Here is a 60,948-nt window from a genome sequence, read left to right as displayed (position 1 = left end):
CCGCCCTGCCGGGACCCCTTCGGCCGCCGCCGGGGTAAGGATGGGGGGGGCCTCGGCCGCTGCCGTCTCAGGGAAGGCCCCGGCCTCACCGGGCCCCACCCGGCCCCACCGGGCCTGGGCCCCACCCGGCCCCACCCGGCCCCACCCCGCCTCACCGGGCCCCACCCGGCCCCACCGGGCCTCGGCCCCACCCCGCCTCACCGGGCCCCACCCGGCCTCACCGGGCCTCGGCCCCACCCCGCCTCACCGGGCCCCACCCCGCCCCACCCGGCCTCACCGGCCCCCGGCCCCACCCCGCCCCACCCGGCCTCACCGGGCCCCACCCGGCCTCACCGGGCCTCGGCCCCACCCCGCCCCACCCCGCCTCACCGGGCCCCACCCCGCCCCACCGGGCCCCGGCCCCACCCGGCCTCACCGGGCCTCACCGGGCCCCACCCCGCCTCACCGGGCCTCACCCGGCCTCACCGGGCCCCGGGCCCCGGCCCCACCCGGCCCCACCCGGCCTCACCAGGCCTCACCGGGCCCCGGCCTCACCGGGCCTCACCGGGCCCCGGCCTCAACCGGCCCCAGCACCCAGCCTCAACCCAGCCCAGGCCTCAGCCTCACCCGGCCCCGGGCCCAGCCTCACCCTTCTCCCCCCTCGGCAGGCCGCGCCGGTGGTGACGAGGAGGAGGAGGAGGTCGAGAGAGGTGGGTGCCAGCGCCTCGGGAGCACCTCTCTTGAAGCGAGACGGGGGGAAACTGAGGCAGACAGCGGGGCGGTTGTGTGCTGGGGGGGGGGGTCCTGCGGGGGGCAGCACTCGTTACTCCCCAGTTACCTACAGCTCCTGGGGGCATCCGGGGTCCCGAAGGGAGGGGACGGCTGCGGAGTCCTGTGTTTGCGGCAGAGGGGAGAGAGTTCTGATAAAAAAAGTTGTATTTTGGGATTGTTTTTTTTTTTTTTTTAACGAGTTTCTGCCTTTTTTTATTTCCCCAGCGGACTGGGCGGAAACCTCCCTGCTGAACAAGCTGATCCGCACGTCCCTCGTGGAGTCCAGCCACCACGTGGAGATCCTGCAGCGGGACCCCAGCTCCCCGCTCTTCTCCGTCAAGCGCTTCGAGGAGCTGCCCCTGTGAGTCCCCCCCCACCCCCCGCCGGCCTTCCTCCCCGCGAAGCCGCCGTGTTCCTCAAACGGGGCCTTTTTGGATGGTTTTGGTGGTGTTTGGGTTTTTTTTTTTCCCCAGGAAGGAGGAGCTCCTGAAGGGGGTTTACCTCATGGGCTTCAACAGACCCTCCAAAATCCAGGAGACGGCTCTGCCGATCATGCTGGCGTACCCGTGAGTAGTGACCCGTGCCCCCCCCCCCCCCACCCCGAGCCGGGGGCTCCCCCGTGTGCCGCTAAGCAGCCTTTGCCTTCCAGGCCCCAAAATCTGATTGCCCAGAGCCAGTCAGGGACAGGGAAAACGGCAGCTTTTGCCTTGGCGATGCTGAGCAGAGTTAATGCCGCGGAGAAATACCCGCAGGTAACGCAGGAGAGGGCGAGCTGAGGCCCGAAGAGGTTGCCCAAACCCTCCTGGGGGGGCGGGGGGGGGGGCAGGTTTTGGTCCCCTCTCTGATTTTAGCCGCTGCAGGGGGGGGGGGACACAGTAAACCCCGTGGCAGCAGGGAGGGCAGAACGCAGCGGAGTTAAGGCAGGTTTTGGACATCCTGGAGGTTAAATTTGGAAGGGCAAACGGCTGCTTTTTGGGTGTTCACCGAGCCCCAACCCGCTTCGCTGAAGCCTCAAGTGGGGAATCGACGCCGGGCGCAGAAACGAGCCGCCCCGTGCGTCGGGAGACGGGATTCCCCCTCAAAAATAGCCCCGCCGACCTCCCCCCCCGCCCTTTTGCAGGGGGGGTGGTGTTTTTCCCGCCCTTTTGCGGGGGGGGGGGGTGTGTTTTTCCCGCCCTTTTGCGGGGGGGGGGTGTTTTTCCCGCCCTTTTGCGGGGGGGGGGGTGTTTTTCCCGCCCTTTTGCGGGGGGGATTGTTTTTCCCGCCCTTTTGCGGGGGGGATTGTTTTCCCCGCCCTTTTGCGGGGGGGGGGGGGTGTGTTTTCCCCGCCCTTTTGCGGGGGGGGGTGTGTTTTTTCCCCGCCCTTTTGCGGGGGGGGGGGGGTGTTTTTCCCCGCCCTTTTGCGGGGGGGGGGGGGTGTTTTTCCCCGCCCTTTTGCGGGGGGGGGGGGGTGTTTTTCCCCGCCCTTTTGCGGGGGGGGGGGATTGTTTTCCCCGCCCTTTTGCGGGGGGGGGGGGATTGTTTTCCCCGCCCTTTTGCGGGGGGGGGGGGGATTGTTTTCCTCGCCCTTTTGCAGGGGGGGGGGGATTGTTTTTCCCGCCCTTTTGCGGGGGGGGGGGGGATTGTTTTTCCCGCCCTTTTGCGGGGGGGGGGGTGGGGGTGTGTTTTTTCCCCCCCGCCCTTTTGCGGGGGGGGGGTGTGGGGGGTGTTTTTTCCCCCCCGCCCTTTTGCGGGGGGGGGTGGGGGGGTGTTTTTTTCCCCCCGCCCTTTTGCGGGGGGGTTTTCCTGCGCTATCCTTCCCCCGCCGAACACCCCATCGTCCAGCCGCTGTATCCCTCCGCCGGCAGTGCCCCCCCCCCCGGTTTTAACCGGCGCCTTTTCCCGCCTGAGCGCTCTCTTCTCTCCCCCCTCCCCAAGTGCCTCTGCTTGGCTCCCACCTACGAGCTGGCCCTGCAGATCGGGGCCGTGATCCAGAGCATCGGGCGGTTCTGCGCCGACGTCCGGGTGACCTACGCTGTCCGGGGAAACCGCGGTGAGTCCGGCGCGGCCGAGCGAGCACGGGGATCCCCCTCTTGGCACCCTCAGCTTCCGTCTGCGGCGGGTTGACCCTGACCAAAACGCCAGGTGCCCACCAAAGCCGCTCTGTCACTCCCCCTCCTTAACTGGCCAGCGAAGGGGGGGGGAAAAAATCCGACAGGCTTGTGGGATTGAGATCAGGAGAGGGAGATCGCTCGGCGTTTACCGTCACGGGCAAAACAGACTCAACTGAAGCGAAATGTGATTTATTACCAATTAACTCCGAGAGGAGTAATGAGAAATAAAACCAAATCTTAAAACACCTTCCCCCCACCCCTCCCTCCTTTCCCGGGCGTAACTTTGATCCCGATTTTCCTCCCTTCTCCCCCCTCAAGCGGCACAGGGGGGAAAACGGGGAATGGGGGTTGCGGTCAGCTCATCACTGTTGTTTTCTGCCGCTCCTTCCTCCTCAGGGGGGACGATTCCTCACACGTTTCCCCTGCTCCAATGTGGGGTCCCCCTCACGGGAGGAAGTCCTCCATGACTTCTCCAACGTGAGTCTTCCCACGGGTTCAGTTTTCCATGAATTGCTCCAGCGTGGGGTTTCCTCCCTGGGGTGCCGTCCTTCAGGAACCGACGGCTCCAGCGTGAGCCCCCCTCCATGGGGTCACCGGCAGCAAACCTGCTCCAGCGGGGGCTGCTCCCTCCCCACGGGCCACAGGTCCTGCCAGGAGCCTGCTCCGGTGCAGCCTTCCCACGGGGCCACAGCTTCCTTCAGGGATCCACCTCCTCTGGCGTGGGGGATCTCCCCGGGGTGTAGGCAAGTCATCCGCTCCCCCGCCCACGGGCCGCAGGGGGACAGCCTGCCTCACCGGGGTCTTCCCCACAGGCCGCAGGGGAATCGCTGCTCCGGCGCCTGGAGCATCTCCTCCCCCTCCTTCTGCGCTGCCCTGGGTTCCTGCAGGATGTTTCTCTCCCGTATTCTCCCTCCTCTCCCTCGCTGCAATTCCTGCTGCTCAACAACCTCATTCACTCTCTTAAACACGTTACCCCAGAGGCAAAAAACGCTGTCGCTGACGGGCTCGGCCTTGGCCGGCGGCGGGTCCGCCTTAGAGCCGGCTGGCGTTGGCTGGATCTGACAGCGGGGAAACTTCTAGCGGCTTCGTGCAGAAGCCACCCCTGTAACAACCCTCCCCCCCCCCCCAAAACCTCGCCACGCAGACCCGTTACGCCCTGAAAGCCCGTAAACCACCTGAGGAGACTTTTTGTGACCGCTGGAAGCTTCCAGCCTCCCCCCTTTCCCACGGGAAAGTTTCACCCCTCCCCTCGGCTGTAGCGGGGGGGGGGGGGGGGCGTCAACCCCGCTTTGCCACCACCCCCTTCCCCTCCGAGGCAGGAATCTTGAGAGAAACGAGGGGAGGAGGGGATGGAAATAACCCCCCCCCCACGCTCCCAAGGGGTGTGACGCTCCCGAGGGGTGTGACGCTCCCAAGGGGTGTGACGCCCCCTCCCGGGCCTCTGGCAGCCCCCCAGGGCGCGGCGCTGACGGAGCAGATCGTCATCGGGACGCCGGGGACGATGCTGGACTGGTGCTTCAAGCGGAAGGTGGTGGACGTGAAGAAGGTGGCCATGTTCGTGCTGGACGAGGCCGACATCATGATCGACACGCAGGGCCTCTCCTACCAAAGCGTCCGCCTCCAGAGGTGAGCGTTCCCGGCCTTTCCCGCTTCCCTCCGGCTTTTCCCGCCCCCCCGCCGGGCCTCGGGAGGGAAGCGGTCGCCCGACGAGGCGAAGCGGTGGCCGACGAGACGGGTGACCCGGCGTCGAAGGGGCGGGCGGGGAGGTTGGGAGCAGAAGGATCCGGTTTGGGGGGCAAAACCCCCCCACGGCTCGCCTCTCCCTTACCATCCCCCGGAGGCGTCGCAGCCCTCGGATTGGCTCGCCTTTCCGTTGAAAATCCCCCCCAAAACTGGGTGTTTTCTCGCAAAGAACGAGGCGCCGGGTGGGCTGACAAGTTTTTTTGTGGGGGGTTGGTTGTTTTTTGGCTCTTCCCCTCCAGGGCGTTACCCAAGAGCTGCCAGATGCTGCTCTTCTCGGCCACCTTCCAGGAGACCGTGTGGGCCTTCGCCATGCGGATCGTGGCCAACCCCGTCGTGATCAAGCTGCGGGAGGAGGAGCTCGCCCTCGCCAACATCCGCCAGTACTTCCTGGCCTGCGGGAGCCTGGAGGAGAAGTACCGAGCGCTCTGCTCCATCTACAGCGGCCTCCCCGTGGGGCAGGCGATGGTCTTCTGCCAGGTAACGGCGGGGATTCGCCTGCCGGGGGCGGCGGGGGGGGTGTAGCGGGGGGGGGTGCTGTCAAGATCCTCCAAAATCAAGCGGTGGCCCCCAAGGAGGCGCGGGGGATGCGTCAAGACTCTCCAAAATCAAGCGCAGACCCCAGGGAGGGGCGGGGGATGCGTCAAGACCCTCCAAAATCAAGCGGCGACCCCCAAGGAGGGGTGGGGGATGCGTCAAGACCCTCCAAAATCAAGCGGCGGCCCCCAAGGAGGGGTGGGGGATGCATCAAGACCTCCCAAAATCAAGCAGGGGACCCCTGAGAGGGGCGGGGGATGCGTCAAGACCCTCCAAAATCAAGCAGGGGACTCCAGGGAGGGGTGGGGGATGCGTCAAGACCCCCCCCAAAATCAAGCGCAGACCCCAGGGAGGGGCGGGGGATGCGTCAAGACCCTCCAAAATCAAGCAGCGGACCCCAGGGAGGGGCGGGGGATGCATCAAGACCCTCCAAAATCAAGCGGCGACCCCCAAGGAGGGGCGGGTGATGCATCAAGACCCTCCAAAATCAAGCGGGGGACCCCAGGGAGGGGCGGGAGATGCGTCAAGTCCCTCCAAAATCAAGCGGCGACCCCCAAGGAGGGGCGGGGGATGCGTCAAGACCCTCCAAAATCAAGCGGGGGACCCCAAGGAGGGGCGGGGGATGCGTCAAGACCCTCCAAAATCAAGCGGCGACCCCCAAGGAGGGGCGGGGGATGCGTCAAGACCCTCCAAAATCAAGCGGGGGACCCCAAGGAGGGGCGGGGGATGCGTCAAGACCCTCCGAAATCAAGCGGGGGACCCCAGGGAGGGGCGGGGGATGCGTCAAGACCCTCCGAAATCAAGCGGGGGACCCCAGGGAGGGGCGGGGGATGCATCAAGACCCTCCAAAATCAAGCGGCCGACCCCAGGGAGGGGCGGGGGATGCGTCAAGACCCCCCAAAATCAAGCGGCGGACCCCAGGGAGGGGCGAGAGACGCGTCAAGGTCTTCCAAAATCAAGCAGCGGACCCCAGGGAGGGGTGGGGGACGCGTCAAGACCCTCCAAAATCAAGCGCAGACCCCAGGGAGGGGCGGGGGATGCGTCAAGACCCTCCAAAATCAAGCGGGGGACCCCAGGGAGGGGCGGGGGATGCGTCAAGACCCTCCAAAATCAAGCAGCCGACCCCAGGGAGGGGCGGGGGATGCATCAAGACCCTCCAAAATCAAGCGGCGGCCCCCAAGGAGGGGCGGGGGATGCGTCAAGACCTTCCGAAATCAAGCGGCGGACCCCAGGGAGGGGCGGGCGCCACTTCAAGACCCTTCAGACGCGTCTCCCCTCCGCCACGTTCCCTTCCCCTTTGCGCCGCGCGCCCTCACAGCGCCTTTTTTGCTCCTCCGCGGCGTTTTCGCCTTAGTTTGACGTGTCCGAAAGCGCCGGGAGCTCCCTGGAAAGGAGCGGGGGCAGGGGGGACGGGACGGGGACAGTGACGGCTGTGTCCTTGTCCTTTCCCGCCACGTCCAGACTCGGCAGATGGTGGACTGGCTGGCGGTGAAGATGAGCCAGGACGGGCACCCCGTGGCCATCCTGACGGCGCAGCTGACGGTCGCCCAGCGCGCCGACGTCATCCGCCGCTTCCGCAAGGGGACGGAGAAGCTCCTCCTCGCCACCAACGTCTGCGCCAGAGGTATCATCTCCCCCCCCCCCCAAAACCCACCGCCCTCGAGCCACGGATCCTCCCCGACCCGTGGAGGGGAGGCAAAATGATCCCTTTCCCCATTTTTTTTTTTTCCCCCTTCTCCCCAGGGATCGACGTGCAGCAGGTCACCGTGGTGGTGAACTTCAGCCTCCCCACGGACCAGAAGAACGAGCCGGATTTCGAGACCTACCTGCACCGCATCGGGCGGACGGGGCGCTTCGGCAAGGCCGGCGTCGCCATCAGCATGGTGGAACGGCGGGACGCGGCGCTGGTGAAGCTGATCGAGGAGCATTTCCGTGTGTATCCCTCCGCCTCGGGCGGGGAGGGCCTTTTTGGGAGCGCCGCTCCCGCTCGTTTCTCCTTGGTGGGCCCCGGGTCTTCCCCCCCCCCCTCCCCGCACCGAGCGCAAATCGATGGTCGAGAGGGTTTTCACGACGTCGGGGCTTTTCAGCTCCCGGTGTCTTGGGATTTTTAGGGAAAAGGAGGTTGTGGAAACCTCGCAGGGAACCACCTGGCTTCGCCCTCGGAGCGGCCGAGCAGCTCGGCCTTTAAATCCAAGCGCAGCCGCGGTGAGCGGCCTGAAAAACCCCGCGGTGATGAACCCCACGGCCAGAATGAGCCCAGGGGAGTGAGTTGGGATTTCCAAGGGTTGAAAAATCCCAGCGGATCATCTCCCAGCGAGGCGGCTTTTCCCTTTTTTTTTTTTTTTCCCCCCGGCGTGGAGAAGGACCCGTCCCGCGGCGCCTCGGAGAGGGGAGCGGGAGGAAAGCGGCTCCAAACGGATCCTGCCGCGCTGCGGCTCGCTCGGTCACTGCTCCCCTTCATCCCATTCCCTTTCCTCTTCCTCCTCCAAGATGATTTCCCTATTTCTGGAAGGCCACAGACTGGGAACAGGGAGCTTTGTGGCTCGAGGGGGGGCGGTTTGGGGTTTGGTTTTCAGGCGGGTTGTGCCAAAGCAGCACCGATTTTTTTTATTATATTTCTTTTTCTTTCTTTCTTTCCTCCAGGGACCAAGATCAAGGAGCTGCAGCTGAGCAACCTGCCGGAGCTGGTGGTGCTTGAAAAATGAGCGAGGGTCTGCGCTACCCCCCCCCCAAAAAAGTTAACGGGGCGGGGGGGAAGAAAATCTCCCAGTTCTCTTCGAGCTTCCTCAAGCTGTTGGGTTGGGTTGTGATGGAGAGGGGGGAAACCCTCAAGCCCAGCGGTTTTGGGCGTTGGTTTTGTTTTGTTCCTGGTTTGTGTCTCTTGAGGGGGGTTTTTTTCGGAGGTTTTGTGGGGTTAACTCCCCTCAAAAATGGGGCGAGGGGCGTTGAGGAAAGGGGGAAACGGGTGCCTGGCCCAAAAAACCCGCGGCAGGCCGCGTTGCAGCCAGAAAACTCGTGATGAAAGAAAAAAACCCGCAGAGAAAGGAGTTAGTGATTAAAAAAAGCCAGTCTCGCTAGATGGCAGCATCAAACCGCCGCTGGTGTCCCCCCCCGAGTCCTGTGGGGCCCCGAAATGCAGTCGGGGTGACAGAGAGGTTGGACCCCGCGGGCTGCCTGGCCCCGGCCCCGGCCCCGGGGCGTGTTTGTCCCCAAAAGGTTTATTTCAAGCTAATGTCGAATAAAGTGGCCTTTCTAATTCATTTTGCCCAAAATCGCCTGAAATTTATCACTTGCAGAAGGGGGGTTGTTAGGTCGAAGTGGTGACGAGGGCGGCGGGTGCCGGCTCTGCCTCCCCCGCGCTTCGGTTTTTCCAATTTCTTCCCAAAACCCGGCCTGTATGAGCAGAAACCGCCACGGGAGGCGGCTCTAGGTGGGGGTTGAAGCCTCCTCTTGCCTCATTTTAACCCATTTTGGGCATTTCAAGCCCAAAAACCTCGTTGCGGGTGTATTAACAGTGTAATTTTCCGTAATGAATCGGCGGCGGCGGCACATTGCTGCGTCCCGAGCTTGATTCGCTCGGCATGAGGCCCCCTCCTCCACGGGTGGGATGCGCTGGGCTCCTGTACCCCCTCCCCTGCGCCCCAAAATCCCCCCCGCTGGGGTGCTCCCGCCCCCGGGCATTGCGTTACGTCGCCGCCCCCCCCATGAATGTTTGATGGGCCGGCGAGCGGGAGATGAAATATCAAACCGAGCGCCCGGCTTCCCCCGGCGCCCAGACCCCCCGGGTTTGAGCGAGGAGGGGGGGGGGGTATTTTCCCCTCTAGCCAAAACCCAAAACAATTTGGGGGGGGTGGGGGGTGATAGGAATAAATTTCCCCCCCTGGGGGAGGTGGGGAAAGGGATGAGGCTGCCATTCCTGCGGCGAGCGGGCCCGGCCTCAGCCCTGAGATTGCGGGGGGCCGAGGCGAGCGGCGGGTTGTTCCCCCCCCTCCCCCGCACCTCCGTGCACGGGCAGGTTGATCAATAATTAACGGTTAATCAGGGCTGGGCCTAATTAACCGGGAGTAACCGGAGAGGAGGTCGGGGCGGAGAGCGCAGCCTTGCTTCGGTGCTGGACATGGCGCCATGGAGCGCGGCCGGGCCCCGCCGCCGCGTTGGAGGGGGCTCTGGATGCTCGGCCTGCTGCCGGCGCTGGTGGGGGGTGAGCAGAGCCCTGATCCCCCCCCCCCCCAAATTTTCCCCGGGGGTGGGAGGTTAGGGGGGGGGGAGGTTTGGGCTGAGCAGAGACCCGCCGAACTCGCCGCAGGTCAGCCGCTGGCGGCGGGCGAAGCGGCCTACGAGGAGCGGACGGTGACGGGGGTGCGGGGCCGGACGGCGGAGCTGAGCTGCGGGCCGGTGGCCGCGGCGCCGCCGGCGGTGGTCTTCTGGAGCTTCACGGCGCCGGGGGGCTCGGGGCCACCGCGGGCCGTGGCGGTGGGCTCGGGCGGGGAGGTGGCGGTGGCCGCCGGCGCGGGGACGATGGGCCGGGTGAGCCTGCGCAACGGGACGCTGGAGCTGCGGGAGCTGCGGGCGGCCGCCGCGGGCCGGTTCCTCTGCCAGGGGCTCTTCCCGGAGCGGGGCCGGCTGCGCGTCGGCTACGCCGCCGTCCTCCTGCGCGTCCTGGGTAAGTCGCCGGCCGGGGGCCTCCCCGGGGCGCCCCGCTAGCCACCGAGCGGCCGGTGGCGCGGTCCCCTGGCTTGCAGCGAAGCATCCCCTCGCCTGGTAGCCGAGAGAGGCTGCCGCTGGCCACCAAATGGCCCCACGGGCCAGCATAGAGAACCCCTAGCCAAGGTAGCGGCCCACTAGCCACCAAAGAGCCCCATCAGCCAATGAAACACGTCACTAGCCAGCATAGAGCCCCACTAGCCAACGTAGAGCCCCCCTAGCCAAGGTAGCGGCCCACTAGCCACCAAAGAGCCCCATCAGCCAATGAAACACGTCACTAGCCAGCATAGAGCCCCACTAGCCAACGTAGAGCCCCCCTAACCAAGGTAGCGGCCCACTAGCCACCAAAGAGCCCCATCAGCCAATGAAACACGTCACTAGCCAGCATAGAGCCCCACTAGCCACCGAAGAGCCCCATCAACCAATGAAACACGCCACTAGCCAGCACAGAGATCCGTAGCCAAGGTAGGGGCCCACTAGCCACCAAAGAGCCCCATCAGCCAATGAAGCATGCCACTAGCCAGCATAGAGCCCCCCTAGCCAAGGTAGCGGCCCACTAGCCACCAAAGAGCCTCATCAGCCAATGATACATGCCACTAGACAGCATAGAGCCCTGCTAGCCAAGGCAGAGGTCCACTAGCCACCAAAGAGCCCCATCAGCCAATGAAACATGCCACTAGACAGCATAGAGCCCTGCTAGCCAAGGTAGCAGCCCACTAGCCACCGAAGAGCCCCATCAGCCAATGAAACATGCCACTAGCCAATGTAGAGCCCCGCTAGCCAACGTAGCACCCCATGAGCCAATATAATGCTGCAGTAACCAACATAGTGCCACACTAGCCCACATAGCTCACTGCTAGCCAATATAGCACCCACCAGCCAACAAAGCACCCCATAAGCCAAAGCACAGCCCCACTAGCCAGCATAGCACACCACTAGCCCGTGTAGTGTCCCCACTGGCCAAAGCAGCACCCCACTAGCCAGGCCCATCACCTTGCCCTGGCCAACCCAGCATCCCACTAGCCCAAACGTGGTCTCATTAGCCCGTACATGACTGCTTTTGCTAGTCCCCGTGTCTGCAACCAGGACACGCCCTCACTAGCCCGTAGATGTTCTCACTAGCCAATAAACCATCTGGGCTGGGAAGCCCATCCCCGGGTGGGCCAGGAAGGGATTTGGGGGCTCCCAGCAGGACCGGGGGGAGGGGCTCACGGCTCGGTGCCCCCAGTGCCCGTCTCCAAGCCCTTCGTGCGGCCGACGGCGGCGGCGGCGGCGGAGGGGGCGGCGGTGGCCCTGACGTGCACCGTGCGGGAGGGGACGGAGCCGCTGAGCTTCTCCTGGCAGCACCGGCAGCCCCGGGGGGGTCCCCCAGCGTCCCCCGCGGGGCTGGGGGGCTCCGGGGCGGAGCTGCGCCTGACGCCCGCCAACCGCAGCCACGCCGGCTGGTACGGCTGCACCGTGGGCAACGAGGTCAACAACCGCACCAGCGAGCCCGTCTACCTGGACATCGTCTGTGAGTGGCCCGGGGCTCGGCCCCACCTTCCCTGCCCCAAGGGGGGGGGGGTTGTCCTCAGGGCTGGAGATGCCACCATGGCACGTCCAGGGCCACCAAGCACCCTGCCAGCGTGATGCCTCCGTGGCCGCCATGGCATGGCCATGGTCACCATGGTATGGCCACGGCCATCAAGCATGCTGCCACCATGATGCAGCCATAGCCACCATGGTACACCCATGGCCACCATGATGCCTCTGTGGCCACCATGGCATGGCCATAGCCAGCAAGCATGCTGCCACCATGATGCATCCATAGCCACCGTGGTACTTCCATGGCCACCATGATGCCTCTGTGGCCACCATGGCATGGCCATGGCCAACAAGTATGCTGCCACCATGATGCAGCCATAACCACCATGGTACACCCATGGCCACCATGATGCCTCTGTGGCCATCATGGCATGGCCATGGCCAACAAGCATGCTGCCACCATGATGCAGCCATAGCCACCGTGGTACTTCCATGGCCACCACGATGCCTCTGTGGCCGCCATGGCCAACAAGTATGCTGCCACCGTGGTACATCCATAGCTACCATGGTGCATTTATGGCCACCATGCACTCTGCCACCATGATGCCTCTGAGGCCACCATGATGCCTCTGTGGCCACCATGGTGTCTCCATGGCCACCATGATGCCTCCATGGTATGGCCATAGCCAACAAGCATGCTGCCACCGTGATGCTTCCATAGTCACTGTGGTTCATCCATGGCCACCACGATGCCTCTGTGGCCATCATGGTGTCTCCATGGCCACCATGATGCCTCCATAGCATGGCATGGCCATGGCCAACAAACATGCTGCCACCGTGGTACGTCCGTAGCTACCACGGTAGGTTTATGGCCACCATGCACCCTGCCACCGTGATGCCTCCACGGCCACCATGGTGTCTCCATGGCCACCGTGATGCCTCCATGGTATGGCCACGGCCAACAAGCATGCTGCCACCATGATGCAGCCATAGCCACCATGGTACATCCACGGCCACCATGATGCCTCTGCGGCCACCATGGTGTCTCCATGGCCACCGTGATGCCTCCATGGTATGGCCACGGCCAACAAGCATGCTGCCACCATGATGCGGCCACAGCCACCATGGTACATCCATGGCCACCACGATGCCTCTGTGGCCACCATGGTATGGCCATGGCCAACAAGCATCCTGCCATCATGGTACATCCATGGCCACCACGATGCCTCTGTGGCCACCATGGTATGGCCACGGCCAACGAGTGTGCTGCCACCGTGGTACATCCATAGCTACCACGGTACATTTATGGCCACCAAGCACCCTGCCACCGTGACTCCTCTGCGGCCATCGTGGCATGTCCATGGCCACCACGCCACCAAGGCGTGTCCGTGGCCACCATTCACCCGGCTACCATAGTACCTCTGCGGCCACTACACCAGCACGGTGTGTCCATGGCCACCACGTCACCTCGCACCACGGCGCCTCCCCGCGCCGCGGCGCCTTCGCCACCACCGCGGCGCACCCTTTCTAAGGAGGCTTCGCAGCCTGGTTCCCCCAACCCCCCCCCCCCCCGCCTCCCGCAGCCGGAGGACACCCCGGGGAGGGCTGCACCCCCTTTGTGGCCACACCCCCGTGGCTAAAGGCCCCCCCGCGGTGTCCCCGCAGACGGCCCCGACGAGCCGGCCATCACCGTGGAGCCCTTCTCCCCCGAGCAGGGGGGCTTCTCGGCGGGCGAGCGAGAAGACGTGGTGCTGAGCTGCTTGGCTCCCTCCAACCCCCCCAGCCGCTACGTCTGGCTCCACAACGGTGCCCAGGTCCACGCCGGCCAGACCTACGTCATCGCCGCCATCGCCCGCGCCCAGGCGGGCACCTACACCTGCCTGGCCGAAAACACCCACCTCCAAACCCGCACCCAGGCCACCATCGTCCTCACCGTCTACTGTAAGTAACCCCGGGGGTGGCGGGGGGAGGCCCAGGGGGTCCCCCCACCCGGGGCGGGACGGACCGACGCAGCTCGCCGGTGAGGACAGGGGTGCGAGGGGTAATTTGGGGGTGGGGTGGGGACGGTGGCGGTGGGGGTGACATCCCAGCGCTGCTGGTCTCCCGCAGATCCCCCCGCCGGGAGCCCCAGCTGCTCGGCCCTGGCTACCGGTGACCTGCGGGAGGTGGCCCTGCGGTGCCGCTGGCTGGGGGGGTTCCCCCCGGCACGGCTGCGCTGGGTGGGCCCTGGGCCCCCCGAGGAGGAGGAGGAGGAGGAGGAGGAGGAGGAGGAGGAGGAAGAGGGGGTGATGGGGACAAGTTTTTCCATGGCCACCAGCATCCAGCCAGGGGGGGCCACCAGGAACGGCAGCTCCTTCTCCTGCCTGGCCTCCCACCCCGCGCTGCCGCAGGGGGCTGTGTGCGGGACCACCCTGTGTGAGTACGGACAGGTCGTGTCCCCCCCAAATCCCTTCCTGACACCCCCCCCCCCCCCCCTTTTGGCACAGCAGAGCCGCGGTGACCCCCAGTGCCACGGCCACACCATGGGGTGGGCACCTCGAGGCGACGGTGCCTTGGCGGGACCCTCCAGCCACCCCGGCTTGCTCCAAAACGGGGGGACCCCACGGCCCAGGCGGGCTGCAAAGCCCCCCCTCACGCCCTGGGAAAGGGGGGGTGCCTCCTTTTTGGGGGGATACTCCGGCCTGGCGTCACCATACCCCGCCCTGACGCCTCTCCATGCCGCAGGGGTCCCGGCCGGCGGCCCCTCCTGCGCGGCGGCGGCCACCCAGGGCGACGAGTACGTGATGCTGCGGTGCCGGTGGGAGGGGGGGACGCCCCCCGTCACCCTGCGCTGGCACGACGGCGGGGGCCGGCCCTTGGGGGACCCCGCGCCTTCCACCGCCGTCGTGGTGCTGAGCGCCGACGGCAGCTTGGGGGGCCGGGATTTCGTCTGCGCGGCCGCCCACCCGCTCCGGGCCGGCGGCGCCGAGTGCCGCCTGCGGCTGGGTAAGCCAGGCCCCGCCGCGGGTGCCCTCGCCGCGCCACGGCGGGGTGGCACGTGGCTCCGTGTCCCCCTTTTTTGGCCACGCAGAGGTCCCCGAGCTGGAGGCGGAGAGGAGCGAGGTGACGGTGCTGGAGGGCGGCGAGGCGCGGTTGGCGTGCCGGCGCCGGCGTGGCGGTGCCAACCTGGGCGCCGCCGTGGCTTGGTACGACCCCAAGGAGCGGGAGGTGACGCCGGGGTCGGCCAAGTACCGGTTGGAGCGGGAAGACGCGTGGCTCAACCTCACCGTGGCGGATGCCGAGTGGCCGGGGGACGGCGGGATCTACCGCTGCGCCGCGGCCAACGCCGTGGGCACCGCCAGCCTCCCCGTCCGCCTCCGCGTGGACCGTGAGTCCTGGGAGGGGTGGGGGGGGGGTTTGGGGAGGGGTGGGCAGCAACCTCCCGCCGGGTGCCGTCTCGCCGCAGGGTACCCGGCCCCCCCCAACGTCACCATCAGCAAGCTGCGGTACACGCGGGCGCGCACCGAGGTGCGGCTGGAGTGGCGGACGCAGGGCGCCGGCAACCTCACGGGCTTCGTGGTGCAGCGGCGCCAAGCCAAGAAACCCCGCCGGCGGGGGCCCGGCCCTTGGGAAACGGCCGCTGGGGACATCGAGCCCCACTCCCGTGACCGGCGCCTGGGGGGGCTGGACCCGGCGGTGGTCTACGCTTTCCGCATCCTGGCCGTCAACCACCGGACGGCCGGGCACCCCTCCGAGGTGCAGACGCCAGGTGAAGTGCGGGGTGGGGGGGGGGAGACGCTGCCCCGTGCGGGCAGAGCAGGGTTTGAGTGGAGAAGGGCGACGTTTGCATCCTGGGTACAGCCAAGGAGCGGAGCGTGAGCCGCCGTCAGTAGGTTCCAGAGTGAACAGGCACAGTCTCCCCTCTCCCTCTGCCTTTCTGGGCTCTGCTGCCTGCCACGCTCCCTCCTCTCCCTCTGGGCAGCTCGAACGTGGGTACCTCCTTACCCTAATTACCCCGTGGAGGGGAGGGGGGGGGGGACAGGGGGTGACAGCGGCCCCTCTCTTTCAGCCGAGCCTCCCTTCGAGGCCTACCCGGCGGTGATGGGGGCGGCAGCGGTGGGGATGCTGGTGGCCACCGCGGCGTCACTCCTGGCCCTACGCTGCGTCGCCCGCCACCGGGACAGGCTCCCCCGTGAGTGCCGGGGGCAGGGGGGAGGCTCGGGGGGGGGGGCGGGGCAGAGCAGGACCCCGGCCACCCCCCCCCCCCCCCCCCCCCCCTCACGTCCAGCCGTCTGTCCCCAGGGCTGCACGACCTGCTCTTCCGCACGTGAGTGCCCAAAACCCGTCCCCCCCCCGCTGCCACCCCCCAGCGCTGGCGAGACCCCCCCCCCCCCCGCCATGTCCCCCCCTGCCAGGGCCGGCCCCGGCGCCCAGGAGCCCATGGGCACGCCGGAGGATGCCGAAACAGCCGCAAGCGGCGAGGCCGGAGCAGCACCGGCACCGGGAGACCCAGGTGCCCCCGGCGTAGCGGCAGGTAAGGGCACCCCCGGGCTGAGCCCCCCAACGCTGGTGCCCCAGCGCCCCCCCCGGTGTCAGCGGGGGCCCTCCCAACCCTTGGCAGAGCCCCTCTCGGCGCCACCGGACGCCACCGAGGACCCGCCGGTCAACGTCACCATCACCGGGCCGGCGATGCCGTGACCCCTGCGGCTTTTCCTCTCCTTCCCCTCGCACGGGTGCCGCAGCCCGCTCCCCCCTTCGCACGAATAAAGCCGGGGAGAGGGGGGGGTGTAAATGTGTCTTCCCCCGCCTCGATTCCTGCTCATGTCAGAACTCAGCAGCCGGAAAAATATCCCTGATCGTGGCCAGGCCAAAAATTGGGGGCTGGGGGCAAAGGGGTTGTGCTGCTTCACGGGATTTTAAAAGGTGGGGGGGTGGTGGCAGGGGGCAGGTGGCTTGGGGAGGGGAAGGGGACGGGTGAAAGGGGTGAGGAAGGGGGGGGGGGGAGGAAAAACTCAGGCCAGGTTTGAGGCAGGGCTGTAAAAAAGCAGCCCCCGGGGAGGAGCTGGGTGACTCCCAGCGCCCAGCCCTCCAGCTCAGCCGTGAGAGGGCTGGAGCTAAACCCAATCTTTAGGCTAAAATAAATATTTTCACGCCGCCGGGAGAAAAACCACCAAGGGGCGAAGCTCCGCTCGCAGCCCCGGGGCTTGTGGCGGCTGCGGTCACGGAGGGTGGTGAAGGAGAGGGGCTCGGGCTATTTTCTCCTGTATTTGGTTAAATAAGCGGTTGGGAAGTATCAAGAGGTGAGAAGCGACCTCACTTCAGCGCCTCGGCAGTATCAATCCCCCCAGCACAGCATCGCTCTAGCAACCCCTCCCTAAAAAACAAAAGCCCAAAAGACGGAAGCCCTGCCCCAAACCCCTACAAAAATCGTCAGCGTTTCAAAATAAAGACCATTTTCAAAGGAACAGCGCAGCTTCTTAGGAAAAAATCGAGTGTCTTTACACGACACAGCCGTGATAAAAAGGAGGATGTGCGAGGTCTGACTGAAAGGGGGGGGGTGTTTAAAAGCGTGGTGAAACAACGTTTGGGGGAAAACCCCAACCACTCGCCCGCCAATCTCCCCGAGAACCCGAGGGAAGGAAAAAAAAAAATAAAAATCCAGCGAGGGTCAGGCCCTGTGGACGGAGAAAGCCGGGATTAGGAGAGGGGAAGAGAAACGGAGAGGGAGGAGCGGGGTTTTGCAGCGGCGCGGGGGTAGGTGGCAGTCGAAGCCCACTGGTTTCGCGGGGCGAGGCCCGGGGGCTGAAGGAGCTTCGGAATCGGGGAGCTCTGGTCGGGAAGACGCCCTCCATCCTAAAAAACAAACCCCAAAAAAAAAAAATCAATATATTTACAAATAATACCCCCACCCTGCCACTTAAAACAGCCCACAAAGATGCTGAGAAACGAGCGAGAGCTTCCCCCTCGAACAGAAATCGCTCCCCCAACCGCCCCGGGGCTCGCTGCACCTGCAGCGCCTTCGCCCCCCCCAGGGCTTCGGGGCTGTTCCCCCATCCCTTCCTCCCTTTCCAACCCCCAGAAAAAAAAATTAAAATACTCCTTTCCCCGCGCGCGTCGCCTCGGGGCGGCCGTAATTGTCATTTATTCGCCTCAGTTTTGGGGTTACGCGCCCTTGGGTGGGTTTTTCCCCCTCCCCCCCCGGGGCTTTACGAGCTCCAGGTTGGTTTATTTATTCTGGTTCAACCTGGAAAGGGGGGGGGAAAAAAAAACCCCAAAGCCCCAACCCCCACCCTGCAGTTCAGGTTGACAAGACCCACCTCGTGCTGCGGGCGAGGGGCAGGCGGGAGCAGCTTCGTGGCAGGGGCTTGGCCAGCCCTCGGTGCTCCCAGTTAAAAGGGGGGGGGCGAACTGGATTTTGCCTGCTGCCGGCGGGAAGGGGGTTAAGGGTGGGTTTTCCTCCCCGCTTCTGCCAACAGAAGGGCGACCCACCACCTCCGGGCGCCCAGCCGAGCTCTGCCGCCAACGCCAGCGCCGCGCCGACGCAGCCACCGTTCGGTTTTCTTCCTTATTTCCTTATTTCCCCAGCGGGTTCTTCCCGAGGAAACCAAAAGAAAAAAAAAAAAGAGGATGAGGGGAGGCGTCCGGGGCAAGGAGGGGGTCGAGCACCGGCGGATGCCGAGCTGCCAGGGAGGCCAAAGCCCCGCGCCAGGCTCTCCTCACGCCCCGGCCAACACGCTCCGGCATTTCCCAGCGTTTTGTTCTTTATATTATTACCATTATTTCTTCTTTTTTTTTTTTTTATATACACATAACCAGGCTAGTTTCGCGGTGGGAGGGGCTGGGAGGGAAGGGGAGGAATTTCGAGGCATAAATAATATAAAAAGGCAACCCTTTGTAACAACAAAAGATACATTCATAGGACACTACTACACAAAAATAAATAGTGACTCTCTCTGTTATAATTAACATCCCTCCATCACTCCGTTTCGGCGCCGCCGCGGCGCAGTCCGGCGGGGACAGCGGTCGCTTCCTCAGGTTTCCTGCCCCTGGAGCTGCCGAAGGTCCCCAGCCCCGTGGAAGGTGACTCCGGATGAACCCCACCCGGCTTTTTCCTTACAGTCCTTCGCCACAGGCTGCAGGATGAGGGGGCTCCAGCTCAAAAGGGGGTTCGACGTTTCCGTGTGAGCGCAGGTGTCACCTGCAAAGCGAGAGCACGGTCGGTTTGGGGTGGTTTGGTTTTTTTGGGGGGGGGGGGGGGGGAGTGGATCATCTCCTCTTTCAGCTCAACGGGTGCACCAGCCCAAATAATTCCGATTAAAACAAGGAGGTGGTGCTCTGGGGAGCTCAGGCTCATTCCCACCGGACCAGGCAGGCAAGAGCCCAGTCAAACCAGTTCCCACCTCCGCCTGCTCCCACCTCCGGGACGGCTCTGGGCCGTCAGGGACGCCCGTTCGTTAGGGAAAACCCCGTTTCGGGGTATTCTGTAGGCACGGGCAACGCCGAGGCGGCATAAATCTGTCACGGCCTCGTTATCTGCTCTCTTTAGAGGCATCAATCAAGGGCACGACAGCCACGGGCGGCGCCGCTCCCGCTTTCCACGGAGGGCAGGGCAGAACGCTTAACCTTTTCCTCCAAAAAAAAACCAAATAATAAAATAATAATAAAAAAAAAGCAGCAGCCAGGTCGTTGGTGAGGAGCTTCTCCACCGTCAACCCAGCACCCCGTGGAATATTCCCGGTTTCAGAAGGCCTCACCGTCCGCGTCATCCCCGGCGAGGCGGCTGCCGCCGTCCCGACAGCAGGGGTGCCGGGCGGAGGGTTGCTCCGCTCTCTCCTTGCCGTCCTCCTCCGGGCGGGCGCTGCATTCCGGGACGGTGGAGGCCAAGCACATGGTGAGCATGACGTGGTGGTTCAGAGGTTTCATCTCCAAACCCTCCTGCTGGTAAGGTGCTACGAGGGGCACGAGGGGCAGCGCGGGGCTGCCGAAAGCGCCGGTGGTTTTGGTGAAACACCTGCAGAGGGGGCACAAGGCGAAGCGGGGTTACTCGGAGCTGCTGCTTTCCACCACTTACCTCGAGGAACTGCCATTTTTCAGCGCTGCACTCCCTGTGACAACGGTCAGGCAGGTTGCTAAAGTTTTCCGTGCGTTTTCGGATCCATTCAGGAAAGGAGCGAGCGGTTTTTTCAGCCCAACGTTCAGCCAAAACCCTGGCTCCGCGACTTCCCCCCGCCCCTTCATCGATCGCGACCCGACGACCTGCCTTTGGAGTCCGTTTCCCCCCCGAGGCAGCCCCAGAAAACGGGTTTTCACTGCCAAGGAAAAGTTTGCTGCTCAAGTTTGAAACCCAAACCAGCAACCTGAAGGACCTTGGAAAATAAATACGAAGCGTGATCAGAGTGAACAGGAATTAGATAAATACACGTAGTCTGACAAATCTAACCCCCGACTCTGCTCTGGGACACGGACAGCGGCCCTGTAAGGCTGTGACACTGAAGGGAACCTCCCAAATCAGTGGTGCAGCTCAGCTATTTAACCTCTAAACAAGAAAAAAAAAGGAGCTGGGCCTTAAGAGAAGCTTCTACTTTCCTCCAGAACCGTGATCGATATTGCCAGAACAAAGAGCGACAAAACACCCACAAATAAAGTTTCTAGAGGGAGGAAATTTCCCCTCCGGCAGATGTTTGACTTGCAAAGCCAAAACAGGGGGTAAGGGCGGGGGGGGGGACACCCCTCCAGCCGCTGCGGTCTCGCCCCGGCAGCCTGCTGCTCCCCTCCCGAGCGCGGCGCGGACGGAGCAGCAGCACCGACCGCCTTCGCTCGCCCGTTTTGCCCTTCCGCTCCCACAACGGCCTCCCAAAAATCATTATTCCAAGTACCAAAATACCACAGAAGCCACTGAAGAATCCACATGAAACACATCTGGTCTTCAAACAAATCCATTTATTAGTTTGCATTTCTTTCCGCAGAGGTTTTGACTGCACTCCCTTATTATTATTAAAAAAAAAGATCTTAGAGGAATTTATTTTAAATGTTTGGGGTTTTGCATGGTTACGGGGGTTTCCTTTTAAAGATACGGAGGTCAGCGCCGTTCTTTGCGTTGCTGAACGGGCTTGAAGGATGTTTCAAGACAGCAGTTGGGCTTCTGAAGCTGGAAGAACCACAGTTTGATGGAAACTAGCCACTGGCGTACCCAGAGCAGCGTGGGGGCGAAGAGCAGCGTAAAAGCCCCGCTGCAGAAACCCCCATTTTCTAGCAATTCTCGGTGTGAAAACCCTACCAAACTTCAACCCCCCCACCAGCGTAATTTGGGTTTTAAAAAGCTGGGCAAACCAGCTTGATACTGCTTGGTTTGAAGGGCGTACTTCAGCTTTCTGATCAGGATACGGCAGATCGGCAAAAGCTTCAGCGGAAAAGCACCAAGAGAAGAAGAAAAAAAAAAAACCCCAAATAATTAAATCGGTTCTTCTCAACCCTAACGCAACAAGAGGAAACCACGCTCGTCTCACTGGCTTTGTCCACCCCAGGTATCCCCCTCTCGGCGACTCCTACCCCCGGCAAGCCTCCCCGAGCAGTTCCCAGAGCACAAAGCGCCAGTTTCACCAGAAGACCGAAGGATTTCACTGCTGTCCTCACCCAACCCGCTCCGAGATGGCTAGCGCCCAGAGCAGCCGCGGTAGCCAGCCGCCGCCGAGACCTTTCGGGTTCGTTTGCACGCGGGGCACAAGGCAACCGGCGGCGAAATTCGCCCCAAACCAGCAACGACTCGGCGAAAAAAAAACCCACCAAAACCACGGCTCGTTTGGGAACGAGTACGGGCGAGGCCGCGCGTGCCCCTGCAACGTCAGAGCCCCCCCGCCCTGCCGGGGGCGTTCCTGCTGGTTCCTCCGTCCCCCCCACGGGTGTTTTGCGGAGGGAACCGCCCGGGTTTAGCGCACGAGGCGCGATAATCCCGGGGCGGGACCTGGGACGAGCGAGCAGACGGCGGGGACAGCCCTTACCTGCGCGAGGGGGAGCCAAGACGAGGGGAAAAAAAAAAAAAAAGGCCTCCGGCCACCAAATTCCCCCGAGCCAGCACCAGCTTGGCGGCACGAAGGCATCGGGCCTTCCTCCTCCTCCTCGCCCTACATCCCGGCTCCCTGGCCCCTGGTGTAACACTCCGGCACGTTCCTGGTCCTTCCCGTTCCCCTTTCCCATGTCCTCCCGCCGTTCCGCCAGCACCAGGAAGGGAACGGAGCGGGCCTGGCTGCCAAACGGAGGTTAACGGTCCCCTCTGGGGCAGGACAGCTGTAAAGGACGACTTGTTGCTCTATCAAGCAGTCAAATAATAGAACAGGGATGTGAAAATCCAAAGTTCAGACCCCGCTGATGACCCAACGGGGAGGAACAGCACGGTGCCAGCGGGCGGAACTCACTCTCCCTGCTTTCTCAAGGAAAAAAAAAGAGCAAATAAAAAGGTAAATACGCCTAAAACTGGGAAGCAAGCTCGTCATCGGGGGGGGACACACACACACGGCGCGTTCCAAAACCCCTCGGGGGCTGCCGTGAGAGCAGGCCAGGCCATCGGCGCGCGAGGAGGCGCTAAGTCGCCTCCCCCGGAGCCCGGGCGCGGCGCTGGCCCGGCCGAAGCGGGCCCAGCTCTAGCCACGAGCCGCGGCCCGTCTCCATCGCGCTCTCGCGCGTCTGTTTGGGGGAGGAGGGAGAATTTAAAGCCTATTCCGAGCTGTATTTTAAAAAAGGTGAAACCATGGAAATAAAGGAAAGGCGTTTTCTGCCTTCAACGACAGCTTCGTGTCAAGGCGGCTTCTCCGCACGCACACCTACAGGCAGCTGGCAGAAAAGTCAAAGGATGATTGGAAAAGAAGCCAGAATTTACCAGTCGGTGCAGTCCAGCACACCCGACTTCCCTGTTTTTGGACATTAAAACAACCAGAGATTTAGTCAGGAGCCTGGAAAGATACTCTTTGAAACTTTCAGAAGCTTCAATAAAAACCCAGACTCCCAGCTACAAGGCAGAAGACAGATTTTTTTTTTTCCCTTATTCTAGAGAAGAATCCTCCTTCTCACGTAAAAAGCGTAGCCCGCTCTGACCAGGGCTGGCCAAAAGGCCTGAAGAACCTCCAATCCCACGTTTCCCAGAGAGCAGCGCTGTCGAGAGCCACGCTGCCGCTCCGGCTCGTCCGTGTTCTTCGGCGAACGGCAGGAAACGTAAAATCCAGAAGACCAACTAAATCCTATTTGACAACCTCCATCTGGGACGGTTTTGTTACCTCAGAACCGTAGGAAACACAGGAAACAAGGTTGAAAATAATAAATAAATATCCCGTGCCCAACCTGCCTCGCTTCCTAGAGAGCGTCGGAGGGATACGCCGAGCAAAATGAGTTCGGGGGGGGTTAATGACTCGTTTTATCCCGTCCCACCCCCCCCCCCAAGCTGCTCACGCCCCGTACCCTCAGCCAGGCCTCAAGGTTTGGTTTGCCCCCGGCGAGGGCTTCCGTTGGCGGGAAGGGGTCCTGCCTTCGCGGCGGTTTTACGTCACCTGTTGTTGTTCCGGCAGTTTCGGCAGCTGATGCACTCCGAGGGGTCGGCCTGCGGCACCGCCGTGTACACCCCGCCGCCCTGCAGCGGGAAGGATTCACCAAGAAATGAAATCAGCGACGGAAACGGGAGCGGAGGGGCACGGAGGCAGCTCGGCTCGAGCCCCTCCGCTTCGTTTCCAACCCCATCGGCCTTCAGGCCCCGTACGGCGGCGCGGCAACACTGAGCTCCCGCACCGCCGAGTCGAACAGCGGGGTGGGGGGGGTGTTTTGGCCAGAAAAGTAAATAACTGCAGCTTCGACAAGCACGTGGTCATTTCCCTGGTCTGTTTTCAGCTTCAGACGCTCAGGTTTGATTTCACAAACACCCCGTAAATACGTTTAATTTTTAGCGCCGAGGACGTGAGAGCAAATTGCTGTTCGGCCGCCCGCTCGGGGAGGGAGAGCATTGAACGGAGGTCCCAACACAAAGCCCTCGCGCTTTCCTGCAATGACCCCGATTAGATCCGTTTGCCTTTCGCCGATTTTTCGAAACGTTTCGTATTTTTACAGACGGGGGCAACTCCTTCGCCAGCAACGACTCTGGGTGAGGGGGGATTTTGCGGTGTTAGTTTTGGCTGCGGGGCCCACGGCGAGCGAGTCAAAAGGCCCAGATGAACGCATACCTCACCGCGGGGGACAGAGGCGGACACCGACGCGGGAGCCCCTCGAAAACGGGGCGGCGGAGCCGGGCTCCCAGGCGGCGCGGCGGGAGGGGAGGCGGTTTGGGAGAGGCTCACGTGGCTGGGGGGATTTCCAGGGGTAGGTAACCTCTAACCATCCCCATTTCTGCTTATCCTGAAGTTTCGGAGAGGCCGCTCAGCGCACGATAGGAAATACCTCATTAGCCCTGGTGGCCATCCTGGCCAGCTCCTCTCTTCCTCATTTAGCCCAATCAGTGAAACAATAACGAGAGTCCTAACGAGGGCGAGAACGTCCTGTTCCTCTGCGCTGCCTCCCCCCCCCCCCCACGCGTCCTGCTCCTTCTACGTGGGGATTGCGTGACTCCAGCTCTCTACGACGTGAAAGGGAGGGGGGGTGGGGGAAGAAAAACTCAACCCAAACCACCGGCAACGAGGCGGCGGCACCGCGCGCCCCATCTCGGGGCGCGGAGGAGCTCCAAGCGCCGAGACCTGCGTTATCGCAGACTTCTTTTCCTCCCTTTCCCCTCTCCCCCCCAAAAACCAAGGAAATAGGGGGGACACAGCGCCCACACAAGCCCCCGAGCTTTCTCACGGGCTGCAGAATCTTCTTGAGGGCTTGTAGGCAGCTTTTGGGGAGTTTCACCCACCGGGAGGTTGGAGAGGTCTGAAAAAAACCCACGGTTTGGGTCTCGGTTGCTCTTGAAAGCAACCAAAAACCGGCACTTCTTGCTACACAAGGACAGAAAGGGGTGAAGAACCAACCGGTCTGGACTCAAAGCCGGAGCGAACTGAAGTGGCAACTACTGTGCAAGCGCTAATTTGTTGTTCAATAAAACGAAGCGCTCGCGCTCAATTACCAACGCAAACAATAGCCCCGTGGTTGTTGGGGGGTTCCCCCCCCCCCCTTCCTCCCGAAACAGCATGGGTTATTCAGACTTTTGAACTTTTTCTTTCAGTTTTCCTGGGCAATGTTCACAGTTTTGAGTAAGTTTAGCAAGTTTGAATGCAAGCCATCTGTTTCCATAGACAATAATGAAATCATTATTCTCTCTTGGAAACGGGACACGTTTCAGCAAACGAAGTATTTTTCCACAGCGTACAAAAGCCGGATCACAGACTTCAATTAGTTTTTCGTTTTCTTTGAAATTTCAAAACCAAACCCGAGCCTGTCTCAACAGTCACAAACAAGGGACTGAGGAGGAAAAAAAAAAATAGAAAAAAAAAGGCAAAGAAAGAAAAGACAGCGTTCCTGTGCCGCTGCCTTTCGGGATGTGTGGGGCATTGCATTTTATGGAACCTCCTGCTCCCTTCGTGCCTCGCCATAATTAATAGCGTTGCTCAGAGTTACAGATCTGAAACAGGTGGGGGGAAAAAAAAAACCACCCAACCAAACCCGGGTGATCCATAAAGCTGCAGAATAAGCAGCTATAATTAAATCTATTTAACGTGAAGATTGAGAAATACCATATGTACAGGCATCTCAGCCCAGGATTGAAGCATTCTCAGAGCTTCCACGCTGTTCGGAGGAGGGTAGAGGCAGATTTCCCAGAGTCAGTGGAATTCTTGCTGTCATCTGATACTCTCCAATGAAAACCATGATGTTTGGATCAGAAATATCAGCCCAGTTGCTTCCTCTGGGTTAAGGAATTCAGCGGAACTGGCTGTTATCAAGGGGTGAGTCTTCCCCCCCCCCCCCCCCCAAACGAAGCCTGCCGCTACCCGCCCGGAATAAATCCCACGGCCCAAGCCGAGCCTTCCACCCGGCGGAAGCGCTTACGTTCACGAGGTGGTGGGGATGTTCGTAGTCCACGTGCCTCCTGGAGAGGGAGTTGGTGTGCCCTGGGTACAGCCCGGCTCCTCCATTCCTCATCCCGTTAACTCCGTTAGCGACCTGATGGCGGAGGTGGGGACAGCCGTTGGCGAGGCCGCCGCTGCTCACGAAGCTCCCGTGGACGCTGCCGTTGACCCGGCTCGTGCCGGGCAAGGTCGTGTACTCGATCATCTGCCCGTTGATATCGGCCCCTTGGTAGAGGTAGCCAGGGGGGTCATACTCTGCACAAGACATTAGTACCAAAAGCGTGTTTATGGCCAAGCCAGAAGTGAAACGAGCGCCTCTAAGGAACAAAAAAAAACCCCAACCCCTTATTTTCTCCATCTACAGCTTTTGTGAATTAACCAAGTGCTTCGTATACAACCGTAGAAACGGGAAACAGCCGCATCCTGGAGAAGGGATCAGCAAAGGACTCTGCTGACGTCACTCCCTACGAACGATCCCAAAACCAGGCGGCTTGTACCATCCCCAGGCCCTCTGCTATCTGCGGTGAGCTGCTTCCAGAAAGGCTCTCCGGGCCGCAGCTGAAGACGCTATCTTATCTCGCAAGAAGCGTCGCTTCGTTTCTCTTGGTCCGAGAGCAAGGGCGTTTAAAAATAACCACTGGGGAAGGAGCCAGGCTGGTTTAGGCCTTGGGAACGGAAGAGACTACTGAGGAGATCCTGCCAGCACAGAACCCTCTGGTGGGTGCTGAGCACCTTGCAAAGCGTGCTTAAGCTCCGGCTGAGGGCTCCCGCTCGCCAACCGGCGGGTTTTCCACATCAGCAAGACTTGGGCATCACCGTGGAGGGACCAAGAGGGAGGCCGAGCCCCTCGGTGCAAGCGCTGCCAGTTCTTTTTTCTTTTCATACGCAAAAGAGGGAGAGTTCGGGGGTTCAAGGTTTTAACGAGCACGCACCAGTTCCGCCACCGCCACCAGCAGAACCCTACGCAGGTGCTCCGAGTTCGACGCAAGCCGAAGGAACTCTCCCTCAGGAATTCCCCAAACCATCCTGCCGGGGGGCGGGCCAAACCGCAGCCCAACCGCGCAGCGATGCAGGCGGGCAGCGAGCACCGAGGCAAAGAAACGGGGACGCTGGTGCCGTCAAACCCCGCCGTGTCTTCACCCAGGGCACACGGAGAAAGCACGAGTCCCTAAAGAAACGCCAGCTGGCTTCTCCTAGGAAAGGGCTTCCCACTCATCAAGCGTCACCTGAACGTCGCTCCTTTTACCCCGGCGCTATTTTCGTCGTGAAAAGGGACCCAAACCCAACTCACTCTGCATGGCGTTCTGCTGGCGGTTCTTCCAGAGGCACATGGCGATGAAAACGATGAGAATCAGGACCATCACCCCGAGGACGCTGCCCACGATCAGGTAGAGCATGTCGCTGCTCCGAACGGGGCCGTTGGAAGGGCCGGCTCCACCGCCCCCCACCCGGTCGGGGGGATTCGGGGGCGTACTCAGGTCTTTCGCCGGGTATTCGGAGGCTCCCGGCGTGCGTTTCACTGCGGGGAGGAAGAGAGAAGTACGGGGAGGTGAAGCGAAAATAACGACTGCTGGGTTAGAATCCTCCTGCCTCAAAGAGAAAGCTTCCAAGTCAAGATTAAAAACCTGCAACGAGGAGGCCAACTACCGTTGGGTAATAACTGTTTGCCTTGGAAAAGGGCGGTTACCCAGCGTGCTAACCCGCTCTTTGAGGTCACTCGAAACTTTTAACGAGCGGCTCGGCGGACGCGCGGCGAGAACGGCGCTGACTCCCAGCTCGAAAGAGCGCCAACTTTTCCACTTCTGAGGTCAGGAAAAAAAGAAACCCCAAAAAAACCCACCTCCCAAATGCATTTCTCTCGCCTCACCGCTGCCAGACGACCCGCTCTGATCGGGCACGGACCCGGCTGACCCCGTTCGCGAACCCATCCCGTTCTGTTCAGCCCTCGGCGCCCTCGGAGTCGCCGAAAGCGAGGTGCCGCTTTAACCCAGGAATTCAATTTACGTTCGTTTTCAGCACGCCGCAGCTCAGATCCGTTTTGTTTCGCTAAGAAGAGGTGCCTGGCTGAGGAGCTGGTCAGAGCCACACAAGCACCTCCGCGTTAGCCGAGCTGGATCACCCCCAAAAGCCCGGAGGAGACGGATTTTAAGGAAGAGTCGGGACAAACGACAGGTTACACCTTGCCAACTTTAAAACGAGGGAAGAAAGCGATGCTCCTCGCAGGGAGGAAGACCAACTGCGCGAGCAGCCGCGAAGCTCCGCAGCTCCTAGCCCTTCTTTCAAAGGCTTCGCTACTGACTGAGCTGAATTTTGATGCTTCCGCTCCTGGAGGGCTTTTTTTTTTTTTTTCTTTTTCCCTTTTAAGACATTTTTTCATAGCGCTGCATTTGAAGTTTACCGCCTGCATTTTCCCTTTACAGCCTTACTTGGGTTTCGAGATTCAAAGGAGACAGGAATTCTTCGCAAAAATAAACGCGACTGCCATATCTGACACTTCCCGAGAGCAGCCCAAACTTTGTGCCAGAGGCACGCGGGATTAGCGAGGGAGGCAGCCAACATCCCCCTCGCTTGCTGCGGCCTGCGCTTCGACAACGTGTCACGGAGCCCCGAAGCCAGAAAGCAGGCGTACAAAAATCCATCCTGTCGTCTTCAAGAGCGTGGTTGTCCCCTCAGGAGAGGCGATCAGCACGGCAGAACAAACAAACAAAAAAAAACCCAACAACAAACCAACCCCACCCCCCAACCCGGAACGACAATCACTATCGCTGAGGGCAGGCGACTCCGCAGAGCTTTGCTAAGAGCCTTTCCCGGGAGGGCAAGGGATCAGCTTCCATATGTTCCAAACAACCCCAGCTTCGGAAGACAAAACAATCCTTCAAAACATTCCAGAAAGTTACAGCCTCCTCCTCGGGGAGGGAGGGGACGGGGTGGTGGGGGGGGAAGCTGATTTTTCTTTGCCCCGCGGGTATTTCCCCGCCGCCGCTCACCTTTGGTCTCGCAGATCATCACGTTGCTGTACTCGCTCTCGCCCCCCTCGTTATAGCACTGCATTTTAATGTCGTAAGAGGTTTCGGGCTGCAGGTGGTTTATCAAGTGCCATTGCTTCGTACCTGGTGGGGCGGGGGGGGGGGGAAGAAGATAATAAATCAACTGCATTTTGTTTACCTGCGGGAGGCCAGAATTAGGCACGGGCGTATTGCAGTGTCTTTATAAAACGCAGCTTTTCCCCAAGAGTCTTCATCAACCATTTAGTGATTTATCTAAAACAATAAGACTCGCACTGTCTGGCAAAGTAGGTTCTTAGAAGAACCTTTTGATAACAGAAGTGGTGGGGTTTTTTTCAGTATTTTCCATCCATTTGGAAAAAAAAAAAACACAACCAAACCCCACAACCTTTCTCTACAAAACCCAGAAGCTGCTCAACTCAAACGACAGACATCCAAGTTTCCAGCATCCGCGCGTTTAAACTCAACAGCGGTTCCCTGCAGCCTGACCGCGAAGGGGTGGGTTCAGGACGGGCTGTGCCGGCTGTTGACAAGACACAGGGCGAACAACGAGGTAAAAAAAAGCCACGCAGAAAAACGGATTAAACTTGGGATGGGGGGGGGGGGGAACCAACCTGTACTGTGGGAGAACCCTCTCCCAGCTCACAACCCCGCAGGCTCCCTCGAAACGGGAGGTACCGAGCGAAGCGGCCCGTTTTGCGCAGGAAGGATCCACCCGTGTCGCCAAAACCCGCCGGTAACGGAACGGGTAGTTTATTAAACCAATAAAGGAAACCCAATTCGGCGCTCGCCGGAGCCGGAGCCCGAGCCCAAGGCGCCTTCTCCACGAGGATGGTTTTGTCAGCTCTGGCTCCCGGCCTGCATTTCATTTAGACACCCTCCTGAAGGGCCGAGCGCTTTGATATAAATCACTCCGGTTTTACTTTCACGGGCTTGTGACAAATTTTAATAAACAGCGACCCTCTCCCACCCACCCCCCCTTTTTTTTTTAAAAAATAAAGAGTTTAATTAACTGTTTGAGCGCTCTTGATCCCTCTTGGAAAATACCACCTTGAACTGTTTCCACTGTTCCTAAGAAACTGTCATACCACCTACTGATTTAAGCATTAATAAAAAAAATAATCCAGCCCGCTCGGCGGGTTGGGGCTGTCCCCGCGACTCCTCCGGGACCCAAACCCAGGTACAGACACCCCTGCCCGGCCGGGGGTACCCCGGAGGACCCCCCATCGTGGTTTAGAGGGGGGGGGGGGGGGGTGTCTCGGGAGGGGACGCACCGCACGGTCTGAGCTCCGGGCGTCCCAAGCGAGGGCAGCCAAGGCCTGGCTGAAGCTGGAACCGGCCTTTCCCCGAATCGCACGTTCTCCCAAGATTCATACTCGGGGGTTTTTTTTTCCTCCCCCCCTGCCGCCCCCACCCCCCAAGCATTCCTTTCGGTAATTACTACACCAGGTTTTAGGTTTCCGCTTCAAACCATTAGTGGAACTGGAATCAGTACAGGCACTTTAACTGTCCTCTTCGTGCACCATTAGCAAGGAAAAACATTTAAACAACTGACATCAGACTGCATTTACGTTCAAAACTCAATCCCCAGGACCCTCGAAATTCAGCCCATCCACGCAGGACAGGGCTGGCGTTGCTTTGCTTTTGCTGAAAAACAGCGAGGAGCCATCTGAGTTGAGCTTTTTTTTTTTTTTTCCTTTAAATAAAAATCTGATTTTTGCCCGTAGCGGTATTTATAAGGAAAAAAAAAAAAAGTTTTCAGCGGAGTTTTGGATGTCTCGAAAGACAAGACTTAACAGGAAACAGTAAGGAAAGCCTACGGCAAGTATTTAGCTAATACAGGCATCACACCACTTTTTCCACAACTCATGCAGCCATTTCAAGATAAAATTCCCTGTCAAAAAACAGACAGATTAATTTTAAGGTAACAGAGGTGGGGGGAGAAACGCAAAGAACAAGTGATTTATGGCCAAAATACCTTCAGTCGCATGTTTCTCTGCATATTTCACATCAAGCGCTTCCAATCGCGCTTGAATTGAAAATAGCTCGCGCTCCTTTCCCCCCCCCCCCCCCCCAAAAAAAAAGCTAATTTAGGGGAGCACAGTAAAGAAAAGCTGAAGTTTCCACATTTCCCCCCGAGCTGCAGGCTTTGGCAGAGCAGAGCAGCTGCTGAGGGGTTCAGGCTGCCACAAAGAGTCACACACACACACACACACACACACACACACGTGTGCGTGCACGCTCTCTTGGGGAAAAAAAAACCAAATAAACCCAATCCATCAGAAACAAGCTAATTTCACAGCACAGCAGAGCCCGCTTCGACAGCTCGCTGCTCAGCCCAGAAGGTTTATAAACACGCGAGTCCTGCCCAGCAAAGGCTACGAAAAGCTTCTTCCGAGCGCTTCTCGGAGCTTCAGCACGCAAAAGCTGGTGTCACCCGTCGAAGTCTCGCCTAGCGGGGGAAAAATTTTGGAAATAAAGGCTCCTGTAACTGAAATAAACGAGGGGGAGGGGGAAAATAATTCACGTCATCGGGGCAGGATGAGATCACTGCGTTTACTCAGCCCGAGCAACAAGGACGTGAAGTTAAATATTTTTAAAAGGGTTTTCCACTTCGGGACTAATATAGACATTATCTAATAACTTCTTCCAGGAAAACGATGATCTAATATGCACAGGGGGGGGAAAAAAATAACTTGATTAAAGAGGCAAAACGAAGCAGAAACATACCTGCATCTGCAGCCCAGTACAGCACTGGGGGCTGCCAGTAACTCCCTTAGGGGAGGAGAAGCAATCCAGCAAGGTAAGGGGAGAGAAGGGCCATTACACGCCAGCTCAGAACATCCACGCTGGCGTAAAGTCGCCTCAAAAGCCAGCTCGTTACGAGCAGCCTGCAACAGCGACGCGCTTACCCTGGGTTCAACCTCACGGACTCCACTTTCTCTTTACACACACTGCTTGAAGCTAAACCGGTTTCAACGGATCCACGTTAAGGATTTGAAGGAGCCCAACGTAAACCCAGCGTTTAGCTCCCAAGTCGCCAGGTAGAAGGGGCTTCAGCAGGGAAGAAGCGAGCCCCTGCGCGGGCGCAACCCGACGGGACGACGTCGGGAGCGCTACTGCTGCGCAACGTATCGTCAAGGCCGCGCCGGGAGAAGGGGGGGGGGCGGGGAAAAAGCGGTTTAGGTTTCACACGAAGACAGCCAACGCGTTGACGCGACGTCCTGCGCGGCGGAGCGGCGCTCCGGAGCCGGCGGGTACCGCGCCGTACCTTCCACGATGTCCCTCTTGTAGTCGCTATCGTTGTCGCTGTCTGTGGGCCGGTAATAGATGTAAAATCCTTGGATGGGCGTGTTGTTGTTGCTTGAGGTGATGTACTGGAAGAGGAGGACAATTTTAATGGAGTCCTGCTAGCTTATCCCCTCCAAACACGTGGGGTTTTGGTTGGTTGGGTTGGGTTTTTTTTTCTAACGAGGTTGTGCAAGCAAGGCGTAGCAAAACCTCCCCGCCACGACGGAGAAGAGGATTCCCAGTCGCCGCGGGGAGCGGAGCACAACGCTGGGGGTTGCTCACAGGGCTGCAGGAGAGCTCTCTGCCCCTGAACTCCTCGAAACAAAAAAAAAGGGGGGGGGGGGGGGGCGCGTGTGTAGCACGGGGACAAGAGGCTGAGCCGGGGCCGACGCTTTCCTCCCCGTCACACGGGGGTTTGATCACGAACAGCCTGAAAATTGAGGGGATTAACGGCAAAGCGAAGACCGTTTTGACTTCAGAAAGAGTTAAGGCCACTCTCAAATTCAGCTCAGGAATATTTTACTTGAAGTTACGCAGCCTCCTGAGGAACGAGAGGTTATTTTAAGTTTATTATCCTTAACATCTCTCCAGGCTGAGCTAGCAGAGCAAACTAACACTGGGAACTCGACACGTTAAATCCTCCAAAGTATACCAGGGGGTTGGATTTCAAAACAAGAGCAAAGAATTTCTGTGGGTTTCGAGAAGGACTTTAAAGTACTTGTTTACGAAAGCCGAAAGGAGAACGTTTCTCTAACGTGAAACCCTCCGCCGGGCGCGAGGGAAGACGGCGGGTTCTGAGCGCAGCGCCCGCTTCCAGCCGCCGCAGCCCGGATTTTTCCCCGGAAAAGCAGCGGGAATTTCAGGGAACCAAACCGAGTCGCTCGCAACCGGTGCCACGAAGAAGGGGTTGGGCCAGAGCGAAGCCCCCGCCGGTGCCTCTCGGCACGTCTGTGCCAAAGCAGGTGGAGCGAGGCGGCTGCGGCCTTTCACCGGAGCGGCCTGTTCGGGCCTACATTTGGGGTAACCCGAGGCGGCGGGGCACGGTACCCCCCCCACCCCAGGGCGCAGAAGGGAGCAAACCACCAACGGGGCTGTGGTTGAGGAGGAAGAAGGGGTCGGAAACGGGGGGCAAAGGCCTCGAGAGGCACACGGCCCGTTAAGTCGCTCCACCACACAAGCGGGAAGGGTCACATCAGCCCTCTCCTAGGAGCAAGATCACCGCGAAGGCGGGAAACCACCGCTCTGAATCCTCGATTCTGAAGAGCCGCAGCAGGAAGAACCGCCCCGCCACCGCGAGGAGGACAGGAGAGCCTCCCACCTACCGTCCATTTCAACATGATCTGGGTGTCGCTGATGGCTTCGGTGTAGGCGATGTGCGGGCCCGTGACGGGGCGGTTGGAAAAGCGGCCGGTGAAGCCGGCTACTTGGTACGGGCGAGAGGCTGCGCTGCGCGGGCTCTCCCCGTAGGTGTTCACGGCGATCACCCGGAACCTATACGTGTCTCCTTTTAAGGGAAAAAGTGGAAGAAAGACGACGTCGGAGCAAAACAAGCACTCGAAACGGGATTCAGGGGGAGACTAAACAGATGAGGAGGCACTTTTTCCACAGCAGCCCACTGGAAGCAGGACTCGCCGCCGCAGACGGAGGCGGACATCGGAAATATAAATAGCTTCGAGAAGCAATTAGGGCAATTCCCTCCGGAAAAATCCAAAGGCTGTTACAGAGATGGAAATGCCTCCGACAGCTCGGGAAGTCCCTGAACTGCAAACGGGTGGGCACTGGGAAGATGCTTCGAAGGGTGCCTATCGTCACCCGTTCGCTCTACTCCTGCACCCTCTCCCTGAGCTTTCAGGGCTGGACACCAGGAGAAATCGGGACGTTTTTCCACGCGTGCGTTTTTCTCTTTTTGAATTCCGAGGGCTTACGAGAAGGACAATTAAGTTAAAAACAGCAATAATACCCAACCCTCCTCTCCACACAAATAAGTACTGAATTACGGTGGGGGTTTGGGGTTTTTTTTCCCCACTTAAGCCCGAAATCAACTCAAATTCACGTCACGATCTCCTGTTCCACGCAAAAAAAAACCACCACCCACCCTAACTGACCACAAACGGGATAATCCCAAGCAGGAGTTACAATGAAACCACCCGAGCTGCAGTATTCGCTCAGCATCTAAGCAAAGACAACAGCTGAGGTGAAGGAAAGATCGTTTTTAAGATCTTTTTTAATACCTGGCTCCAAGTTCCGAACTTCCACAGACAGTTTGGAAGGGGAAATGTTATCGGCCGCGACGAGCCAGTCACTGTTTCGACCCAGGCGTTTATATTCCACCTTGAAGGCAGTAATGGGGGAGCCACCGTTGGCTCGGGGGATCCACGTGACGTAGACGGACGATTCCGATGCTGTGGAGATCGTGGGTCGGTCGGGAGCTTCGGGAACTGCAACGAGAAATTCAGTTACGAGAGGATTAGAGGCAGGTTTTCTGATTTATACCGGTGGCTGACGATTAAATCCGACTTCACGTATTAACAAGGAGAATCTTAAACGCTCCTGTAATAACTACTCCTCTCACTCTTCTGCAAAAGACGCTCGAAGAGCAGAGAACAGGGGAATCAATTGCTTTAGCAACGTAATCGCCGCGCAGGACGCGGTGTCGCACTACCCCAACCCAGCCCTCCGCGGAAACACGCACAGAGCGAGCTGGGAAAAAACCCCACTTTGTTATCCTTTCCCAACCCCCCAAATTCCCCCAGACCCAGCGAGACGTCGACCCACCCGCGCTACCGCGCGCTGTATGGCCAGAGAAAGGAGGATGACGAGCAAACAGAGCATGCGAGGAGCGAAATACTTACTGCCCTCACTGGACGGTACAGAGAGCGGTGGGGGAGAGAGAGAAGGGAAAGAGGTGGCGTTAGTCAATCTGGTGGTAACCACCCCGACACCGAGGAGGGCTGGGAGGCTTTACTGAACCGCCCGGCACGCGCTGAGGAGAGGAGGAACAGCAGGCCAGCAGCTTTGGGGGCGGGAAGCATGGAGCAGGCTGAGCATCTGCAGCCGGGCCCACGGAAGGCGGCCCCTCGCGACGCTCCTCACCTGCGTTACGCCTCAATCTCGCCGCTCCCCTCGGGTTTTACCCGAACTTGAGACACCAAAACGCTTTCGAGGTCTCGGCCCCTGAGTAAGTTCGCCTAAATCAGGCCAACGAGTTCAAAGGCCGGAGCGAGGACCAAAAGGGCCACAAAGATGGTGTTTTCACTGGGAACCAGGCTAAAAAAAAATCACACCTACTGGGAAGCGGTTGTGTCTTCCTCCCACCAGAAATAAGCCTATCCCTGGGAAGGCGCAGGAAAACAGTCAGAGCAGATATAATCGGCTCCGAGGGCTCCGACGCGGGCGTCTGCCACTTCCCTTCTTCCTCTGGATCTCCCTCAGTGGAAGGGAAGACCAGAGCGTTTAGCAAAAAGCAACGGCAGGTTTAAAAACGAGCAGCAGGAGCGCGGCTTACACATAAAAGGCTGAATTTTCTGCAGGCAACGGCATCCTTTGGAATATTTGACATGCCCTAGACTAGGGCACGCATTTCCTAAAATTCACAGCTTCAGCTGCTAAAAACTTGCTAAATTCGTAGCTTCAAATATCCCACCACAGATGCCAAAGAAACTTGGTGACTGAACACGGCTGCGAAAACCCGAGGTACCAAGGCAGGTCATTAAGATGCTAACTCGCTGGCTGTCGGTCCCAAAAGCACCAAACACCATCTTTTACTCTGGAAACGTACGGAAGAGGAGAAAATCTGGCAGATATTTGGCCTCGCTCGCAGAAGACCCCCCGAGAGAGGCTGTTTCAAAGCAGCCTAGGGAATAAATAGGAAGTAGAAGAGGGAACACGAGCACCCAGAGCAGGAACAAACACGAGTTAACCGCCACGCAACCCAACTTCCAACCCAGGGGTTACAAACCGGCCCCCCCACCTACCTCCGCTGTGTCGAGAGAGGTCTGGAAGGACGACGCCGAAATTATTCGCCCCTTCGGGGACGACGGGGTGTTTAGGAACGCCGGCTGGCGGGGAGGGAGCCTGGGTGTTTTTCGAGGATGAAGTTCTCTCTAAGGGAGACGGGACGCGCAGCACGTCAGCTCAGCTCACAGCCGCAGGATCGCTCGCTGCGGCGCAGGGGACTCAAGCCCCGGCTTCAAGTCGCAGGAGAGCAACCGGGGAGCAAGAGAGAAGACTTCCCCTTGCAGGGAAGCGACGGGGCAGGACGAAGACCTGCAGCCCTGCGCTTCCCGAGCCCCCTCTGGTCACAAAAGTGTCGTTGACACGTGAAAACTTGACGGCGCAAAAGGGTTTCTTTCGCGATCCGGCGAAAAACCTGAGCGAGGAGAGGCTGCTCCCTGGCTTCGCTCCTTTAAGCGAGAGGAACCTCACAGCCTAAATCTTCCTAAGCGTCCCCAAAAATAACATTATCGAGTTTTTAACGGCCTGTACTCACCGACAGCCCTGGTAACGCTCAGGAAAAGTTTGCCCCACGGCTCTTTTCGCTATCAGAGGCTGCTCTTTAGCGACTAATTGCAGTTCATTCCACGCAGACGATGTGATTCAACCGAACGTGTGTGTCGTCCCCCCCGCCCCCGAAAACCCGGGACCCAGGGAACATGGTGCTGCACCTACCTCTGCTGGTGCGGAAGGTCAGCATGGCCGGCTGCCCTTCCCCCGCCGCGCTCCTCGCCACCATCAGCACCTCGTAGAGGCTGGAAGGCTCCAGCTCGGTGAGGCGCAGCTCGTTCTCGCTGCCGGGGACGCGCACCGTGTGCCAGCTCCCCACCGCGCTGACGCCGTCGTCCAGCTGCGGAGGACGGGGCCGGGGGGGGGGAGGGAAAAGAGAGAGAGAGCTCAGCAGCGAATCGCTTCGGGCCCAACTCGAACCCCTCGCCGCCGTCGCGCACGAGCGCCCAAAAAAACCCCGCGGGGTTTCCTGCGTCTACCTACGGGTTGTCTCCAAGCCCGGCAGCATTTTGGCAACTCCTTCGATCAACCCGAGTGATTTTTCCCCTCGCCGCCCGCCCGCACTTGTTTTTTGGGGGGAAAAAAAACGGTCGTTTTCACTTGTGGTTAAAACTAGAGAGAGACCAAGTGAGTTTAAAGACTTCGAGCAGCCTTTAGCTGGCAGTGACATTCAAGGGCTGGACCCAGCACCCTGAGGAGAAAGAGCTGGTCCCTCAACTATCCCAGCTTTTCCTGCGCGCCAGCATTTGAAAATATTTATTGGCTAAAACGGGCCACAAAAAGGGGTTTTAGTCACTTCTCGAGGCTGGGAAAAAAGTCAGCAGAGAGACCAAAGATTTGGGGTTTATTAAGTCCTGTTTTGGTTGGGGTTTGTTTGGTTGGTTGGTTGGGGTTTTTTTGGTTTTTTGTTGTTGTTGTTTTTTTTAATTTAACAGTGAAGTCACCAGCTCCATTTAAGAAAGGCAAGAGATTCAGGGTAGTCTCTTAATGCTTGACCTTTGCAGGAAAACATTACCCCAAATCCCAAAGGAAAAGACAAAAGATTCTACCAAAAATAAACTACTAAACAATATAAGACTTTAATAAAACACGGAAGGCAGATCTAAATGCTGCGGATTATCAAAGGTTATGCCAGAGCTCTCTGTTCAAGGATGTTCTTCTGAAGGGACCACTCTACGGCTTTCATTCCCCCAACTTTTCCCTCCGCTCCTCCCCCTCTTTACAAGGGGGAAATCTTAATAAAATAATTTAATGACACAAAGAGAACACCGCCCTGGTAAACTCCCTACCAAGACACGCACGAGCGAGCGCCTTTCACGCGGAGAGGACGGTCACGAGCGGAGGGGAAAGCATCAAAAAGGCCAAAAAAAGTATTCAAAGCTTTCAGTGCTCCTGTGAACCAACCACCTTTGGATGCGAAATTCTATCAACAGACTTTGGCACCGGGTTTTCAGGAACGAACAGGTCAAAAAAAAAAAAATCTAAGCATCCCCTCCAGGCTAAGACAAGATCAGGATGTAGGGGATTAAAAAGCTTAACGAAAAATAAACCGAGCGGCTTTGCCATGCGGAAAACTTGGCTTGGAGGAACGGGCGCAGGCATCGCTCGGTCCTGATTGTAATCAGGGGAGCTCCCTGTCGACGCTCCGTTTTTAAGGATGGGAGAAGCATCTGCTCAGGAAATTTTGAGTTCTCCTTCGGATTTGATCACTTGGGTTTGAGAGAGTCTCTTAGCAAACTCCTTGATCCATTCTTTTCCCCTCCTGACCTCACGCGGGCCCACCAGCTCCAAGCTCGCCCGCGCCAACGCGGGTTTCACGCCGTGCCCTCGAGCTCCCCGCGGACCACGACGGTACCGTGACGGAACCAAAAAACGCGGGGGCCCTGCTGGATCCACCTCACCCCCAGACAACTTGGGGCATCCCCGGCAACGCCGCGGCTCAACCACCGCCTCTGCTCTCCCCGGCCTGACACCGCAGCCCCGGCAACGCCGGCGCCGCAACCGCTCCTGGAGAAACCCAAACCAAGGCGCCGGCGTTCCGGCGCCGTGCCGGCCGACCGTTACCTTGCGGTACTTGACGAAATAGGCGTTGACGGGCGACCCCCCGTCCCGCCCCGACCGCCACACCAGGTTGTAGGCGTCCGGCTTCAGCGTCTGCGGGGGGCTGAGGATGATGGGGGCTTCGGGGGGAGCGGCGCCGTTGGAGGCTTTTTCCAGCGCGGCGGCGGCCGGACGCAGTTTGGGGGGAGGCGAGCTGGAAAACCCCGTTTCCGCACCAAAATCGCCGTCATCGCTCTGGGCAACCTCCACGGGAGCCGTTTCTTCTGCTCTTGGGCCGGTGGCCGAAGGCACTGCGGAGGGAGGAGGCCGGTTACATCTTGAGGGCGACGTACGTCGGCTCTGCGCAGACGGGGCGCTAAATCATTTCAGGAGAGTCGTTTCCAAACAAGCCCTGCTGCCAAAAGCCGGCTCGAGAGACGCCCGTGAAGACCCGAGCCCAACGCCAAGCTGCTGGTTTGTGGGGTTTTTTTTCAGGGCAGAACAGCAGGTTTTGGTAGCAAAGAGAGAAAACCTGAAACGCAATGTCTGCAGGCACAGTTCGACTACCATCTCCCATAAATTAAGTGGTGGCAACGCACGTAGGAAGAAAAAAATATATAATATATAGCCACACTTTGACACAAATGGAGTAATTTGAAATGAATCCCAGTTGTACAAGGAACTTTCCATGGCCTGAACTGGTGTGCACACAAGAGGACATTCTCCTGCCTCGGTATCGGAGGTTTTAGCCGTGATTTTGAGCGGCTTTGAGAGGCGCACGACTCGACTACCGCACTTGAAAATTTACGCTGAGAATAAACTCAGTTTACTGAGTTCGATCAGGCAGCTCTAACACAGCAACGCACTTCTAGAAATCCTGCTCCAGCCTATTTACTTCGCCGGGTGTGAGAAAGAACTTAAAAAAAATATATATATATATATAATATCAGTAGTTTGAATAGTTTTGAGAGACAAAAAAAAAGCACTGTTAGGGCTTGCCAGCATTCCAGGCAGGAAAGGGGTGGCAGGTTGGACATCTGAGATTATCCAGGACAAGTAAACGTCAGCGCTTAAAGCGAGAGCGTTTCGGGAAGCCGCGCGGCTCCTCAAGGTTGCCCGCCGCAGCGCCGGGCCTGCCAGATGTTCTCAGCCCTGTCCGTCCTTTCAGATTTGTGTAGGTTTATGTTACACGCCGGGGTCTGGAAGGGGAAGGGAATGAAGGGAACTTGGTTTACAAAACAAACAAATTCCTCGGTAATGTCAAGCCTAGGCAGTGTTAGCCCGGCTGACTCGGATTCCTCCAAACCTCCATTAAAATACCAGCAGCAAGTGTGGCTGCTATTTTTGGCCCCTTTTTTAAAAAAGCTGGGAAGGGAAGGAAAAGTTCTCTTTTCAAACTGAAGCCACGCTCGCAGCAAGCATTCCTTGTTTGTCGCTGCCTATTTATTTAGCGATGCCACAAAGCTGGGAGCCCGAGGAAGGCCGCAACGCGGGGAGGACGTCCCCAAAGCCAGCTGGAGCTCGCCCAAAACGTCAGACGCCCCTCCAGGACGGCCTCCAAGCGAAAGGGTAGCGACCCCCGGGGGGGGGGGGGGGGGGGAAAGGGACGAGCCGACCCGCGTTCCTATTGGAACCAAATGCCGCGGCCCGCTCTGCGGTGGACCCGGCGGGTTTGTGGGTGGGCACGGCGCGGTTTGAGGCCTGCTGGCACGGGGGCCACGGACTCCTGCACGTGGAGGATTAGTTGTGGTTGAGGCTGGTGACAGGAGACCTGCCGTTGCTGCTGTGTTTATTGCTGCGAGGGGGGAGTCGTCAACAACTGGCAAGCGCTTCGTATTTTGGCTTTGGAAAACAACCCCCGGGTAACAATTTCCATTAAGCAATTCGGAGCCGAGCTCTTTTTTTTTTTTCTTGTAAAGTTTCTGGCATAATTGCTACCCACCCCATCAGGCTTCCCTCTGCTGCTGTGTCATTATGTGACTTTTTTCGGCTTTTAGTTGCCATCCCTTTCCCCTCAGCCCCTGAGACTTACTCTTCTGCCTCAACTTCCCGGCCACAGCGGGGAAACAGGAGTTGGGGCAGACCAAAGGCCCTACGGGCCCAAAATCCTACCTCTGACAGCAACTAGAGAAGGACAGAACGCCCCAAATCTGGGCATTCAACGTTCAGAGCTTTTACTCACGCTCTCCATAACGCCCAGTGTTTCACAGCTCGCTGCCGCGTCTCCCCTTCAGCCGCCTCTCACCTTTCCGGCCTCTCCTCCTGCAGAAACCATCCCACGCCCCTACGGACCCACCCGGCGCCTTTTCCAGTTCTTCTACACCCTCCTGGAAACCAGGCTGCAAACACGCAGATCTCACCCTGGCACCGACCTCGGTATCTCGTCTCCGCTCTGCAAACAGATCGCGATCCCCAACGTTCCTTCCCCGCTGCTTCAACAACCAGAGGATCCCTCCCCCGGCTCCTCACGAGCTCTCCAAGCGCAGAGCAGAAGACACCCGCGCCCGGAGAGCCTTTCCAACCACCCTAAGACTTCTCCGAGGTGCCTGGCGTCTCTAAAAGCCACCTTCAGCCTGCTCTCCCGCTGTCTCACCTCCCTCCCTCCAAGAAATGCTACTCCTTCTTCTGTTTTACACTAACCCGCCCGCTCCTCAGACTTCCCGAGGAGTATCTTTCTCCTTCATTTCCATCAGATGAAGTTATTTCAGAGCATTAACCCTGTGTTCAGCAGCTCTGGGAAGGTACCACCGGGCAGGCAACCACCACAACCGTCTAAGAAAGACTTAAAGCGCACACCGGGGGTAGAGGATCCTCAGGCTATCGTTTTACATTGGGGGGGTTCCCCCAAAAAGATACGTTTTTCAGCCAAATAAGCCCCTCTTACCGCGCCCTTGCCCGAGGGAAATTAAGAGGACAAGGTGCCGAGGCTGAAAGGCGCTTAAGTTGATCCTCCTACCAAAGAATCCCACTGGAATCGCAGCTGAAGTCACGCAAGGTGCTTCGGAAGCGTTACCTGGCAGGAATTCTTCACTGAATGCTTGAGCACGTCTTTTGGCACGGTCAGGAACTGTCCTAAAACCCTCACAGCTCCCAGAAACGATTTCAGGACTCTCATCTCAAACCCAAATGCCTTAACCGCCCTCTGCCCCGTCATCAGCAGGTAGCACAACACATTAGATAGAAGTTGATAAACAAAACATTAAAACTGAACTCACTGCCACAAAGTTCTGAGTGGGATTTCTCCGTTTGACACAGACTGAAGTCTGGGATGATGTTTTGTTTTGTGTTTCCCCTCAGCAAGGTCCAAGAACAACTTATTGATGAAACTGCACAGTGGGATCATTTTCCTGAGGTTTCCTCTTTTTTTCCTTCCTCTAAGTGAACCTTCAAGCATCTTTTCAAGTTATTTACGTGAGTTTTAAACTCAAACCGGTGGTAACAAAGAACGTTCAATACAGGGCCACGTACTAAATCCTGCTGACCTTAAATCCCACTGACATTCGGGTAAATTGACGGAGGCAAAACGCTGAGAGAGCTGAGCAACTTCAGCCGCTCCACGTAACTAAAAATCCGTCACCTTCGCTCTTGTGAAGGCAACTTGGGGCAGCTGAAACCCGCTGTTAGCGTCACCGAATATTCTGATGGGCAGAAAGGAAACCGCTCTTTCCCACCTTGCCTTTGGGATAAGGATTGTCTTTCCCTAGTAGCAATTTCAGGAAATAAAACCAACACAACACACCCTTGGATAGTTTTTATCGTATAGAAACTCTAAACCCACGCGCCCCCCACGGCTGTTTCTCCTTTGCCTAAGGTGGAAGGGAGAAACTGGTCCACAAAGAGACCTTGGACCCCTCTGCTTCATCTCCCCACGACCCCCACCACCACCACCACCACCTTCCTGCTGCTCCGGTCTAATTTTGAGGCATTTCTCCCCCAAACCGGGGAGCTGACCGGGCAGCTCTGCGTTTCCAGCTTACCGACGGTGAGGAAGGCTTTGGAGACGGCGGAGCCGTGCTCGTTGGTGGCTTCGCACGTGTACTCCCCGGCGCGCTCGCGGCTCACGTTCCTCACGCGCAAGGAGCTCGAGGCGGCTTGAGGGAGGGAGAAGGCGGTGGGCTCCGCCACGGCGCTGCCCGGCGTGGCTCCGGGAGGTTGCTGTGGTTTTGACTGGGAAGGGGGGCTGGGCACGAGTCCTCTGCTGTCGTACCAGCGGATGACGGGAAGGGGCACTCCAGCGGCACTGCAGGACAGCGTCACGTCCCCACCGTCTACCACAGCGATGCTTGCTGGTGGAGAGACTATCACTGGTTTAGAGCCTTTGCCTGGGGGGGGAAAAAAACCAAAACAAGATGAATTTGGCTAAGGAATATGCTGCTTAATGCCAAAATGAGTCAATATAATTAAAATTAAAATCCACACATCCTCCTTTTTCACTGTTTTAACAGTTATTGCTTGCTTTCCAGACCGAAGAGATCAGCGGAGACTTGTGCCTAGAGCAGGCTGACAGAAAACTACGCTCAAACCCCGCTTCAAATTGTCAAAACAACAAAGAGCTGGCGGTCAAGGGAGGAAGGCAGAGCAGGTGAGGCTGGCTCGGCCCACTCCCACAGGCAAGCAGGTCCCAAAAGACCCGCTCCACCAGCCTCTGCGCAGCTCCCGTCCATCTTCATCGGGGCAGAGGAGGTCAGAAGCTTCAACTACACGCGACGGGGAGAGAACAGGAACAGAGAAGGGGAACAGGTCTTGCCAACGTCCTTGTGTTAGCAGAAATCAAGTTCTCTGGGTATTAGAGAGTAATTTAGGCTGCAAAGTGATTAAAAGGAGTGTTGGTACCTGCTAATCTGGATCAGAACAGGCATAATTACTCATCAGCCAACGCTGCTAAGAATACCAGCTCCTCCAGCACAACAGGACCCTGACTCTATCGAAGGATAAATCCTGTCAAATCCAATCACAAGCTGATTTAATGGCAGCTGGTAATCTAGGTTTTCAAAACCTAGATTAAAACCCTTTGAAAACGCTCTTAAAGGTCAACTGAAAGCACCTTCTTCGTAAGATTCGCTAGAGACAGTGGTGTGAAGCAAATCAATACATAATCCAGGGGGAAAAGAAACAAAACCAGACTAAAGCTTGAAGTATAAACGCTTAAGTGGAGTCCCTGAGGGCTGCAGGCGCTCTTACCCGGCAGGACCCGAAGCCTCCCAGTGGACTGCGCAATCCCAACCCCGTTGCTCGCCACACACTGGTACAAGCCCGAGTCCTCCGGGGCGACGGCGCGGATCCGCAGGCGGTTTCCCGCCGGCAGATGCCGCGGGGAGACAGGGAGGGGAGCTGCGTTGTGGAGCCAGGTGAGGGCGGGCGCGGGGCTCCCGCGGGCGTCGCACCAGAGGTGAGCCGTCGCTCCAGCGGCCACGCTTTGGTCTCGCAGGCCCTTGGAGATGGAGGCAGGTTCTATAAAGGGAAATAATTTTATCTGAACCACTGCACGTTGATCTTCGCCCCAGTCCTGGAAAGGCTGCTGTGAAACGTTACACCAGCTCCTCGTGCGAAAGGCTCAGCAAAGCGCCACGTCCTTCCAGTTCTACACAGCCTAAAGCTGGTTTTCCCCCCACACACACACACGCTTGCTGGTTTTAATGGTCTCTCTCTCTCCCGTTCCAGTCACATGGTTGCATTAACACCACAAATAAACCACCTCTATTTTCAAAATAATTCTTTAGCCCCATCACAAAAGGTGTGCTGTGGGGCAACAACTTGTTTTCCGAGTTACTTTAACACATACATGTCAAAAAAAAACCCAAACCAACAAACAACAAAAACCAGCCAGGGCGGCAAAACCCTCAAACACCACGAAAATCTGCTACAAAGGGAAGAGAAGATTAGGAGCGACTTGCAGCCCCACAAAAGAGGCCAAATACCATTTCCTTTTGCTTTTGGTTTTGTCCTCATCCAAACAGATCACCTCTCCTCGCCAGCTTTTTGCTTACATACAACCTCAAAAGAGAAACGCCTGATCTCTGGCACGTTACCGGCGCTGCAGCCCGTGCACCCTTGGCGCGCTGCAGGAAAATAGAGCGCGGTTCTTCCCTCGGAGTTTGTTACCCTTTACTGCTGGATTATTCCAGACTCTGAGGTAAGTAGTTGTGGATTTTAACGAGGGGGAGATGAGGAGAGACGGTCATTGCGACCACATCTTTATTCTTTATCTGCATACGCTTAGCTGGAGCGAGAACATTAGGCTGTTGGCAACCAGAGGCCAAAACCAGCAAGTCCCCAAAGAAAAGGCCCATTGCCTGGACGTGAAGAAGTCTTTATTCCTTACCAAGTACAGTAAGCGAATAGTTCACGTATTTCACCACTCCAGATCCGTTCCCCACCACGCAGGAGTAATTTCCCGTGTCCGAGGCCTCGAGCCGGTCCGTCACCAGGTGGGAGTGCAGCAGCTTCCACCTGCCTTTCCTCAGCGCGTCCCGGCCGTCCTTCACCCAGCGGAGGGAGGCCGGGGGCAGCCCGCTGACCACGCACTCCAGCATCAGAGAGCTGTGCCGGGGCGCCGCCAGGCTCTGGGGTGCCAGGGGGTGAAGGATGTGGAAGCCGTCTGAGGAAGAGCCTGGAAGAAAGGAAACGAGGCTTCTCACTCACCCGCCCTCCGCTCCACTCCTGGGGTCTGCCGTGTCCTTCAAACGCTCATCCAGGAGCCTCGCTCCGAAGTCGGTTTGGTGATTGGAGTATTGGGAGTAGCTCCTTTTTGGGGGGCTTTGTCTTCTTGGGATGGGACAAGCAGTCGTGCTGCTCCGCCACGGAAGAAGGGCCGAAGGCGCCAGTAACGCCGGAGAGATGGTACGTAACGTGGTATTGGATTGATTTAGGCTGGTATCCCCAGGCTAAAAACCTTCGGGATGTCATTTATTCAGCTCGAGGTGGATTCGTTCCGGAAAGCTGGACTGAATACTCACGTGTGACTACGAGTTTACGTCCAGTGGGTTCTGTTCGGAGATCGTGAGTAACTGGGTTGTACGCTGCACATTTATAGGGTCCTTTGTCTTCTAAGGACACATTCAAAATCTGCAGGTTTCCAGATGGGAGAATTAGGTAGTTGTCTAAACAGGTGGGGAAGGAAAAAAGAAGATTAAGTTTAACTTAGTTTCAAAAAAAAAAAAGGGCTTCCTTTTTTTAGTTTTAATTTTTTTTTTTTTCCTCAAACACCTTGTCAGATCCATCAATCTATTCTAAATGCAGGATCACAAAGAAATCACGCTGCCACGCAAAGGCTATTAATTTACAAAGGTAGGTTTAGACAAAGTGCAAGTTCCTAAAGGTTTGGGTGGTTTTTTTTTCCTTTAAATTCTAAGGAAAAAAAAAAACCATCCAGGCAAGCTTTAGTTCAGGCTATTTATATCGCTGACCAGTGGCATAAACCATCTCACCTGCGGATTGTTCCAGCCATTTTCCCCGCACTTGGAAGCGCACCTGTGCTTTGGGGTTACTTTCCGGCACCTCGCACCCAATGACAGCCGTACCCCCTTCCTCCGCCGCAACGGCGGCTTTCACCGACGTCTCGAAGTCAGCTAGGCCTGGAAGAGAATCGGCAAGGGGGTAAGAGCAGCCAAGGCTTGCGAAAGGGCAGCAAGCTCAGTAGTTGTGCTTAAAATATAGTTGGTTTCGAGGCGATTATCTTCTCTGGTGCAGCATTTGGACACCCAGAGCAACGGGCACGGTCTTTTCTGTAGCCCCCAAGAGCAGAAACCCTCCTGTGTGCGTACGCCTCCTCGCCACGCCAAGGGCCCCCCCCCGCGAAATCGTCTCTCTGTGACTCTCGCGAACCCAAGGCCTCGTGGCGGCGAGCGAGGAGGCGAGCCGAAAGCCTCGCCAGCTACCAGCACCTTCCCAGTTTGCTGCTGGAACCTCCAAAGGGGGCGAAAAAGCGGGAAAGCCGCTCTTCTCCTGCCCTGACGGTTCAAAGCGTCTTCTGGGTTGTCAAGTTTTTCTACGGCAGCCACCCTTACGGCTCTCCTGAGAGGCTCTTGCCATGGGTCAGTACTTTACCAAAACACTGAACTTCTCGCGCTTAGAAGAAATTTTCCTCCCGGGGGGATTTTGGACATGCTCCATAGATGAGGTACCCTGACAGAGAAATCACTCAAACCCTGCTTGACAAAGCCCCGATTCAGGCAGCTCCGCCATCCCACGCGGCCCAATCGTGCTCACGGAGGAATATCCATGGGGAAAACCTCGCCCTTCCTCTCCTGAAGTGCTTTAAGATCCAATCATTTACAGGCCAAGCACCAAGGCAAAGACTGATCAGAAGAACCACCGCAACTGAGAGAAGGGAAGTTGTCCCCAAAAAGGACAGAAGGCTGTCCCCCCCTGAAGAACGTCGGGGGAAGTTTCGACAAATAAAATGCTACAAGGGAAAAGGAAAATCCGCAGCTCCCGCTGATTGCCCAGGCGACCATTCCCACTCCTTTCTCCTCTCCTCTGACCAACTCTCAAGCACCCTTCTGCAACGGCACGGCAGCTCAGTTGCTCTTTTTGAGGAGAAGCTTTTGGGAACCCGGTACTTTCAGGTCAATTCAGTGAAACGGATGTTTTTTCACTAAATTTAGTGGAAAGGACTCTCGAGGTCCTTCGGCTCAAGGCTGTCACCAACACTAAATCCATCAGGTGTGGGTTTGACTAACTGAGTCTTTAAAAGCCTCCAAGGATGGGGATTCACAAGCTCGCTGGGGGGTCTGTTCCAGGGCTGCATCACCTGACAGCTCTCGGATGAAAAAAAAAAAAAAACCAACTAGAATTGGTGAAAAAGCGTATAATCACTCACATAATAAGTACTGGCTGAGGAAAAACACAAAACCATCTTGAAACGAGGGGTTTTCTAAATGTGAAAGAAAACCAAACGAGCTGAGGGCTAGATAATTGCCAAGGAGCGGGGAATAAGAAGGAAAAAAAAAAGGAACTTACTGCCCATCGAGACCGTCGCAGGCCTGCTCACGACGGCGCCCGCGCTGCCGCTCGCCACGCACTGGTAGCGACCGGCCGTCGACAGGCCGAGGGAGACGATGGTCAGTGAGCCCGACTGGATTTCCACTTCTCCCACCTGGTTGCCCAGAGGCTCCCCATTAAACAGCCAAGAGAGGCGAGCCGTGGGGGGCTCGGCCGAGCAGCGGAGTCGTACGGGCCCGCCGGGCTTCTGGACAGTAGACAAGGGCTCAGAAATAAAATGGGGAGTTAAGTCTGAAAGGAAAAAAAAAAAATATATATATATATTTATTCAGTTAGTGACCAGCATTTTACAACTGATAATTGATGCATCAACTTGCACAAAAGACTGGCCATAATCTGGTTTATAGCATCGCTCTCTCCCGAGGCTCCTGCCCCTGCTCACAGACCCGACACGCGTCTTTCAGCGGGTTAAACGTCACTAAAAGACTATTCAGGTCAAATAAAGGGTCTCTCAACTCCCAAGTCGCTCGTGATACTCAAGCAGGTGTCGCCTCCACGAGAGGAACCCACGACAGACTCCTGCTCGCTCCGGAACGCCAAGACTCAAACCCCGCCAAGAAGGTCACGGCGACGCAGCGTACAGGGAGGGTGCGGTACGTTGCTGGGGCCAGCAACGACCACGACGGCAGCGGATTCGGGTGGGGTGAAACGGCACCCGGCACCCGAAGAGCGGGAGGACGGGAAGGCGCAGCTGTAGCTGATCTGTCCCATACGAAGCGGGCGCGGACGCGGCTTGTAATATTTCAGCAATGGCAGCAGCCTGCCAGGTATGGCTGCAGAACCGTCTCCGAGTCTGCAGAACTGATTAAAAATAGCAGGATGAAGGAAAGCTGGATGAACAGCAAAGGGTCTCGTTCATTCCAAATCCATGGACTTCATCAGGACGAGAGTGATGAATTGGGCAGCCGTTATCTTTGCCGAGTAAAGATGAACAGAAACAGGAAAAGCTGCTAATAAATAAAAGGCTCAGTTCTGCAAAACTTGGTTACGAGAACCCACGTATTTGCCAGAAGAAAATTCCTGCTTGTTGGAGGAAATTTGTTTCCCTATCCTGGCCAACGAAACCCTGGGAATTATTTCCATTTGTTTTCTACGGAATTCTCCGCTGACGATTCGGTACGAGGGGAGCAGGCAAAAGGCAACTAACGTCAACTTCGATTTGGTTAGAAACAGGGGAGGAGGGGGAAAAATAAATTAAAAATAGACACAGTGGCAGGGGAAAACAAATCCTAGTGTGTAAACGAGCTAAGGAATTCCAGATAGAATAGGAATAGGTCAAGACAATATTGACATCCAAGTAAGAGACAGTTTTCTTGTAGGTGGGGCCCTCGGCTCATGTTTTTCTTCTCAAGTCAGTCCATCCAAGCTCTGCTTATGAGTTTCAGATGAGAAACTGGGCGTTTTTAACAGAACCATAAACTATCTGCATAAACATAAAATAAAACTGGAAATGAAAGCGTGGCTTCACTTAAAAAAAGAAGATTAAATCCATAAAAATGGTATCCAAGCGTTTCACAGGACTCCAGATGTCCGTTTGGAGCTTTTAATTAGAAAACTGTTTTTCCTATTAGTTCAGTTTGAATTTCCAGGGAGGAGAGAGAAGCGACGACCTTCTCAGTTTGTCAGCCGCCAATTGCTCTGAAATTGCACCGCTACTTTCATCCTCCGCCCTGCCCTCGCTTGTGACACCACCACTTTGTGCTCAGTGCAAGAGTCAAAATTGGTAGCAGTGACCCTGCAGCTGGGATTTATCTCTCGTGACGGCTTGAAAAATACAATTTACCCCATTTGCTCATAACGATTGGCTATGAAGTGCTAAAAGTAGTAAAAGCTGCTTTTTCGTGTGGTTACGTTAAGACAAGCTGACTACACAGAGCAGATGTGGCAATTAAAACCATCCCTCCTTTTTTTTTTCCCCCCAATGCAAGAGCCGTTCCAACTGCAGCCACGCAGCAGCGGCCGCCTTTCAAAGACCCGATTCCCCTCTTCCCCCTGCAAATCTCAACCCCCTCCCAGCCCCACGGGAACGCGAGATGCACCGTACGCAGCAAAAAAAAAATCGGTGTCCAGCGAAGTCCGCCGGGATCCCAAAGAACAAACCTACGTAACCAAGACTCTTCCAGCGCTCGTTTCGAGCCAAGTTTGCAAGAGCAAAGTCATCTACTCACGTCCTGGTTTGGGCTAAACCAGAACTAATTCTGGTTTAGTGCTTTAACTTTTCAGTTAAGTCTCCTCGAACGGCACTTTCTGAAACGGCAGCGTGTTTTTCCAGACAGCGACTGCTCCCAGCAGCGACAAGGCCTGATGTTTACAGCCGGTACCAAGGAATGGGATGCAGAGAGGCCCTGGCTTATCCTTGTGCTTATAGCGACCGAGGTCACTGCTGAATCTCGTACTCCGTGTTGGGGTGTCGGGAGTGAAAAGGGGTCGCACCTACAGGAGCAGCGAACCGGCCAGGAGACCCAAACCTGACCCGCAGAGTGTTCCATCCCACAGACGTCATGGTCAGAGTAAAGCTGAGGGATCACGAGGGTCAATCGCTCTTCTTCGGTGGCCGACACCCGAGGAGGGCTCTGTCTGTCCTTCTGTCGTCGATCCCGATCCGTGCGTCCCTGAAATCCAGTGCCTGAGTCCAGCTCCTGCATCCCGTCCCTGCCTGCTGCCCAGTCCAGCCTGGGACTGCCCCAGTGCCAGCCCTGCAGCGTGGTGGGGACGTGTCGTCCTCAGGGTGGGGGCAGTTGGGTTCGGTATCGGTTTTGTATCTATTTGTACATATTGTATAGATTTCATTATTTCCTTATTCTTCTTCTTATCTTTTCTTTTAGTGATATTATTTCATTAAAGCCGTTTTAGTTTTCTTTTCCAAACCGTAAAGTCTCTCTCCCTTCTTCCCTCTCCTTTTCCCTTTTTGGGAGGGGAGAGGGGTCAGTAGAGAGCGCCTGTCATTCGTTAGCGGCCAGTCCAGCCTCAAACTGCGACAACTCAGCTCAAGACGGCGCTTGAGCGCTCCACGCCGCCTTAAAAGCGGATCGTAGAGGACGGGCGTTGAGGTTGGCCGCTTCCAGACGCCTCCAAAGGGCGGCTCAACTTCCCAAAGCCCCGAGCGAGCCGCCTAGGCCCCGGGCGAGCCGGCCTTACCTGACCTCGTGGCGGCGATGAGCCCCGCGGCAGCGACGACGAGCAGTGCCTGTAAGCGGCCGGGGTCCGGATGCATAGCGCCAGGTCAGGCGAGGGGAAAGCACGAAGCTCCGCGCTAAGACGAGGCACCGCAACAGCTACAAAACAAACAAGCAGATGTCAGCTGGAAGGGTTCAGGGTTTAGTCTTTTAACTCTCTTAGAACAAAGCGGTTGGGGTTTCAAAAAAAAAAAAAAAAGAAAACAACCCCCGAAAAGGCGCAACCAGGAAACGGCCAATGTTCTTCGCGATATAGAAACCAGCTGTAAAAAGGAGTTAGAAGTTGAACTTCACTGTGTTTCCAAGTCTTAGTCTTAAAATAAGGTTGGGTTTTTTCTTTCCCCCGCCGCAGCTGGGGTAAGAGGCATCGTGCTGCCTTGATAAATTAGCCCACTTTCCAACCAGAGGCACTGAAGTCCAACGTAAACAGCTTATCTATTAGAGATAATACTGTTTGCAAACAATAATCACTCGACCATCTATCACCAGGCTACGCTTGTTTTACAGGTTCATAGGAATCTATCTGCCGCGACGCAGCTACCGCTCGCCGTTGCTCTAAACCTGCTTACCAAGACGTGTCGTCTCCTCGCCGCTCCTGGGGTGCTTTATGGTCAAACGTCTACCCCCCCCCAAAAAAAAAATCACCCGTATTGATCTCGTTCTCATTCATATTCCCAAAGCAACGCTGCTTTCTCATACAGGCTTCTGGGGCGTCCACGAGGCGTGTTCTTCTCTCCAAGGACAGCCCTTTCCTTGGCCAGGTCACACCTGAGCGTTTGGCTACAAGATCTCATTTTCATCACCAAACCCCACGAACTAAATCACGAAACCAGCAAAATCTGGTTTCTAAAAAAAACCCCCACAAACTAAATCAATAAACCAGCACGAAGCGAGGCTCAGAAAGAGCATTTCTGCCACTCAGAGTCTCCACCAAACACGCTTTTCTCCAAGGGGAAAAAAGAAAAAAAAAAATAAATAAAAATCAGTCAATCCGCAGCTGTCGCTCACTGAAGTTTTCTACTTGCCTTGCGTAATATCGTGATGAATAAGATTTGGGTTCGTTTAGCACAGTTACTTCATTTATCAGCCCGGCCAAACTGTTTCGCTGCTGATAACACTCCACATGTATTTTAAACATCTCATCTATCAGATGCGTATATAAACACGGATCTAGCGGCCCCACAACAACTGGGAGTTTTACTGGCAGCGCACAGGAACAAGTGCAACAACACACACGCCTGAAAGCGGCAAATCCCAGTTCCTTGAGCGCTCGCGGAGCCGCTGGCTCTCCAAGACAGCACCAGCGAGACGATTCCCCGTGGTTTATTGAAAGATAACGGTGTTTTAATCAGCAGAACGTCACGGTAAAGCAGGGACACAAGAGAAGCGGCGGGAAACAACTCCCATAGTAACGAAAGAATTGCTCTGGATTTGATGGAGCTATTTCCTTACCGCGCCTTCTCCCTGCAAATCACGCTCCGGGCTCAGAATGACAGCTCGAGGAGGCCGAGAGAAACACTGTCGAGTTCTGCTCCCGTTCCTGGGAGTTTTATCTGATCCGGCAAATTTCTTTCAGCTGTTGGGAAGACCCGGTAATCCCGGTTCCCCAACGACAGCCGGGGCTGTTTTGGTAAGACGCAGATGGCAGAGGAGGCCGGCTGCGCAGAAAGCGGCGGGGTTTATTTGAATTCTCGCTCGGTTCAAGGGCGGCAGAGCCGCTCCGCCGGCGAGCGCGGAGGACAAAGTAAACACCCAGAGAACTTGTTAACATCAAACACTTGGCTGAAGAGGGGTGGGGGGCAATGTTGCTTTTTGCCAAATCTTCCCTCCACTATTTATTTATGAAAAGCAATGAAACGTATATTCTAGGTCAACTTTAACCCCAGCACATGGAGCTACTGGGTTATTTTGCAGCTGTCTTTTTAAACAAGGCCAGCTCATTATCTTTAACTAAACTTTATCTTCGGAGATCTACTTTATCCAGTCTCTGATTTCCCTCTGTTTATCTTTCTCTTTACATGTTCCTAGCTGCCAGTGTCAACAGCTACTCCTCTTTTGACCTACCCGTTTGGCTTTCGCAGCCTTGCGGAGCGGTAAGAGCAACTGTAAAGCAGTGAGTACACAAAGCAAGCCACAGAGACCAAAGTTCTTGGACTGGAGAGGGGAAGGGGGAAAAAAAAAAAAAAAAAAGAAAGAGAAGAAAAATATCCACTTTAATTGGAGAAGCATTGTTCAGCAACACCACTCGGGCACCCAAACAGAATCTCTCTAACATCCCCTTGGGGAGGGAGCGCTGAAACCGCCTGTTCGCTGGCAGAGATGGGAACACGAGCTCCAACGTGCCCCACACAACCCCAACACATCTGCTTCTTTTTCTTCTGGTGGCACTACAGAAGCCCCTTGCTCGGTACGGAGACGAGGGCGAAACCCACAGCGCGTAGATTTGGGGTCTTTGGAAACCCAGCAGAGAAACTTTGCCTCTTTACTACTGTATTAATACGTATCCGAAAGCTAAAAGGCCTCAGGATGGAAAACCAGGACTCTTCTCCTTCGCCACCATTCCAATAACCCCGAACTCCCATTTGGCCCCAGTCATCGGGGACCTACTGGGAACAGGACGAGGAGCACTTTGGTTAGCTGTGGCTCCATTTCAGCGTCTCAGATTCTGAGCTGAGCTCACCCGGGAGCAGCTCTGCCCGCTGTTCACTGTTCCACGCTTGAGAGGGTGAATCTCCACCGCTGGGGGATCAAATGGTCAGAGTTATTTTGAAGGAAGAGGTGTCACTGAGAAAAAGGGGCTATTTCCGAGCCTTTTAAAATAAAACACTCCTAACAGGAGTTATTTGTACAAATGAGAACAACATTCAAGGTTGAATCGAGATGGCTATGGTTGTCACGGAGCAAGTCCTTCCCAGTTTCCCTGGCAATTTCTCCAGACCATCAGTGCCGCATACCAGAAAGCCACAGCATGGCAGAGGCCCACATTTCTCCCGCTTCCACCACGACATCTTCATCTAAAGTCATCTTCCGAGCGTTTTCATCCAGCGCTTGACCTCCTTGTCAGCTCTGAAGTAACTTGTTGCTCAGGGACCGAGGGTAACGAGGAAGATAACGGGCTTGGCATCACGAGGAGTCGTCGTCCTGACCATTCCAACGGAGGCCCACCCCTCGGAGGCACACAGGGGTATGCAGAAACCTGGTACTTCTGGAGATAATTTGGAAGATGAAGTACTTCTGAAGGAGACATCGTTCTGGTTGCACGCCTCATTTGTCACAGACCCTTTTTTTTAAGGGGGACACCTCACCCAACAGCCGTGGGGACAGGCACGCGCCCGTCCATCAGGTCCCAAATTCAGCCCCGCGCCTTTCCGGGTGCCATCTACAGGCGAGCGAAACAAAGCACCAGAGCTAGCTCCAAACAGAGCGGAAGGATACGTTTAAGTAGTCCCTTGAGGAGCACCAGAGAGGTCCCCACTGCCAGGCCGCCCCATCAGCCCCGGCACACACCGGCTGGGTTCTGCAGCGCAGCTTGCCCCCCATCGCTTGGCTGTCGAGGCCCGAAGGCCTCACCAGGACGGAGTGGCGTCCGTCTCGGCACATGGCGTTCCCAAAATGTCCTGCTGGGCTGAGGCGGGAAGACGCACAGGCACCGGCTTCTCATCTCTGATCCGGACGGGCTCGGCGCAGCGAGACGGCCCCGGCAGCGACCCTCTCCTCACTCCCCAAAGCTTCACGCTTGTCGCTGTTTCTCTGGAAACCAGCGGTCTTCAACGTAAGGCTCCATGCAGCTCAGGATAACCAACCTAACCTACCACCTCCACATTAACTCACTCCTACCCAGGCTCGCCCCCCAAAGAAGGTTTTACACTCTTAAAAGATGACAAAATGCTGTTTGCCACGCATTCCCGCAGCGCCCAGCCCCAGAGGATCCCATGTCCTTCAAAACACAGCTGAGAACCTGCCCTGCTTATATGCTGAACCATGAACTTCTCATCTCCACCCTTGCAGCTGAGGGCAGGCAGTCACTACCAAAAAGGACATTCTCTCATACCCAATTTTTCCCCCCCCCCCCCCCCCGCCCCCCTTTTCCGACAGTTTTTGATCCCTCTGGTTTAGCTCCCCGAATCATCTTCCTGCCACCTCAGAGCAGGGCAACGCCAGGACCTCCCTTCCCAACAGCGAGCGGCCACCGGAGCTATTCACCCACCACCCCACCTCAACCCAACTGCCGCCCTCCTCCCGCCCCATCGCACCCCTCCAAAACCCACCTGCCCTTCAGCGAGCCGATTCAGCGCGCCGAAGCGAAAGGAGGAAAGCGGGTCCTATAAACCCCGGAGCAAAGCAGGGAAGGAGGAGGAGGAGGAGGAAGGAAACGGCACGCTCGGGAACAGAGGGAGTTATTCAGGTTGCCCCCTCCACCTCGAGGAGCTGACGGCCTTCTCCGAGAAGTCCTAGGAAAAAGTGACAGAGAGCTGCTGCTTCGGGGCAGCGCTGCTGTGACAACCGTTTTCATTTGGAGTAAACCAGCTTCGGATAGGAAAGATTTTGGGTTTTTTCCTAAACAGCAGCAACTCAGAATCAATTAATCCAACCTCACTACATGTGATTTAACACCTAGTGCACGGCAAGTTGGGGGTTCCCCCCCCCCCCCCCGGTCATTTATTACAGAATTACCAAGAAAAATTTCATTTTAACTTGCTGCCCAAGGTTATCGCCTCCGTCAGTACAACAAAAATCGCCGATTTTCAAAGCACCTAAAGCCAGAGCAAACTAAACCCCCCCAGAATTAACTAAAACACTGCGCCTTTAGCGCGAGCAAGCCTGAGTTAGATCATTAAATCTCACACCAAGACACCTTAAAAAAAAAAAAAAAAAAAAAAAAAAGGATTGAAGCCCGTGGCATTCCAAGAGAAAGCAATCAGACATTCCTGCAGCTCGGCTCCTCAGTGATCTCCGAAGCCTTTGATCACCGACTGTCTTCATGCTGTCCTCCTGGGGTCTGGCAAAATGAGTGTAACAGCTGGCATATATACTTCATTAGCTTCTTGGGCCGGGGAGGAGTGGGCTAGCAGCCCGGGAGCCACCGTCAGCCTGCCCGGCGGCTTGACGGCCTGACCCCCACCTCCAACCCCCCACCCCCCCCCCGTGGTTTATTCCCAAGTCTGGGAAAGCCTCGAAGGAGACCCCAGCAAGGGACGCGGGGGCGTCCGCCCGCGCGCCGCGTAGGTCCCGCTCCCGCCGGCGGTGGTGTTTTCGATGCCGATGGGCAGGTTGGAGAGCGCCAAAAGGCGAGGGAGGCGGCCGAAGCCTCGTTATGAACGCTTAATGACCACTCAATCATTAACATCCACCTTTAAAAAGCAAATGCAGCACCTACAGTGTTCATTACCCTCCCCCTCCCCCCTTTTCAGGGTCTCAATCGAGTCAGTCAAGCGTGCAAACCGATCCTGTCGCCAGCAAAAGCATTTCCTTTCACTGTGGTCAGCCAAAAGCAGGGGAAGAAAATGGAAGTGACTTGGAGTTATGGCACCAAAAAGGCCAGACAAGCAAGGAAATAATCAACTCCACATGAGCCACTTCTAGCCCATCACAATGAAAAGGGCCCACGACTAACCCCAGGAAAGGTCAGCGGGACTATGGGGGTCAGAAGCTGAAAAAGGCAATAGCGAGCAGCTGCCAGCTGCAATAAGAATCAATGTGTTCCTAATTACGCTCCGAAGAGAGGGCTCGAGCGCCGGGAAAAAAAAAAAAAGAAAAAAAAAAGCCGTGCTGTAATCACAGCTTGCGTAAAAAAAAAAAATAAAAAAATAAAAAAAATAAGATTCAAGTGCTCCCGTTTTACTCCCTTCTCCACCTCGAGCGCTGAAACTGCAGTTTCTGCGTTACTAAATTACAGGAAGCCGAGCAACGGAGATAAGGAGCCAGGCATTTACATAAGTGGGTTGGTTCTTTCTAAAAAAAAATATAATAATAAGAAGAAAATACCATAATTAGGCATTTGTATTAGAAATATGGCATCGTGGAAGACGGGATTTTGCGAGGGTAAGTAATAATATTATATATTCCTGGGTGATTTTCGAAAAGAAACGGAATTCTGCCCAGCAGTCCTGCAAGCCTGGTGTTTTCTCCACCCTAAAAGAAAGCAAAAGGGGAAAACTCTACCAAAAAAAACCCACCCAGTTTGCTGACAGTGACCCTATAAAGCGTGAAAGATCCGAACCGGCCCGAATCCAGCTGCGCCACCTTCACAATCTCATGAAACGCCTCCAAATTTCTGCCCGTACCCACGCGTAGCATCCAAACAGATCCGGGCTAAGCCGGCATCTAAGCGCTTCCCACGCTTAGGAATTTTGAAGTAAGAGGTGGGAATGAGCATATCCCACTTCATGAGTGGGAGTTGGGTATTTTTACTGGGTTTAAGGTACATTTTTAGAAGCAGCCTCGCACGAAGCTTCTTCACGCTTGCTCCACACCATTTAACGCCGCCTGTGAAGCGGTGACAAACCCCAAGAACAATTTGGGGGCTAAAATAACCCCATCGATCGCGCAGCGGTTTGTAACAGCACATTCTTTTTTGGCAAAATACAGACTATTTGCTCAGGGTGGCAGCTGACAGGAAAAACAGCACTGAGGCAGTGACCGGGTTCCTACAAGGACCTTAAGTCCTGACGGCCTTCCTTAATAACAAGTCTGCTTTCCAAAGCTATAAAACATCCTAAATCACGGCAGTAAGTTACTCAAACTCTGACCAGCACAACAGGACAAAGGTGACACAAGAAGATGTTTAGCAACCCAGGGGGAAAAAAAAAAAATAATAATAAATAAATAGAAGTACGAGCCTGAAAACACGACCACAACGTTGGCCTGCCTCAAAGACGGAGAAGCAGATCTTTTGCAGAGTTGTTCATCGCCTTGTTCTATTTTGCTTTCAGGCCTGGAAAGCCTCATGGTTGGTATCAGCTGTTGGACTCTGATCAAAGTTGAGCTTTCCATTAATCCTTTGAGTTATACGTGAGGCTGATAGAGAAATTTTTTTTTAGAAGACAGTTAAGATTACTCAGATGCTTAATTTGCACTCCAATATTTCAAAAACACCTTGACTTTAAACCTCGGTCTTGGCATACATATGGTCTTGATAGAAGAACGCATGCTTTGGCATTGACTGAAGAAATGGATTTGTGAGCCGAGGGGAAAAAAAAAACTTTAACGGTTTGTGTACTGCACCCCTGCAGCAGGAGCTGAAAACGCTCCCGAGCCACCAGCCTGCGATCCACAGGCGGACGTGCTCCCATCGGGGAGACCTGGGATTTCCATCCCGCCCCATCACGGCAAGACAGACATCGAGGGGGGAAAAAAAAAAACAAAAAAAACAAAAAAACCAACAACAACACAATAAATTAAAATAAAAATCAATCATCACAGAAGCCACACTTCCCTACCCACAAACAGGCAGAACAATTAGGTTAATTTTATTATTAACTTCAGGGAAAAAAAAGCGGAGACAGTCCCCCTGCTGCCACGCTAATGAAGTGGGTATGGTTTCTGACTCTTCTAGCCTCGGGGGAAGAAAAGAAAAAAAAAAGAACAGAGCATTAGCCTAATATGCAGTTCTGCCGGGCTGCAATTATGCTTAAACGCTTAAATAAGGGCTTTTAGACCCCAAGGGATCTGAAGGTATCATTAGTCTAACAGTTCCATCAGGGTAACTGCAGACCAAATACATCCAAAATTCTCACCCTTGGCTCTTCCAGCCCCTCCGAGCCCTCACCCCCTTCCCTCTCTCCTGGCCAGGCACGACTTTGCCTCATATTCCCGTGTGCTTCCCCGTATCCAGCTCATCCCCTGTACTGGTTCTGTCGCACCGATGGCCAACAGCAACTCTACTCGCCTTCAACCATGTCTTGAAGGGTCCTTCTGCAAACACCTCCCCCTCCGCCGCTCCCTCCTGGCCTGATCCTCAAAGCGAGGCGTTCGGTTTACTCTTCCCAACCGTGTGATTTTGACCCAGAACGAGATTTCGCAACTGGTTTAAGCCAATTTCGAGACAAGCTGCTGCCGAGGAGGGCAGCAACACCTTCCTTCAGGACCTGGCTTGCTTTCTCCTATCTGCTCCAATCGTGCGGCCACCGAGTGAGTCAGACCCAGGGGAAAACTCTGCCAACGCAAAAGGGGGTTGAGTTTTCCCCTGGATGAGGGAGCGGTTTCGGCTCACCCTGCCGTCTTGGAGCGCCAGCCCCAAGGAGGGGAGAGGAACGGACATCTGCGAAAGGGAACTCTGCGTGAGGCCTCGGACCAACTGGTGAAGCACCACCCCAGCATCTTGAATAAACCCTGACCGGCAAGAGAGAGGGCAAAAATTAAGGAAAAAACCCATACAAAACCCAACTCCAAGCGAGACATGCCCATTCGCTCAAGTGAGCTAAGGCACTCGCCGGCCTCATTACCCCAGCTACACGTGCACGCGCCACAGCAAGTTTCGGTTCTGCCTCGGGGCGCGTCTTTTCCCCTCCAAAAAGTCTGCACGTCAGGGAGGATCACCCGGGTTTACAAGTTCCTCGAGCGCGATTAAAGAAAGGACTAGAACCAAGGCTCGCTCTCCTCATCAGAAACACCCGCCAGGCTCTCACAAAGGAGCTGGTGTCCCCGCACGCCGCCTAAAGCTCCGCTCGCAGCCCGGTAGGTTTTGACGCGAGAGAAGGTCCACGAAAAGAAGAGCCGCCGCGGCCGAGCCGCGCTTGAGGGCGGCGAGCTCGCCCCCGAGGCGACTCCAGAGGAATGCCGACACCTCGGCCATCGGGAGCCCCCAGCAAGCAACGGCTCTCAAAAAAACAACCACCACGCAAGCGAATCGGTTCGTTTCGCTGCCTTACCCTGCGTCCAACTCGGTCTGTTGCAACTTGCAGGGACCCATGCTACCCGTGATCCCTTAAAGGGAAGCACAACTATTAAATCCACACCTGCAGCCAGAATTTATAGCAACCCCATCTACGGCTGTCTTACATCATCGGCAATTAGGAGCCTGTGAACTCATGGCTGCAGGATATGGGAGGCGCGCTGGAAGCGGGAGAGCAAAGCCTGGGTGTTACAGCCCGGCTGTTAGTCACCCTGCAGAATCCGCCGTGCCTCTGGCCGGCTGAAATCACGCACAAAAGAGAGCCACCGCTCCATTCTGACTCCCTTTCCTAACTGGGCCATCCTCCGCTTGAAATCGCCGCTTCCCCGCCTTTTAGAGTCGTCCCTACGCCGTCACGTGCAACGCCACCCCACGCCGCCCGCTGGACCCGCTCTCCAGGGCGGGCAGGCAGGCGAACAACCGTTACTAAAAAGCAAAAGGGGCTAACCAGTGACAGCTGGGGGAGGAAGCAGGGAAGAGCCCGTCCCCTCTCCCCCTGACTAAAACAAGCCTTCGAACAATTCACCCTTCAGCGCTACAGTACGCTGCCCCGGTAATTCGGTTTTACCGCTCTCCTCCCCGCGCTCAACAGATTGAACCTGGTTTCAAAACTGAAGTCCAAACTCTCGGGCAAAACCGCACTTCTTACCCCAGAGGGAAGGAATCCTGACACGAGCGACAATATTCCTCTAGCAAAACAATCCCCTTCGCCTCGGGCCCAGATAAAAGCTGTCTCAACGCAACAGTCAGGCAGGGAAAAACGGGAAAAAAATAAAGAAAAAAAGATAAAATCGTGTTGGTCAGGCTGGGTTTGCTACAACAAACTGACCTGGTGAGGCACGGGGCGGGATACGGAGGAAGGAGGTGAGGGGCTTCGGGTTGGATTTGCTCAGCGGCGTCGCGCAACCGAGCGCCGCGGCTTCCCGCCTCCCTCCTCGTGCTGCCGGAGAGCGTCGACGCCGGAGCAGCGGCCACGAAACCGGAGCCTGAGGGTTCGGCTCCTCCAAGCTCCGCATCGGCGCCGTCGGCTCCGCTAGAGGCAGGGACCCCAGCCCAGAGCGGGGAGGCAGCAACGTCCGCCAGCGGCGGTTCAGGAGTCGGAGCCCTCCATCTCCTCCCGTGAATCAGGCAGCTGTTACCAGCAGAACCAGTTCAAACACGAGCAACTGACTGGAAAGCAGTGAAGTTTCCTCACGGGTACCGGGGTTAACCTGACTGCGCCCTGTTTTCACTCGCACAGACAGATCCCGCGCTTGGCTGAACGGGATCTCTGTTCGGACCTCCAGCGGCAGGTTCCAGGAGACACCTTCCCCAAGGAAGGAGGGACGCGGCTGCTGCGGCTTCCCGAGGCGGGAAGAAGGTTCGAGACTCTTCAGAGCTCGGCAGCTCCCCCCCTGGCAAGACTCGAACGCCGAGCTCAGCCGCAGGCAGGGGGTCCTGCGAAGAGAACCGGCTGCCGGGACCGATCCCGTCCCACGTTCGCATCCATCAGATAGGAAGGAAAACAAGATGAAGCAGCACCGCGGCATTCGTCTTCATTTCAACTTGGCAAAGGAAGCGAATGTTTCTCTGGTTTGTTTGGTTTTTTTTTTTGTTGGCTTCTCTCTGTGTGTTTTTTAAAGCAAATCTCAGACTTCGCCAGGGAAAGGTCTGGCCTGGACTTTTTAATATCGGGGAATTAGAAAGGACAACACT

The 60,948-nt window shown here is 56.9% G+C and overlaps 3 protein-coding genes across 4 annotated transcripts; 2 read left to right on the top strand and 1 right to left on the bottom strand.

Annotated features, from left to right (window-relative positions):
• Nucleotides 1-667: 667 nt before the first annotated feature.
• DDX25 (DEAD-box helicase 25) lies at nucleotides 668-8,227 on the top strand. The gene is made up of 10 exons (XM_086476794.1): nucleotides 668-689; nucleotides 976-1,111; nucleotides 1,224-1,316; nucleotides 1,400-1,502; nucleotides 2,668-2,782; nucleotides 4,292-4,469; nucleotides 4,826-5,063; nucleotides 6,582-6,744; nucleotides 6,864-7,052; nucleotides 7,764-8,227. Exons 3-10 carry the CDS (start codon nucleotides 1,255-1,257, stop codon nucleotides 7,823-7,825), a joined length of 1,110 nt encoding a protein of 369 aa, XP_086332920.1. The 5' UTR covers nucleotides 668-689; nucleotides 976-1,111; nucleotides 1,224-1,254; the 3' UTR covers nucleotides 7,826-8,227.
• A 1,018-nt stretch (nucleotides 8,228-9,245) lies between these two features.
• Nucleotides 9,246-16,025, top strand: VSIG10L2 (V-set and immunoglobulin domain containing 10 like 2). Its single transcript, XM_086476887.1, has 11 exons — nucleotides 9,246-9,321; nucleotides 9,427-9,783; nucleotides 11,053-11,337; nucleotides 13,014-13,289; nucleotides 13,458-13,763; nucleotides 14,073-14,333; nucleotides 14,419-14,715; nucleotides 14,794-15,096; nucleotides 15,397-15,519; nucleotides 15,630-15,654; nucleotides 15,743-16,025. The coding sequence occupies exons 1-11, from the start codon at nucleotides 9,246-9,248 to the stop codon at nucleotides 16,023-16,025; spliced, it is 2,592 nt and encodes an 863-aa protein (XP_086333013.1).
• A 2,087-nt stretch (nucleotides 16,026-18,112) lies between these two features.
• CDON (cell adhesion associated, oncogene regulated) lies at nucleotides 18,113-50,398 on the bottom strand. 2 transcript variants are annotated; one of them, XM_086476989.1, is made up of 19 exons: nucleotides 50,323-50,398; nucleotides 47,143-47,415; nucleotides 45,609-45,755; nucleotides 45,138-45,281; nucleotides 44,504-44,791; nucleotides 43,363-43,632; nucleotides 42,159-42,503; nucleotides 38,206-38,492; nucleotides 36,307-36,481; nucleotides 35,613-35,741; nucleotides 33,870-34,076; nucleotides 32,961-33,142; nucleotides 31,619-31,724; nucleotides 28,330-28,452; nucleotides 26,634-26,861; nucleotides 25,323-25,597; nucleotides 22,865-22,944; nucleotides 19,082-19,338; nucleotides 18,113-18,525 (listed from the first exon to the last, which is right to left on the bottom strand). In XM_086476989.1, the coding sequence occupies exons 1-19, from the start codon at nucleotides 50,396-50,398 to the stop codon at nucleotides 18,359-18,361; spliced, it is 3,759 nt and encodes a 1,252-aa protein (XP_086333115.1). In that variant the 3' UTR covers nucleotides 18,113-18,358. The 2 variants fall into 2 exon arrangements, with proteins under 2 accessions (XP_086333115.1, XP_086333116.1); XM_086476990.1 differs by lacking the exon at nucleotides 42,159-42,503.
• Nucleotides 50,399-60,948: the final 10,550 nt, after the last annotated feature.

The sequence above is a fragment of the Leptosomus discolor genome, chromosome 22 (genome assembly GCF_034619465.1).
Source record: "Leptosomus discolor isolate bLepDis1 chromosome 22, bLepDis1.hap2, whole genome shotgun sequence".
NCBI lineage: Eukaryota > Metazoa > Chordata > Aves > Leptosomiformes > Leptosomidae > Leptosomus > Leptosomus discolor.
This window is presented reverse-complemented; position numbering and strand designations above follow the sequence as displayed.

Bases quoted from the DNA above. Each gene is read 5' to 3' on its own strand.
- CDON (XM_086476989.1), bottom strand. From the start codon at position 50,398: ATGCATCCGGACCCCGGCCGCTTACAGGCACTGCTCGTCGTCGCTGCC. The intron at 45,282-45,608 runs GTGAGATGGTTT...CCACCTGTTTAG, and splicing joins ATGGCTGGAACAATCCGCAG to ACAACTACCTAATTCTCCCA. The intron at 26,862-28,329 runs GTGAGCGGCGGC...TCCTCCCCGCAG, and splicing joins GATGATCTGCGAGACCAAAG to TGAAACGCACGCCGGGAGCC.
- DDX25 (XM_086476794.1), top strand. From the start codon at position 1,255: ATGGGCTTCAACAGACCCTCCAAAATCCAGGAGACGGCTCTGCCGATC. The intron at 2,783-4,291 runs GTGAGTCCGGCG...GGCCTCTGGCAG, and splicing joins CGCTGTCCGGGGAAACCGCG to CCCCCCAGGGCGCGGCGCTG. The intron at 6,745-6,863 runs GTATCATCTCCC...CCTTCTCCCCAG, and splicing joins CACCAACGTCTGCGCCAGAG to GGATCGACGTGCAGCAGGTC.
- VSIG10L2 (XM_086476887.1), top strand. From the start codon at position 9,246: ATGGAGCGCGGCCGGGCCCCGCCGCCGCGTTGGAGGGGGCTCTGGATG. The intron at 9,784-11,052 runs GTAAGTCGCCGG...CGGTGCCCCCAG, and splicing joins CGTCCTCCTGCGCGTCCTGG to TGCCCGTCTCCAAGCCCTTC. The intron at 15,097-15,396 runs GTGAAGTGCGGG...CCTCTCTTTCAG, and splicing joins CTCCGAGGTGCAGACGCCAG to CCGAGCCTCCCTTCGAGGCC.